We start from the raw sequence: 72,089 nt of genomic DNA on the forward strand, positions 1-72,089 counted from the left end.
TATAATTATAGATATATTACTTTACTATTATAAGTAGAAGAAGGTATTATTTTAGCTTTTACCTAACTTAAATAACTAGTTATTAATCCTCTCTTTAAGAGCTCTATAAAGCCGAGGAGATATATAATCCTCCTATATTACACTCTATTAATATAGGCTAGTTTATACTTAATAAGTATTATACTTTATTTAGGGAGTCCCCTATCTATGTAACTACCTTTCTCCTTAATCTATTAAAGTAAGCATAATACCTTAAAATAAACTAAAAGGGAGAATAGGCTGAGGCTGCTATTAGGGATATACCTTTAATATAGGAGGAAGAATATAAGATAGTGCCTGCCCTTAGACCTGCCTAGGCGCTAAGCAAAGTATCTAGGTTGCAGCAAGGGCACTTAAATGAGCTTGATTGGCTTCTAAATGAGATTATGGTTACCGAGGATATAACTAGGGATATAGATGACTTTGAAAACTTTATTTATAGCTAGCCGATAAAGATTAAAGGCTCTCCTTTAGTCTAGTAGTATTAGAGGGATTAGGTTTAGATATATCTGCATCTTAGTTATATAGCTATTAATATATTATCTATGCCCCCTAGTTTTACTAACCCTAGTTTATATTTAGTAGAGGAAGATATACTTTATTATAAGATTATAAAAGTATATTATATATTAATCTAGAGAAGGTTAAATATATTAGTAACTGGCTATATAAAGGACTTATTATATTATTATTATATAGTAGTAGAGGGCTTATTATAGATAGTAAAATAAATAGTAGTATTTATATTAATTCAGAAAGTAATTTAAATTAGAATTAAATAAAATATTTACCTTTAAGCTTAAATATATTTATTATTATATTATTCCTGCTAAAGCTACTAAAACTCCTAGACTAATATTATTCTTACTATCCTGCTAAGCTAATATTATATTAGGATAGTATGTTATCCTAATATCAGGATAATTTATTATATCGGATATAATATCAGGATAGGCAAGTCTAACCTTAATTGCCATTAAAGACTGGAGTATAGTTTCTCAAACCATCCATAACCATTAGAATCTCTCAACTCAAACTAAACAAGCCACTAGATGGTTTTAGGCTTATAGTTATAATATTTAAGCCAAAACTGCCACTACTAAACAGGGCCTATCTAGTTGGCTTTACTGCTATTATACTTAATAGAAAGTCTATAAACTAAAAGCCTATATTATATTAAATACCTAGAATATTAAAAATCACCTTAGTAAAGTATATAATATCTTTTATCTAGATCTATTAAAAGTAAAGCGCTATATATTAGAGAGACCTTTAAATTAATATAACCTCTATAAGTTTACCTCTAGGAAGTAGAAAAGAGATAATCTTTATAATAAGCTAGTTACTTAATTTAATAAAGTAATATTCTAGTGCTTACTTATTTAGTAAATTATAGATATAAACCTATCTTTTTGCCTCTTAGAGTATATAAGGCTTTATAAACTTTTTAACTATCTTAATCTATTAGTCTATAAGACTTTAGTAAACCTTACTTATAAAATAATTTAGGCTAAGGTTATTTATAAGTTAATAAGTATAAAGCCTATATTACTAATACTTTATTATAAAACCCTAGTAAGATTTATATTATATTTAATAGCTAGACCTCTTAGAATAAGTATTCTTTCTTTTTTATTAATACTTTCTTTCTTAATAATAAAACATTCTAGCCTTAAAAAATCCTACTAGGCCTTGTAAATATTACTATAGCCCACACCATGGAAAATATCTATAGAGTAATTATAATAATACTAAAAGAATTCAAGCTTATATAATATAATAAACTTAGATATTTTATTCTTAATAATACTTTAAATAATAATAAGGCTATAAAGGAATTAGAGCGCAAGTTTAAATAGCATAAGCCTATAGCCAGGAGGATTTGCTACTTTAGATATATCCTTTACTATATCACTATGGCTATGCTTTTTATCTATAATACCCAAGCTCTTAAAGACCTTAACCTAGATGACTTTAATAAGTAGATAAAAAGAGGGCCAGTTAGAAAATTATATAACCTTTTTATCTAAATTAATTAATTAAATAAGGCAATAGTTATCCTATACAGACTATAAGATAATAACCCTAATAAGAACTACCCTAGCATACTTAATATTATTCTTAATAACTATATATACTAGCTATTATAATATTATATAATTAAATATATAATTAAGCTCCATTACTGCCTTAAAGACCTTATAGATATTACCATCTAAACAAATAAGAAGTTAGCCTAATCTTAATTTAAAGTTAAAAAATTATAAAGCTTACTTCCTTTATATCTTAAGGAGGATAATATCCTTATTAATATAAATTAGGAAGCTCTAAATTAGTTTAGTAATATTCTTGCCATATTTAATTCTTACCTTTTAAGGCTTAAAGGTAATTATTAAGTTTAGCTTTAAAAAGGAGGTACAGAAGTATAGTACGGTATGGTTTAGCAGGTTACCATTATATATAAGTTCCTCTTATTAACATTAGAGAGGGCTAAGACAAAGTCAGCAGATTGACCAGAGTCTAGTTAATTATCTTTCTACCTATATTAACTCTATATAGGCCAAACTTAATAAATATTACACTAAGCTTAATAAAATACTAATTTATTATAAAGCTACTATCCTTTATCCTAGAATATAATAAGTATTCTTAATAAAGGTATATAATAAAAAGAAGGGTTAAATTAATAAGGCTTAATATCTTATCTAAATACTTTAGGAGAAAGAATATAGGGATCTTCTTACCTAATAGGAGATTACTAATAGTAATCTTCCTATAGCCATAAGGGCATAAGAGTATAATCCCTTTAACTTATTTTAAGATAAGCTTATATTATATTTAAACTCTAAAGAAGAATTAGTTACTAATAAGTTTAAAAGGTAATAATCTATAAAGTAGGATATATTTTTAAAGTATAATAATCTACTTAAATACTAGTCTGCTAAGCAGTTTAAGTATCCTTATATAATAAAAATCGCAATTAACATCTTATTAGTCCCTATAATAGCTGCCGAATATAAGAGAGTATTTTCCTCTGCTAGTAGTATAGTCTCTCCTTAGCAGACTTATTTAGATGCAAGTATAATTGCAGTTACCTAAACGGTTAGGTTATGGCTAAAGGCAGGACTTCTAGAAGGATATAACAGGCTGCTAAAAGAGATAAGTGGCAAAGTAGCCAGGGTAGTTACTTAGTGGCTAGTATATATTATATTTAGAGTGGTAGATAGAAGCATCTATTTATATCTACATGTAGCCTACCTCTACCTATCTATCTTCTGTTTTATGACTAAGTATCTATATCTATTTACCTTGGGTGTCGGTAGATAGATGTAGATAGATTCCCCACCCTGCTCGAGTATGGGCTCGTGTTATAGGCGAGCACAAACAAGCATTATCTGCTTCTAACACCTCCTTATGCCATGACAGACGAACAGTTTGAATATATGGCGGATGCGCTGAGAAATGTCTTGTTAAGCATGGCAACTTTGGCAGAGAGTGCTATTAGCAAGAGCCGCCAATATTAGATCTATTTAGTATTAGGTAGTAAGGAATTACTTTACTGCTAAGAGTATTCTTATATTTATTTCGGCTCTCTTGCATGTATTAATCTCAACTATATGGATTTATATATAAGAAGAATAATATATGATTGCGGTAATTTGCTCTATCATTTAACTAGGATATGTTATATTTATGGGGGTAATCTCGTATAAACTGACAGCTAGGGGAGGACATAATGCTTTGTCTATGGATAATCACGTTCATTTTCTATAAAGTGATCCCTGCCCTTGATTTTAACGCTCTTTAAGCCCATAAGTTAACTCGTTTCAACCTGCCGGTTCGCTAGGACGGAGCAAGGGTGACACGGCCGGCAACAGCACCAAACAGGGACAGCTAGACTTACGCAGGCAGCTCAGTGCTCCCACAGGGATATACATTATAATACCCTGGTGGTTTAGCACTGGCACGCCAGCAGCTATGCTTATAATAGAGATCGACTGGCAAGGAAGGAAAGAGAGTCGTTATTTCAAGAGGTAAGAATATCTCTATTATTCCAAAGCTTCATCTCTAGCCACTATTCCAAATAATATAGGCCATGTCCCTGGCTGTTTTAACGGTGTTAATAACGCGACAAAACATCCCTTTGTTTGAACATACAACCGCCTCCCCATAGGACATACCGGTAAACATGCCAGACGGAGTGCGACGCATGCCAGCTGGCTCGGCGGTCAAGCTGTCTGTAGAATTAATATGATGCAGATCATGTTCTTTGAAACTCCCAGATGTATACCAGCCTGAGTTTGTATCAGCATTAGTTAAATCCTCGGAGAATCTACCTGACGCTTTAGGTGGACGAGATGGCTCTTGTGGTAAGAATGGCAAAACACGATGACTATATAAGGCGCTAGAGGTGTAGCGCATAACCGTTTCTGGGACTTGTACATGTTCTCGATGTTTTAGTGTTATTGATGGAAGCATCGCGATCGTCTTTCTATCAGAGAGTACTGAATTGCCCTCCTTTGCCGGCTTTCGCGACCTGTCTAGCTTCATTATGATTCCATCTTCGGAATTGGTATTGGTATTGATATCGCAGTCGTCGCCATCGTCGTCATCGTCGTCGTCTTTAACTTCAACGGCGATACATTGCTCGACTTCATAATTGAAGTAGATGTTTTTACGCTCAACTCCTGGCGATGAGATCCCACTGTATGCTGATGATGGCAGCATACTAGAGGCATCACGGCTCATTGGCATCGAAGGGAAGGGGAATATTTTGTGATCCATCGTCACTGCGCGATCAAAGAAAAGCTCTCTTAATCGCCGGCTGTCTTTCTGCCTCACCTGGGCCACTGGGGTTGCCTGCTGGGGTAAGGACGATGTTGACAATGGCTTCGGCAGTATGATATTTGATATGCTCCTTTTCTTCAAGATAGACTTCCTGTTAGTGTTGACTAGTGAGTTGGGCTGGAGCAATGAGGCACCGAAAGGCCCAGTCTGCGTACAGTAGATCTTGCTAGCACCTTGCTGAACGGGCCTATATAGCCAACTCACATCATTATCTTTCAGCCTGCACAAAGTTAGCTTGATATTTGTGCCTAATTCCGTTATGTCCCTACTAGTTGAGCGTTTCGGGAGATACAGACTTTAGGTTGTTTTTATATTTTGTCTATGTTCTCTAGCATGCATTCTCTAAATGGGCGCTATTGGGGTCCTCTCCTCGGCGGGTGGTAATATATTACTATGATGACAGGATTTCTTCCTCCTTCCAGTTATGAGAAAGGTAGTTGATATTCCTCCACGGCTAGGCGTTAATAGCAGTGTTAACTTTAGCGCGCTTGTGGAACTTTCCTAATTCTGGCGAACCCTATGTTGACGTATCAGCCGGATTATCATTGTCAACAGACGAGGTGTAGTATGAGTCGCCCGCCTTGAGATCCGACCGGTGTTCCAGGCTATCGTCCGGTGCTACAAAGAAACCGTCTTTCTGAAATTGGGGTAACTAAGCGTGCTCTGCCGACGGCTTGACCTGATGAATTCCTTCATTATAATCGGATGGGATGGAAATATCCCCAAATGGTGTCGACGAATAGGACATATCTATTGATTCGCCGTAGATAGGAGGCGGCGAGGAAGCTGAAGAGGGTGCGGTATCTGGATGTTCAAGAGACTGAGAGCATGGGTCGCTCGTTGGGTCTGCTCCAGACTGAGCCGTTGTTATCCTGCCCGCCAGTTACCAGGGAGAATGGCATTCTTCCATTTCTGAGAAAATAAAGTAGCTGCTCCCTTCGGAGGAGGGTAGAGCGGCCATCTGGATAGATGGTTCATAGAGCTGCCTCCTACACACCGCACGCCATACAGGGGTATATCCAGGCTGCTCGTTTTGAGGTGTAATAAAAGCTCTGGTTTCTTGGGTTATTAGAATTCGCCCCTGATCTCGAGGGCAGCTCCGGTGTGAGCGACCGTTGGCGAGAAAAGGAAGGTTGAGATGCCAACAACTTGGGCGTGGCGCCGTGCCAATAATGGCCCATAGCAATCGAGATTGAAGAAGAGAGAGGAGTAGCTACGCCATAAAAGCAATAGAGGGACATCATGAATGGCACTCTCTGCAAGGTGTCAGTTTACAGTGAAAAGCCCCTCTTCATCTTGGCTATTAGTCATATTCACATGTTAACCACTCCCGGATATCAGGGATACTGCTGGGAAACATATCCTGCGGTACCGTTACAGACCGGTCGGAGAGTTTCGAGCCACCTTGCCATGGCCTATAAGCCGTACTTGGTATAGCAGGTCAGAGACGCATAGCTTGCCTAATTGACAGCTGTAGCTTGACTTACGGCTACGCGAAGCGCAGGTTGGGTCGTTTGTTGTGCGCTTGTTAAGGATCTTGGTGTAGATAGTGCCACTTTCTTAACACTTGTATGCCAAGAAAGTGTGATAACAAAGGAAGGTGTGTGCTGTTCAGAATTTATGTTATATTATATTATATATATTTTTCATCCAGGGGGCCATAGGCCCCGAGTCCCCTGCTGGGGCATAGGACGTGCTGAGCTAGAGAATTAGGGATTTATCTATAAGCTAATTACAGAAATACCATTGGCTATAAGGGCGATTAGTTATTTATAACGCGAAATTAGTCTTCCCTTAGATTCCAATTTTTATAACTATTAGTAGACTAAATACACTCTATCCAGCATCTTATCGGCATAAATAGCATATCCTATTAAGCTTATTACCTGTCAGCAGGATAATAAGGCGCAGCCAGGATATTATAGCTGCTTTTAGAGCCTGATATCAGGGAGGCTAAGATTAGCCTATGTATATAATAGCTTAAAACTGCCTTAAGGTAGTTGCAGCTAAATAAGAGGCATTGGCCTGCCCTTTATCTAGCTATAAGTATATAAAAGAGAAAGGAAAGGTAATAAGGAAATATATTAATAATAAAAAAAGAAAAAGAGTTATAAGTACTTTTTAAGTTATAAGTACCTAATAGTAAGGGTAAATTTTCTTAAAGAATATACTATCTTTAGATAGATTAATAAACTTAGTAAAGTTTCTTCTTATTACTAGATTAACTACTATATTTAGTAAGGGTGCTAGCCTTATCTAATAATATAGTAATACCTTTCTGCAGTAAAAGATATAATCTAATGCTTTATATTAGCTATATAAGCAGACTAGGTATATATTACTATAGTTAAACCTCTTATAATATATAGTAAAGTCCCTATAGACGGACCTTACTGCCAGTAAGTAGTATAAGGCTATATATAGGAGTATTAGCTTTAGTAGGCAGCCTATAATTGCCTTAAGGTTAAGTCTCTTATATTACTTAGAAGCAGAGGTAAATTACTATATCTTAAATACTTCTTTTAGTTTTTATCTTATAATCTATTATAAGTAAGCTAGTATTAATTAAGTACCTTTAGGTTTAAGGAGTAATAATGCTGCTTTTGCCAGTTTATTAGCCTGTTTATTACCAGGGATGGAGGAGTATCCTAGGACCTAGAGTACTTATATAGCTCTATATAATACTACTAAAGCCTAAAACTTAAGAAAGATATCTTAAGAGGAGTTAGAGGGCATACCTTATAGGTATATAGCAGCTATAAGGTTATCTAAATAGATAAAAATAGTTTATACTGCTAATTCTTATAGGTTTAGGGCAGCTTTAAGGCCCTTTAATGCCTTAGTAGCTTTAGTATTAAAGACCTTAGCAGGCCTAAGGCGATTTAATCTATTAAAGATAGGGATATTATTCTAATAAATAGTAAAGCTATAGCTTATAGCTTCTTCTAAGGATAAAGAGCTATTTAAGTATATAACTAAGGTAAGTAAGTTAAATCTCTTAACCTAGTAGAGGAAGGCACTGGTTAATTTCTCTTTTAATGCTATTTAGAGTAAAGGCATTTATTCTTAATAGAAGTATTACTAGATAAGTTTTGGCTGCTTATAGGGCGTAAGCAGCTTATCTATGCATCAGAGATGTATCCTAAAGATACTTTTTGTCTATATTTAATATCTCTATTTAATAAGGTTATGGTAGGTAGGTTAGTTAGGTAGTTAATGTAGGCGTGTTTAATATGCCAGGGGGGTAAGCCTTATTTAGTAATTTAAGTTATATAGCAAATCTTAGTTACTTTACTTTAAGTAATTAGTTAATTAGTAATATACTGCTTTCCCTATATAGGATAGCAGTAAGAGTTATCTTCTAGATAGGTAGTATTACTCTTATAGCCTGATTTATGGCTTTGTTTATTATTTATATAAGATACTAATTACTTAATAGTAGTTCCTTTATAGGCTAATTCCATTGCAGCCTAGTACTGCCTAGATATTATGCCTCTAAGCCATAAAGTAGTATTAGCTTAATATATACTCTAATAGCACTTTTAGCTGCCTACTTCTTAATATATAGTTAAAAAGATAGCCTGCTATCTAGCTAGATGCCTAGCCAGTATAGCACTAATTTAGGGTGCTTCTCTATATTACTATAATATATTACTAGGGTAGTCCTAAGTATTTTATAGGAGAAGTATATAACTTTAGTCTTCTTTATATTAAAGGAAATGCTATTTGCTGCACCTTATTACACTATCTCCTTAATAAAACTAAATGCCATAGTAGTAGTCTTATCTACTATGTTACTTATAGATAGGATAGCCATATTATTTATATAGCCAAAGCAACCCTAGGGATTGCCTAGTTAATAAATTGGCTTAATATAAAGCAGAAAGAGGATTAGTAATACCGGTAACCCCTGAGGGAGGCTGCACTATAGGGGAGAAGAGGGCATAATAGTATCTTAGTACTTAATACATACAAACTAGCCACTTATAAAGGAGCCAGCCTAGTAAGCCAAATAGTTAGGCTAGCCTTATTTATAAAGATATAAGATAAGCCTATTATATATAATGGTATTAAAAGCACTCTAGATATCTATTATAACTAGAGTTATTACTTTCTTACTTATAAATGCTTCTTTGATGTTATATATTAGGGCTATTACTAGGTCTATTACTAACCTCTTAGGTAATACCCCTATTTACTATAGGTAAAGGATACTAAAGTATATTATTACCTAGGCTAGATAGTATATAATTAGCTGCTTAAGTCCCTTACTAAGATAAGAAAGCAGTGAGATTAGTTGCTATGCTTATGGCTCTATAAGGTCTCTATGCCCTGGTTTTATAATTATAATTATCTCTGCCTCCTTGAATACTTTTAGATAATAGCCTGTTATAAGGTATCTTATAAAGAGACAGTAAATATATATCTTAATAATATACTATACTGCCTTGAGAAGTTTAATTATAATATTATCTAATCCTGGGGATATATTGCCTATACTTAGGGTTATATATTATGCCTCTTCTATAGAGATCTCTAAAGAGAATGGTATTAGTTTATAAGGAGTAATAGGCATTTAAGGGTTTATAATATTATCCTCTGTAGTTCTTTATTCTAATATAGCCTATTAAAGTATATTAGCTTTATTTATCTAGGTCTTATAGATAATATTATTAACTTATAGTAATAGAGGTTAAAAGGCTTTAGGGGATTTTAACTACTAAATAGCTTTAAAAATAGCACTACTACTAAAGAAGCTATTAATAAGGTTTTATTAATACTTCCTTTTAGTATAATAGATTATATAGTAAAAGTCTCTCTTAGCTATTTAGATATCTTAGTTAAAGCCCAGAGGGTAGCTATATTTAATAGCTTAAAAAGTAGCTATAGTATTAATATACTCCTCTGTCCACCCGGGAGCTAAATATCTACCTTTATATATAGGCCGGCTAAATACTTTTACTATTAATATTAATAGATTTATAAGTATTAATATAAGCTTATTTAATTCTGTAGGGTTTAAATATAACAGGGGGATTTCCGTGGCTCTAAGTTCTATAATCTTAATGAATTATTTAAGCTTATTTTTTATTATTACTTAGATCTTAGCTAGCTATATTAGAGTTAATTTAATATTAGGGAAGGTTAAGCTAAGTATAAAATAGTTAGAGTTAGTAGTAAGGTAATCCTTAATAATAGCTTTGGCTAGTAGCAGGTTAATAAATATAAGATTAATTATATTACTATATAGATTTATTAGTATATCTAGAGTATTAAGAAGGTTAAGGTCGTTTTCTGATGTCTAGTCTGTAATTTCTTAGCTGTGATTTATAGCTTAGCCTGTTTACTAACTATAATATCTGGCATTAAAATTGCCAGTAATAAGGCAGCGCTCTGGCATAGGCCATTAAAGTAGTATATTTAAGGCATCCTTCTTATTATTCTGGCAATAAAAGTTAACTATTATTATGCCATTAACTATAATCTAAAGAATATTATATATCTTAAAGGGGCGAATCTAATTAGCTAGAAGCCTTAGGTCTTATTAAATATATATTATTACTCTAGGCGAAGTATTATTACTATTTTATATATTAACTAGTATAAATATATTATATGCAGGATATATCTTAGTTAGGTAGCAGGCTTTAGTATAAGCTATTTATAGCTCTTATAGGAGTATAATATTATATTATTTTAAGTTAGTTAGCGCCAGGGCGTAGTTATGGGCTAGTGGGATCTTACTGATATTAGCCTAGAAGACCTTAAGTGGCTTCTTATTATTCTTTTATATCTATAAGTACCTATTCCTAGTTATAGTTATAAGTACGGCTTGTTAGGATTATATAATACTTCTTCTTCGGTGAGCTTAATCTATAATACTTAGGCTCCTCCTTTACTTCGTAGGTAGCCTAGGGAGCTATAGCCACTATAATACACAAGGGTGCTCCTAATATAGCTAGACTTAGAGCATAAGCATCTAGCTATTTATCTAGTCTGATATCGCCCCTTTACAGCTTAGCCGCTCCTTATTAGGTTTCTATATATATCTCTAGTTATATTTTTAAATATTATTATTAGTATATTTCTATACCCACTATTTGGACATGTTCTTGTTATTTTTTAGTAAGCCAGCGAAGGATGCCATATACTTTCTTTGGCCAAGCTAGGCACTTACTAAGGCTGGCCTTATAGGGCCCTAAGTAGTTAATGTATTATTCTAGTGCAGTATAGCTATCTGCAATATAATTAGTTATGTTATAGTATTAGTAGACTGGCTGTCTATAGTAGTTATAGGTAAAGTAGTAATCTTAGTATATTTTATACTATTTAGGTTAGATAGTTTTACTTATAAGTCTGGCTATATAGCTATTAAAAAGGGACTAGAATCTCTTAGTGGGCTTAAGAAAGGATATAAGTAGAGTCTTAGTTAAGGGATTATCTAAGAATTATCTCCTAGTATATATATTAACAGGCTTAAGCCCTATTTAGATTTCTATCTTATTGCTAATAATATTATTATTATCTACCTTATTACTACAAAAGTTAGTTAGTTTTCTAGGAAGGTCTAAGACTATATAAGTATACTATTCCTTATTTATTTTTACTATTATAGCTCTTAGCTTAGCTGCCTACTTAGCCTGCTTCTCTATAAGAAAGTTATATATTTTAAGGTTAGCAGCTAGGATAGCCTATCTTAATCTAACTTTAAATACCTATTAGATCTTATCTAAGATAGCACTAAGTTTTTCCCGGATTAGGGTCTAGATTATATAGCTACTAGAGGTCCTGGCTAGAGCTCTGGCTTCTAGATAGATAAAGATATAGAGGTCTTATTAGGGTAAAGTAATAGTTAATTATTACCCTTAGTGATAAAGTAGGTTAGATTATTAGTATTATTATTATTAATATTAGGGAGTTAGGTAAGCGCGGTTAATAGGGAGCGAGGCAGTAATGCTGCTATAGGTAGGCTTAGAAGCTAGTATATTATTAGAAAGCTCTTATTTCTAAATACCAAGGAAGCTATTAGCAAATTGCTAAGTAAAATATCACTATAGTCTAGCAGTAAATTACTAAGCAGCTTCTTTAAACTTAGCATAAAAGGCCTAGAAAACCATTAGCTTAGTATTATACTTTTCTATGTGCTTGCAGGTAAGGTTATTAGCCGATTTAATAATAGAGATTAGCTGATTATAGATTAATATAGGGTTAGTATACTTAGCTCCTTCTGCAGCTATAGTAGTAGTAGCAGCGTTAAGTGGTAAGGATGGTATCTATGCCATCTGCCTAAGTCTAGGTAAAATACTAACGGGACTATTAATAATTATAGGGCTGTTTTGCAGGAGAGCTGCATAGGCTTCTCGGTTTAAATTAGCAGGAGTGTAGATCCTAAGATTAAAGCAATCCAAGATAGCAGGCAGGCTTATTATAGATAAGGCCATCGCCGCGGCTTATAGCTATATGAAGTGCAGGTTAGGTTATTTATTGTGCGCTTATTAAGGATCTTGGTGCAGGCAAGGGCCACTTTCTTAATACTTGTATGCTAAGAAAGTGTGATGATAAAGGAAGGCGATTAGGCAAGTATATTAAAATCCGCGCTTTTAGTGTCAGGTAAGAGTGTATATAGTTTGCAAATCTACTTATACTATATATATAGGGCTTTGTTTTATAAATACGAGTTATTATAGGAGAGGAAGGTATAATATAAGTCTATTATGCCTAGTAGGCCAACGCCTAATAGGCTCTGAAGCTAAAGGTATATACACTTTGCTAGTTATTGCCTTACTCTTGCTAAGCCTATATAATTCTTACCTTGTTCCTTCTAGTCTAGTTATTGCTTTTCTTCTTAGTCCTCGTAATTGTTAGTAGTAGCAGGTTAACTTAAAGCCTAATTCCTCTAAGTGTTTAATTTCCTATCTTCGGCGGCTAAAGCGGTGCCTGCTGTTGACTATATGAGGGCGTCGTAGGCTATCGTTTAGTGTTAATAAAATGTTGCTAGGTTAGTGGTGTTCCTGTTATCTTTGTTCTAGGCGACCTGTAGCAATCGCAAATCTGATTGTGGCTTGTACTGCGTCCATGTTTGGCGTCCATTCCTGACTGTCTGATGCTGCTTTACCTCCTAGGAAGGTACAGTAAAGATCGAAATTGGTTGTCTATCCGCATACTCTCTTTAACTTCTAGCGCACAGACCAAGCTTACGGGGTGTATATAGTAATTACTGATTTTACTGTGCTTGGTGTATCCTGGCGGCTAAACCTATAATCGGGCAACCTACGGCAGTGTTACTCTATAGGCTGAAAGCTGCTTTATTTTACTCTTAGTGGACAATGTACTCCTGCGCTTCCCACTTTTTTGTTAGCATTTCATCGGTGGAAACCCAGCATATGGTCAGATTGATTACATTTCCTTACCGAGGACCGATGCCTTAGACTCCATTACTGCACCGGCCCCTTCTAACCTCTTATAGCAGTACTGCAGCAGGTCTTGTAACAAATGCCAACTGGGATCACCCTCTGCTAATATCTCTGCCTCAACCGCAACCACATGCTCCAGCATCTTAACGGCTTTCTTTGTCTTGCCATCTGTAAGGTATACTCGTGTAAGTTCGTGCTCTGATGCCAGTCGATGTAGGTGATCTTCTGCTAGTATCTTCTCTTGGGTCTCAACTACATGCTCTAGCATTTCGACTGCCTTCTTCGTCTGACCATCGTCAAGGTATGCTCATGCGAGCTCGTGCTCTGATGCTAGTCGATCCGGGTGATTCTCCGCTAACGCTGTCTCTCGGATCGCAGCTACATGCCCTAGCAGTTCTACTGCCTCTGTCATCCGTCCGTCTACAAGCAAGTATCAGCCAGCCTAATAACCTAGTTTATAAAGCTCTTTGCTCTAGTTATCCTTAGCATATCTAAGGAGTTTAATTACATAAGGCAGATATTGCTGCCAAAGGTCTCGGTTTTCCCACTTATCCATCGGGAATACCTCTTCTAGGCGTGCTATTACTGCCTGGCTTTACTTTTTCTCCGACTTATTCTCTGCAACCCAAGTCTTTATTACTAGATGCACTAAACTATGCATATCGAATACCTCGCTGGATCCTTGTCTATTTAGAAATCTATAGCCGCATAATATGCCAATTACTTAAGTTAATTGTTATTATAATTCGCCCTCGGGCAGTATTAACTAAGGCACTGCCTTCGGTTTAATATAAGCCAGAAATATTAAAATATGTAACGTAAGTTTATTAGCCTTATAGATCTAGTTAAATAAGATGAACTAGGTAGTTGCTATGGGATCTTAAGACTGCTTATATCTTATGTTATCTTAGAACTCGGCGTTTAATAGTTCTATCCTGTTATGATCTGTATTTACGAAGAGTTATAAATACTGCATAAGTAATATCTGGTTTTTATTTATATATACTACTGCTTGCATAATAGCTAGTAGAAGGTATATTAATAGCATCAGGAGATAGTCTATAACTTGCTTATTACTTAAAGGGATTTCCTAGATTAATGCCTCCTTAAGGTAGTTTCTTGCCTTATCTCGGCCTATTATAGGTACTTTAAGAATATTTCGCCTAGCAACTAATACTACTACTTTTCGGTATTATATTATAAATAGGATTTGCCCTTTATCGCTTTAGGGAAGTAATTAGTATATGCCCTTATCTACGCCTATGAAACCTATGACAGTTTGCATATCATCAGCGTTATTAACCACAAGAAGCCATTTACCGGCGCGTTCTAAGCTCAGGTACTAATAGACTAATTTAACCGCATTATTATTATCGGCAGTAGGAATTTCGCATATATTAATAATCTGCACATATGCCTATTCGAAGCTAGCACGGCTTAGCGCTGGCACCTAGAATACTGAGTAGTCCTGCTTCTTCTCTTTAATCTAGTAGGCAAGCTGCAGAGCAATTTGCATTTTGCTAATACCCCCAAGGCCAACCAAAGCGATTTTTCAGCGGCTCTCAGCGAACAGTAGGTCTTATAGCCTCGAAATGACCTCATCTCGGCCCACGAAGAGTTTATTTTTCGAAAAGGGAACAAGAAAAGCAGGTTGTATCTAACGCCCGTCTACAGTGCGTGTAAAAAGGCTCTGATTAGAAGAATCGCGGCTCTGTAAAAAGAGGCTATTCTGGAAGTTTGAGGGGAGGCATGGAATGTCTTCTACTGTAAGCAGTGACGTTGCTAGAAGCATGGTTTGGCATACCTTGGTAAAGTAAGGGAACCCAGAAGCCAAGAAAAGCCTTTATATAGGCTGCCGCTATAGCTGCAGTATATCGCTGCCAGACCTTACTTTTATGACTATCAGCATAGTTATATGCCCCTTTGATTATAATGCAAGGAAGAATATCCTAAACTCCTGCGCCTTCTATCTCGAAAGTAATTATATCTCTTGCCTCTACTTTGCGGTCCTGGTCTTTGCCGGACTTTATTACTGAATCGCTAGATGCTATCAGTCCGAAATGGATAGCAGGTGCAAGACTAGGCCCTATGGCCTGAAGACGGTATTGTGGTATAAGCTTGCTATTGCACCTGACTTGCTTGCATAACTTCTGGTCCTCGCTGTGGCAATAGGATACTTCAAATAGTATATTATATATAACGCTAGGATATTTAGTATAAAGCTCTGGATTTTGGCGGAGGATACTAAGGTATCTTACTATCTTACTTACTAATTGTTAATGGCTGCTGATCCCTTTGGCTTGTGCTATGTGACGAATATGGTTTTAAACAGGGAAACTAGTCCATACTAGGTTTATATTTGCAGATAGTATAGGGCGTTAATACTAAGTAAGTTAGTTATTATATCTCTTAATAATTAAGTAATGCATATTAGGCTTATTAATATAAAGAAGTCTTATTAATAGCTGGTAAGCTAAGTCTATAAAGGTACTAATAAGTATAGTCTATATACTAGAAGTGATCTAAGAGGATTACTAAGGCAGTTAGATTACGGTAATCCTAGATCACAGTAGTTCCTAGAGCGTTATAATCCTGTTTATAAGGTGATCTAGTTTTGATTAGTCTGTAGTTATTTAAGGGGCTAATACCTTATATAAGTTTTTATAGAGTATACGTAATATAACCGCTAGGGTCGTAATATAATCTCTCCCCTCCATTAGGTCTTATCCTTAAGACCTTAAAGTAGGCCCATTCTATTTCTTATCTGGTTAGTTCTAACTTGCATCCTTAAATATTTTTCCATCGGTATATGCCGCTGATAAGATATCTAGTCGTATTTCGAAGTCTATTAATCGAAAAACCAAAGAGCGCAAATTTTTAGCCGAGAGCATTAAACTATTGCGTAAGTTTGCTAATATGCCGTGTTCTTATTATTTTAAGTATCAAAGGGAGTGCTTAATAACGGCGGATTCTTCTCACTATAGCAAATATGTTTATCAGGGGCATTCCTGCAATAGTACTCAGGTTATATTATCTTATATATTATTTTTCCTTTTCGTTAAATCTTATTACTAATATATCTAGTTAAGAAACTAATTTCTCAAGAGAAGAAGTTAGATAAGGATAAGGAAGAGGCTGGTAAGGATCTCTTAAAACTTTATAAAGAGTTGGCTGCATTATAGGCGCATATAGCCATGGCTGCAGGTCATTTATCTCGGATTTATAAGACTAAAAACAAGGTGAAAGAGCATCATGCATCCGAATTTCATCGCAGTATTCAGGGTCTTAAAGGAGAGGATAAGTTAGCTAAGAAGTTAAGTTATTAAGAAAGTAAAGCTACCAAAGAGCTTTAATCCCTAAACCCTAAGAATATTAACTAAGATTCTCTAGGTCTAGGTATTTTTAACTTCGATTCTTTGCCTTCTAATACTATTAGTAAAAGTTCTTTAGGAGTTATTAAGCATTTATAAGGTATTTCAGTAGTTCCTATGTATTTTCGCTTTCTAAATAGTTTCTCTATTTAATTAGGTATATGGTTTATCTATTAATTTTATCTATATCTCTAATAGTTTCTGCCTTATAAACTTCTAGTCCTATGATTTATCGTAGTTTATTACCGGTTTTAACGTATATTATATCTGCTGCTAATTCTAATATCGAGATATAATATACTAGGTGATATTAAATTATCAGGGGTAAGTCTAGCTCGTAGATATCCTTCTTTTTCTTTTATTTAATTTTAACCGGTCTGAGATATTTATAGTCTAACTTATGACTTAGTCGGTTCGTTTTAATATTCTTAGTAAATAGGTAAACCATATCCCCCTCCGAAAAGGTTAGTCCCTTTAACCTCTTAGGGTTATAGTATTATTACATCCGTTTTCTAATATATTTAAGTTCTTTCTTTATTTCCTTATGTAGGTTTTTTAACTTATTACTCTTAATTATAGCAGCTAGGTTAATTAATTTAGGTTCTTATACTTTATAATAAGCATCTAGTATAAATCCGAAATTTATATCTAATAGTATAAGCTTTATACTTTTATTATAGGCAGTGTTATAGGCTAGTTAGGCGCATAATAGCTTTTTAATCTAATTATTCTATTATAGTTAATATAATACCATAGGTATTATTTTAGTACTTAGTTTATTCGTTCTATTTATCTATCTATTTAGGGTCTAAATGCCATTAAGAGTCGGTGATTTAGTCCTAGATATAATATAAGTACTTACTAAAATTTTAATGCAAAGGTAGGTCCTCTGTCTAATAGGATTTCCCTTGGTAGTCCTTTTTCTCTTACTACCTTATTATAGAAGATATAGGCTATAGTTTCTGCATCTATTACCTCTCTGTAGGGTAAGTAAATTAAAAATTTTATAAGTCTATTTATGATAACTATAATACTATTATAGAAGATTCTAGTTAAAGGTTCTTCTAATAACAGTAATTTAGTTATAAAGTCTATTATAATCAAGCTCTATAGTTATTTTACTACTTCTAATAGTTATAGTTCTCTATATAGTTTATATTATTATGCCTTTATCTTTATGTATAGGTTATATTACTTAATTATTTTTTCTACTTTTTTTCTCTAGACTTTATATCCTTATCGTAGTAGTTATTTAAGGGTCTTAGTGACTCCTTGGTATCTATATAGTAGATATAAATAAAATTCGCAAAGGAAGTTATATACTTTGTTTTCTAGGATCTCTTTTATTAATGCTATTTATATCTATCCTAATGTTTATATTAGTTATATAAATTAGTATTCTCCTTTTTAATTTTTCTCTAGGAGTTATTCCTTTATCTTAGGTATGCCAGTATTATAGTCTAGTTATCTGCTAATTATATCTGCTCTTCTATTATCTAAACCTTTTCTATAAATAATCATAAAGTCGAATTTATATAAGTATTCAGTATAGTATAGTTATTATTAGTTAAGTTCTTATATTATAGTAAAGTATAAAATATTCTAATAGTTAGTATAGACTTTAATTTAGTATATACTTCCTATAAGGTAGTATCTAAATTCCTTAAAGCAGTTAATAATTACTAGGAATTCTTTATTATATATAAGGTAATTAAGTTCTAGCCTATATAACTTATATAAGTAGAATGCAATAGGGTATAGCTTGCCTTAGTTATTGTATTAACCTATTTATCCTCTTAGCGCAAAGTCTAATAAATTGGTTTCTAGTTCTATTTCCTTATTAGGGTTAAATATAGCCAGTATAGGTTTACTAAGGATAGCTTATTATAATTACTTAAATGCTTCTTATACTTCTAGTAACTAAATAAATTTTTATTCTTTCTTAGTTAATTCTATAAGAAGGTTTATAATCTTACTAAAGTCTTTAATAAATTATTAATAGTAATTAGTAAAGCCTAAGAAGCTTTATACTTTTTTAACTATAGTAGGTTTTAGCTAATCTGCTATTACTAAGATTTTCTTTTATTTTATTCTAATTTCGCCTAGGGTAATAATATATCCTAGGAAGTTTACTTCTTTTATATAGAAATAACTTTTCTCTGGTTTAACTAGCAGGTTGGCATCTTATAGGGCTTTTAGGACCTTATAGATATATTCTTTATATTCTTTTTTATTATCTAAGAAGATTAAGATATTATCTAGGTAGTATACTATAAAGACATCTAAGTACTATTAAAATATATTATTAATTATCTGCTAAAACGTTATAGGTATATTAATAAGTTTAAATGGCATTATTAAATATTTAAAAAGTCTAAACTTAGTTTTAAATACTATTTTCTACTTATCTCCTTCTTTAATGCGGATTAGGTTATAAGCTCCCTTTAGGTCTAGAGCAGTAAAGATTTATTTACCTTATAGATAGTCCTTAAGTTCTGTAATAAGCAGAAGTAAGGTCCTGTCTTTAATTATAAGGGCGTTTAACTTCCTGTAATCTACAATAAGTTATAGTTTCCTATTCTTCTTAGGAATAAATATTACTAGAAATCCTGCTGCTAATATAAATATCTAGATATTTCCTTTTATTAGTTCTATTTCTAGGTATTCCTTTAAGGTAGTAAGTTCCTTTTTATTAAGGTTATAGATCTTCTAGAATAGTAAGTTATCCATTTTAAGCCATATTTCGTGGTCTTAGCGGCTATACTATAATACCTTCGTTTTAAGTTCTTCTTTAAACAGTTTCTCATAGATATAGTATTCTTCTGGGATATTCTTAAGTCTATCTTATTATTCTTTCTCCTCGATTTTCTTTTATAGCTTAAGTTATTTATCCAGGTTATATAGTTAGGTTCTAAGGAGACCTAAGATCTGACAGTTTTATTATTTCTTGCCTTTTATATACTTATATTATGCTCCTATTAGAGGTAGTAAATTCTTTGCTTTATGCTTTCCCTTGCTATCCTCTTCAGTTAAGGTTTAAGATCTCTTATTATTCGTTATAATTATTTTATTATTACTATCGGCATTACTAGAAAAGGTAACTTAGCCAGTCCTCCAGTTAATATAAGGGTTTTTCTTTTATAGCTAATCTATACCAAGGAGGATATCTACTTCCTTATCTAGAGGAAGGATATTAAAATCTATTCCTTGATTTTTTCCTTAGATAAAGACCTTAAGGTAATTAATCTCTTAATCTATAATTCTATTATTATAATTAAATAGTTATCCTTCTGCATTAATTAGCAGATAGGCATCTTTCTTCTTTCTCTATAGTAATTTTAGCCGTATAACTACCTTTAGGTTAATAAAATTTCATTTAGCTCCATAATCGATCTAAGCATCTAGCCACTTCCCCTTAATCTAAACCTTTAGTACTAGGCATTTTAGTATAGGTTCTTTATATAGTCCCAGAGCATTTATTAGTCCGAGTCGTTCTCATCCTTGCTCTTCGCTTTCCCATGGCTCTGTTTTCACAGGAAGCGCATTGCTTTTCCCGAGCTGTTAAGGTGCACCAATTTGCAATCCTCGTCATCGCATTTAGTTCCCATATAGCACTCTGCATCATCTTCTAAATCGCATTCATTGCTACTTACTTCCTCTTCTAAAGCTATTTCTTTCGTTTTATTTTCTTAGTATCTTTTCTCTGCTTTGCAAGTATCTTATCTCTATTATTCGCAAGCTTCTTATTCTTATTTAAGTTCTTCGTAGCTAATACGCTATTAGGCAGTGAACTCTTCGTTATGTAGTTATTATTATAAGTGTTCTTTTAGTTCTATATCTCATGCATAGTGCAAGGTTACTTAGGCAGAGTATTCCTCGTAGTTATTTAGGTATAAGCTATCTACTTCCTATCTTCCTTATAGTTCTTCAGTATCTTCTAAACTGGTGTTATCGATAGATAGTGTTTTTATTATATAGTTATATTACCTGTTAGTAATCTTCTCCTAGTATTCCTTCTCCTATCCTTAGAGTTATTCTATAATCTCTTCTTTCTTATAGGCATATCTTCCTTAAGTTATTTCTTTAAACTCTTTCTCGGCTTCTTCGATTAGTTACTAGGAGTATTTAATTCCTTCTAGTAATTCCTTGTTTTTATATATCTATTAATAATAGGCCATACTAAATCATAATTCTAATACTCTGAGATTATTATGCTAGATAAAGGGTATATATCCCTCTGTTTCTTCCTTAAGGTAGGGTTTATTATTAGATATTCTAGGAATTATAATTAGAAAATAATTATTATTAAGCTTTTCTTACTTATATGTATTACACTAATAGTACTTATAAGAGATCTATAATACCTACTTATATTATTCATAGGTAGGAAGTATTCGAATATTATCTTATTAGTTATACTTTTCTTCCTTATATAGCAGGTTTATGGCATCATTAGTGTAATAGGCTCTGACTAGTATTATTTCCAGTTTATCGGTGTTTCTATGTTCTTTGGCTCCCTATAGGCAGAAATCTTTATATATAATATATATCTAGGTTCCGGATTCATCATAAAGTGGCTCATACTTCTACTTCTATTTTTACTTAAGTTATTTATCTTATTTACAGAGGTCTTATGCTACTCATCTAGCTGCTCCTCCTCTGTATCCTATACTTTAGGCATTCTAATATCTTTGCAAGCAGATATGGTTTCCGGCTTCGCATTCTTTCTTCCAGGCTTCTTTAGTGCTTTATAGAGTAGTTCTAACCGGGATGCTATCTATAATTCTAGACGTCGAGGCTTGTTTATTCGTTTTAGGGATAATTGCCTTTCCTTCCCTGATTACTCCGAGCATCTAAGGTTCTCCGAGGGTGTTTTTCTCGGCATCTTCTTTCTTCTTTTATCTCCTTTCTCGCTGTTTTTATCGCTAATGCTCCTTCTTCTCCGGGTCTTGCATACATTTATAATAACATCGGCTATTTACTTTATTTCTCTTTATTCTTTATTGTTCTTTCTCTTCTTCGGTTAATACCCTGAGCTATCTTCCAGGTTAGCTCTCAGGTTCAGGTTCTATAAACATAATCGTGTAGTTTAGAACCGTTTTATAACTGCTTCTGGTCATTCCTAGCGTCTAAGTGCATATAGCCATTTGGGGGTCCTGTTATCTAATTAGTCCTAGGGTTTACTTACCTTAGTTTAGGTCCCTGGCTCTTCTAGGTTCCGGATAGTTACGTGCTATGTGTCTAAACCTGTTGCAGTTAAAGCATTTACACTTAGATATATCTCGTTGGCGATGGTTACTGCCTGGTTAGGTGGCTCTAAGTACCATAGGTCCTGGTTAGGTTCTATGCATAGTATTATTTAATTAGTTTCCTCGTTGCTGGCCTTAGTTTTATGAATTACCCTGGTTATTATTTCATCTTTAATTAGGGTAATATAGGTTAAAGTCGCTTCCTTTCCGTTAGTATGTGGCCTTCTCTCGTCTACGTTTATATTATTATTTATCAATTTTAATTGCCATAGTGATATACGTGGTCAGATCATCCAGTCTATCGGCTAGGTATAGTTCGTCCTTGACGTCTTCTTTCAGGCTTTAGTAGTAAATTTCCATAAGAGACTTATTATCCCACTAGGTTTTAGCGGCTAGCTATCAGAACTTGGCTAAATATGCGGCGCATAACTTATGCTGCTTAAGCGCAAGTAATTCAGCGGCGGCTTATTATTCCTCGTTAACTACTCCGAAGTTATCTTTAAATGCTTATTTAAAATTTTCCTAATCTCTGAAGATGTTTTAGGTATCTTAATCCTAAAGGTTCTCTTTATTTTCTAGGTAATCCCTTATGATAGGTTTAAACCAGTCTTTAGTATCTCCCTGTATCAGGGGTGCAGTAAATAGTAGCTTTTTCGTAGGCATGTCTAGTCTGTTTAGGAACAGGCGAAAGTATCCTTTTATTCAGGTAAGGAATAGGATTATATTAGTCGCCTAACCTTTAAAGGGTTCCGGCTTAGGTGGCTTAAGTGCTTCTCCGAGGTCACGGCCTCGCGGTTTATTACCACTGTTATTAGCTGGCGCAGCGTTCTGCTGTTTATTAACTCGTGTCTGCAGGTTGCAAATAGTGTTGCATAACTGCTGGACTTCAGCTATAAGTTCAGCCGTGCTAGGTAGTACTCCAGTATAAGGAGGTGCCAGTCTGGTATTAGCATTACTAGACATTTTAATAGTATGATATTACTTAGTCGTTTAACGTAGTATATTCTAAACAAGAGCTATTAATATATAATAAATATAGTTTTAAACAGGGAAACTAGTCTATACTAGGTTTATATTTACAGATAGCATAGGGCATTAATACTAAGCAAGTTAGTTATTATATCTCTTAATAATTAAGTAATATATATTAGGCTTATTAATATAAAGAAGTCTTATTAATAGCTAGTAAGCTAAGTCTATAAAGGTGCTAATAAGTGTGGTCTATATACTAGAAGTGATCTGAGAGGATCACTGAGGCAGTTAAATCACAGTGATCCTAGATTATGGTAGTTCCTGGAGCATCGTAATCCTGTTTGTGAGGTGATCTAGTTTTAATTAGTCCGTAGTCATTTAAGGGGCTGATGCCTTGCATAAGTTTTTATAGAATACATGTAACGTAACCGCTGGGGTCATAACATACTAAAACCCTGCGTATCTCCTGGTTTGGCCTTCCTAGAGAGTCTAGCAGCCCTTCTTTAGGGATAAACTAGTCTAATAGGCGCCGTCTAAAATTATATTAGATAATGCCTTTACTAATAATAATATCTCTAAGTATGATTTCTTTACTGCTGTGCTTAAAGGGAGTAATGCTATAGATACTAATAATAAGGGTAATCTTAATATGCGGAAAACTTACCCTGCAGCTAGAGGCTGCTGCTGCCGTATGCACTTTACTTATCCCTGGTATATATATAAGTATGATATTATAATAGCCTATTATACCTATTAAGTAGGAATTAGGATCCTATGCTGCCTTCCCAAAAGGTAGATTATTACTATCCTAATAGTAATTAAATAAGGCCTTAATAATATTAGCCTTAAGGGGTAAAATACAAATAATAGCTATCTCAAAGCCGCGATAGTTATTTAGGCGGGGTGGCCGAGGCGATAGAGTTAATATAATAAAAGTGCGGCTTAGTTAACCGATGAAACCAGATAAACCGCAATACTATTGTCTAGAGAGCGACTACCTTTAATAAAGTTATCTAAAAATATTATATATCGGAATAAGTATAAAAATAGTAGAGATATTTGCGATTGAGAATAGAATTATATAACCGAGGAAATAAAATATAATAATAAGAAATTAAAAACTGAGAATTAAATAAACCTCTGCGATATTGCTTGCCGGTGGTATTATAGATTAGCGATAGTTGATGAATTAGGAAGGGAGAAGAAATCCCGGGCAGTCGACCATGAGCGGGGAAAAGGTCAAAACCCAGCCCTGTAAGGCATATTTCCCTGGCTCGTTACTATGGATTATCCTTGTCGGGAGCGGGTCCGCCGCCAATCATGCCGTTTAAGACCCCTGCAAAAGCAGTCACAAACTTTCAAGGCATTCACCAGAATATCTAAAAATGATGTAGGCCGTCCTAGGGTAAGTAAAGGCTTAGACACTGCATCGCCTGTGTTCCTGCTGAGTCTTTGCGCGTTTTCGATAGACTTGATAGTGAGGATGAGCAATAAAATGCTGTGAATTACTTATCCCATATATAATACAATACATAATCAGATGGAAGCTTTTTATGATTCTCACTACGAAGCATATTCTTGCCAAATGCCATAATAGGCAAAAACCAGTACAAGATCAGGAGCCATTTTAGGTTTTATCAGCTAAATAGCCAAACTAGCATACGGCCCGCTCCTAGCGTGATTTGACGATAATCATAGATCACCAGATGGGGTTACAGCTAAAACGTAGCACGTGAAGACGATAAAGTTACATTCCTCAGGTCTTCTCCAGATGCTATAATGCAATCTAATCAAGGTGGAGATAGATATCGCGATTCATCAAAGGGCCCATAAACAATGCTACTGGACTGAAAGTAGTGGAGCACTTCCGCGTCATAAAGGGCTTTTTGTGGGACATGGGAAAAAGGCATGGCGCCATCCTCTTTGTGACGCAGGCAGAAGAGGCTGTGTCACAAAGAGATTCTGGACCCTAATTCTGGACATCTTCGGCCGCAGCTCATCTTTCAGAAAAAATGCATCGAAAAAAAAAGAAAACAGAACGAGCAGAGCCATGCTCAAGCTGTTTTAGTATTATTCTTGTATGGTTGAACAGGTGGACTGGGCATCTTAATCATTTTATTGAGGCCGTGGGGTACTGTAGTGTCCATTTCTGGGCGTTGTGAGGGAGGTCAACATTTGGAGGTAATAAAGTATGGGATGATGACAATCTGCTGTGAAGCCGCATTACGCTTTTTAAACATGCACGTAAGCTGTCAGCAAAGGAGTATATGAATACCGTGTCAATAGATATGAATTACTGTGTAAGCCATACGCCCCTATCAAAAACGTCCGTGCGATATAAATCAAAGAGAGTCAAAAATGGACAACCGATTTCGATCTTTACTGTACAGGTGCTCAATACTGTACTCTCTGATCCTTACATGAATGCCTCATTGACCCCACTAGCTTAAATCTGTGTTGGTGAGGTATCGTATAGTGTAACTGAACTTGAAAACTACCGGAGCAGGATCGATAAATGTCTATGCATTTATGTTTAGTGATGCCTTGACCTCTAAGTGCTGTCCTCGTTTTACAGTGACTTGAATTGGGCATTACATGACGACTTTGAAAGAGAGACCAACAGTCACAGCATTGTACATAACCTATGGATCTTGAATGAAATAGGCGAGATCACCATTTTGTTTGTTCAAATGCTCCCAAGCAACTTTCATGTCCTGAATGCTTTGAGCGTACGACATGTAGTCAATCTGATCTTCCCGAGCCTTGGGTAGGTTCTAGCTATGTATACAGACAATTTCGATCCAGCCGGAACCTGACTAACCTGATCATCCCTGTATACCCCCGGTTACGTAAATGGCCAAGTGGCTTCATCCGGATCACAGCCTGTTCCTTTAGTGCAGTAGCCCAAAGAATGTGCCCTTGCATGCCAAAGACCTTCCCCAACACTTTGGTTAAAAAAGGTGATAGGGGCAAAACCAGGTATTTCAATAATCATGCATTCGTCATGTCCAAAGGTGACTGGTGTAATAACATGAGTCTGTCCCTGGTATACAGCCACCTCAAGCTGTTTCGGTCGACCCCACGAAAGATCTCTCTACTTGGGTGCATCACGGACGCAAACAAGGTATGACTAATATCCAGTCTGAAATGATCAAATTGGATTTCTAATTCATGTTGCGCGGTTCTGTAAGAGCGTAGAGATAGCTTGATCTTGGCGATGAGGTCTTTCTGTGCAACTCCACTGTTGCTTAGACCGCCGCTCTTTGCTGTCTTGTCCTTTGGAGTTGCTATTAGAAGATGTCCATATGATTTGTTCTTTCCCATGAATACGAGGATAGGGATTTGTCCATGTGACAGAACTTCATCTGCCCATCCAAACTCATCCCAGAGACGAAGCCAATGTCTCATATTCTCTATTCCGGGCGTGCCTATAATGCTCTTAGCATTCTTCGAGGTCGAAAGGAAGAGGAGAAGGTCTCGGGGATTGAGTCCCTTTGTGATCCTATGCAAGATATCATCATTGAGGCGTGGCATATTAGAGGTACCTAGGAGTTGCTTGAAGGGAGAAAGGAATAATGCAAAGTTTAGTAATTATGTGTAGAGTATACTGTACATATACCGTATGGCTGTTAAAGTATGATGAGCAAGTCTATGTGTGAACTATAGCTGATAATAATTCTTTGATGTAAAGCATAGGATGATTTTCTGCCACAAAGTGGCATTAGACCTTTTAAATACAGAGATAAGCTGACAATAATGGTTATTTACACACCATACTAGTGTATATGAGAAGACTAATGACAGCCTAGTCACCCTGGCCCCGTCCGCTAAAAATAACACTTGGTCGCTAAGCAAATGGGTGTAAATGACTAGAATTGATTCCATTTAGTGCAGTATGTACTGTACAGCATCTCTTTCCACTGTTTGATACATATTGCATATGTGCCACACGATAAGCTTTTCCGGCACTGAGATATCTTCTGCTCACGGATGACTCGGTAATCGAAAAGGCCAATACAACTTCCCCGCCGATACTGTACATGCTGTCAACGGCTGCTGAACTTCCCATTGTACAATTGGAGGTGTGATGACTCGTAGGCTCTCTTTAATTCGCTTAACCTTAGCCAGTCAGCACGGAAAGATTTCTCAGTATTCCAAGGGGCTTTACAGCACAGTATTGGTATGATATGTACCTTCCTCTTACAGTGTTTCCCAGGTTCAGTTACCATATAGTATATAGTAGGGCATTTGCCACATAGTACATCATATCATCGGTAAGGCAAGTATGTATCCCTTGTTGATTACCGGGTTAGCTGTCAGCAAAGTGCACCTAAATGCCAGAAAGGGTTCTATACTATATGGTGCAGTATATATATACCTATTCGAAGAGTGCTTACGGTCATATAATTAGTTATTGGCATTTATATTTATATCCCTTGGTAGTTAAATCCTGTTTTTAGTGGATGGGCTTAGGATGAATGAACTATTATCTCCTTTATAATATATAATAGCTAGAAAAAGCTTTAACTTGCTAATACCCTAAATGGCACCTAAACTACCCTGATTCTCGGTTACGAGGCAGAAGAGACTAATACTATATAGCACTATAGCCTACTAACTAATTAATCTATCTTACTTACGAAGCTTTACTCTGTGTTCTGTTAGTATATAATTTTTAAAATAATTAAGGCTCTTTAGGAAGTCGCCTTTATATTTGCAGTTAGGATGGTAGCAGACCTACGTAGGGTGGCAAGTTTTGTGCTATAGATAAACCCTTTTAATATAATCTATTATATAAGCGACTCTTATAAACTTGCAGGTTTAAGCCTAATGAGATAGAGCCTCGTCCTTAATATAAATCGGGCACTGGTTCCTCTCCAAAATCCGGGGGATCTGTTTGTTTTTCTCTGTCAGTGGGAAAGCATCCTTGACCTCCCCTTAGAGATTAGCATTACCCTATGCGCTGACTTTTATGGATCGTATTAGATGAGCTATCTCCCGGCGATGTGCTAGAGCGGCCATGAGATTGATCGCGGTAGCTTTCTTGCTGATAATTTCCTCTGCTGTTAGTTGTTGGTTAGCGGCGAAGATCTCCTGTAACTGATTTTGCTCCTCTAATTGGTGCTAATTCCCTGGCTTAGTGATATTATTAATATGAGAGCTGGTTTTATGTAATTGCCTTTTTAATTCTCTATTGTAGAGCCTCCGGCGATATACATCTCGGTATATTTTTGATATCTTATCCCTGAATTGCTTCTTAGTGCTCTTAAGCTTTTGCTATAACCTTTTGAACTCTATTTAGTCCGGTGCTAAAGTGCATTTAATATACCTATATTTGAACTTAATGTCCTAATATTTTGCCTTAACTAATTGCTCTAATTTGCAAATCTCTAGACCGGGGTCTAATATATTAAGCTATTCTTATAGTATTCTCTTTGGGATTCTAGGGTCTCTTCTGATATTTATGTGCATGAATAGTTCTGTTAGTCTATCGTCTAAGGGCTCCTCTTTAAGGTAAGCCGTTTAAGTGTTCTAGCCTACTTGCATATTTAGATATGTATTCTAGTGGCAGCCTGTTATGGGATTATGCCTTATAACCTGATCTATGATGGCATTAGGAGCCATATAGGTAAGTATATCTACTAGCCCTTGTTAAAAGCAGTAGGAGGTTAAAGGGTCTTTATAGCCGAGGGCGATGCTAATGCGGTTAAGCTAATATGCATATATTAAGTAGCGTATAGCTTTAATGTCAGATAGAACCTAGGTCTTAGAACTACTTCTTATTGTTCTTTGGAAGATAGGGATCTTAAGTATATGCGGCTTCTAGTGGACCTTGATAGCCTGGTAGGATAGCTTTGTATTGAAAAACGGTTCGGCTGAATTGTACCTGTCTACTAGGATAGTATTGTCGTATATGGCCCTTGCCAGGACGTGGCTAATTAGGTATAATATAGGGAGTCTATGTTCTCGGACTAGAAATATCATTCTATTTAGGGGCAGGTTAGTATTTATTACTATAAAGAGCCTAATTTGTAGTTTATGTATAGCTTAGGCTTCCTATTTATATTCTTATAAAACTTAAGGGCGACCTCTATGGCTAGTATGTCCCTGCGGCCGCCTTTAGGGTCTTTTATGATCCACAGTATTAAGTCCTCGTAGCATAGCGCTTTGGTAAGCCGGATATGGTTATCCTCTGTCTTAACTTCCGGAGTAGCGGCAGGGCGTCGCCGTTGGTCGCCTTCATCTGGCGTTTCTTCTTCTTCTTCTTCTTCTCTGCCAATCTCAGTGGTGTCTGTTTTGTAGCCTGCAAGGTTACCCTCCGACATAGGCTCGCCGTTACTGCAATTAAACTCCTGCAAAGGATTCCTGCTACCTCGTTTCTTAGTAGCGTCAGTAAGCTTGGCTAGTTGGCAGCCAGTGTAACCTTGCAGTAGGATAATTATGGCGCAGTTTAGATGATCGTCTTCAGTTTGGAAATAGGATGTCTCCCCAAACCATATCTTGATGAGTACTTTTATTATTTCTTTGACTGATGCCATAGGCTTTGAGCCTGGCTGGTTATTAAGCTTGAACTCTGTTTTTAGATTAACTGTGCAGGATTATTGAACCTTGTGATTAGCCTCTTTCCTGGATAAAGGTGGACCCTTATATATATGAACCTTGATAATCTCTTTGCAGTTATTCTTATTTATTTCCTGTCCTTTGTTAGCTCTGCGGTATAGTATCTTAAAGTTGCGCTAGTATTAATTGATGGTTTTGTACTTGATATTTCTTTGCCTTCTGCTGAAAAAGCTAGAGTATATCTAGTAAAGGAAGGCTTAGATAAATCCCTTGTTATAGAGGTAGGGGCAGATGGCTGTTTGCTACTGCTGCTTCTTAACCTTAAGATAATATCTAACCAAGCCATGATAAGTAAGACGAGTAATAGGAAACCTTATGCCTGCCGCAGGAGCTGCTTAGTATAGATAAATTACTTACCTCTTGAATTTCTGTCTTATATAGTATAGGTTGGCTTTTATATTATAAGAGTCTAAGGGGGGGATAAATTTCGTCTGGTTGAGCATGTATGCTATCTGCTTGTACTCGCCTGGACTCGGCCTTCGTTGGTAGTTGTCCTCTAAGATCCGGGAGCGCCTATGATACTTCCTCGCAGCATCTTGCATGGCTCTTAAGATATCCTAATGAACCTGCTTGCCACCTGTGAAGGCGGTTATGGTCGCCATGGCTGCCGTGGCCGACGTGGCCGACGTGGGCTCAGGTCCAAGAGGCGGCGGGACTCTTGACCCGGACGCGAGTTTGGATGGATCGAGAGGCCTCTCGGGAGCTTCTGGGCACTGCGAGTCGCCAACAGAGGCGGTGGCAGGAGGGGAGGCGGTCTTGGGATCGAGAAGTGGGTGCAAGATGTCGGTGTCGTCAGCGATCCGGGGAAGAGCGCACTTATGGTCGGCACGTAGGCGGTCGGGCACGATAAGGGGGTAATTATCTTTGAAGCGGCGCTGACGATGATGGTTGCCTGGCAGGGCATCCCTGCAGGGGGGAGGGCTTACCTGCAGGCGACGTTGTGGCCCCTGCGGGCAGCTCCCCTGTCGCTGACGGAGTGCCCGCCGCCTGTTCACGCAGCGTGGGGCATGAGAAGGGGGGGAAGGGGGGGGGGGGCCGCGGACCTTACCACCAGAGGCGGCGGCATACTATGCCGGATCTGGCGGTTGATACTGCAACACCTAGACTTGTGGTATTATAATATTATAAGTACTTTATTATTATATACTAAGTTTAAATAGCAGCTAATTTACTTTATCCTTAAAAGATATATATTAAATAATATAAGTAAGTAGCTACTTAACTATAAGTATATATCTCCTTTATATCTTAGGCTTAAACTAGAAATAAAATAGCTTTATCCTCTTTTTTATTAGTTTCTTATAATTAACCTTAAATAAAGTATTCTAAGATATAATATTTAATATAATAATAACCTTAGTATAATTAACTAGCCTATTAAATATAATATATATAAACTATAGTTAAGTATAATCTAACTTACCTAGATTACCTAGATTTACTTTATATTTTATAGTAATTAAGCCCCTTAAGACGTCCTTTTTCCTACTAAAATCCTTTAAGTAAATAATAGAATTAAGCTAATAAAGCTATAGATTTAATGCAATAAAGTTATTGTCCTTATTAATATACTCTATATCTTAACTTTAAATATCTTTACTCTTACTCTAAAATACATTAATAGCCCTCTAGAGTATAGCTTATAACTTATTATCTTAAGCCCTTAATTATTTAAGATTTAGCCCTCTTATTACCTTAAATAGCTTACTTCCTAGCCTACTAGAGAATAATTATTAATAATAAACTCTTATTCTCTATAGATTATTACTTCTTTTTTTATCTATTATAGCAGCTAAGTAATATCTACCTTTAAGTTTTATATCCTAATTATACTTAACCCTAAGATATTCTTAAATCTGCCTTAGCTCTATGCCTATATATAAGCAATTAAACTAAGATAATATACTTTACTTTAGGATAAACTTATACTAAATACCTCTTATATCTAGTAGACCTAAAGCTATAATTAGTAGTATATTATTAGGCCTAGGTAGTAAATTAATATAAGTATTTAATTAACTTTTAAAGATATTATACTTAAATGCCTACTCTTATATAAGCTTAATCTCCTAGCTATTAAGATTATATAAAGCACTGCAAAGATATACCTTTACTTACTTTTATATAACTATAGTCTAGTATATATAGTAGCAGAAAAGCCAGAGTTCTAACTTATATATAAAGTACTTTATTATAAGTAAATTAAATAATATTAAAGTCTTAACTTTACCTTTATATATTATAAGCTATTATATAATATTAATACTTTCCTAGAACCTCTTTACTTTATATTAGTAGTTTAAGCTAAATATAACTTAAATATAATAAGGCATAACTATAGCTATTACTAAACTTTATAAGTTAATAATATACTCTGGTTAGCTATAGCAGACTAATCTATGTTTATAAACCCTATTACCTAATAACTATTAAAGAAAATAACTTTAAAGTGAATTTACTGTATACTTACTAATACTATAATTTTATATATTAATATTAGTATTAATTAATTTATAAGTATTTCTTTTATATCCTTACCTATTTTAAACTTATTATAGCTATTATAGCGCCTAAAATGCTAATTATTAGCACTTATTTATTTTAATTATTATATTACCTATATCCTGCTAGTACTATAAAATTTCCTATATAAACTTAATTATCGGCAGGCTATTAATGCAAATAATAAACATCAGGGGGCTATATTACTATCTAATAAGAGTCTTAGTAAAGTTACCTATTAATAGTAGTAATATATTAGTTATAAGCTTACTTTTATGCCCTACCCTATAGTATTTCTTTTTCCCCCTTTTTTATCTTAGTATTAATTATAATCTATTTTAATTCTAGGTATATTATATATAAAATAATAAAGTAATATTATTATATATACCTCTTAATCTATAATAAGCTATTGCCTCTTTACTGCTCTATTAATAACTAATATATTATTATTATTATAAGCCTAGTGTTTTTTTTTACTAAAATTACTATTAGTTTAGGCTAGAAATTAATACCATAGATAGCTAATCTCCTAGAAATTTAATAATATCTCTAGTTATAGCTAACTTAGGAATTAGAGATTAATAGCATAGTAATTCTATATAATTTAACTTCTATATATTACTTAAATATCCTATATATACTTAACTTTTAGTTATTAGTATACTTCTCCTATTAATAAATTAGCAGCCTTATTATTACTATCTATTATAATAATATTTAGTTTAACTTATTAAATAATTAATCCCTTAATTTAATAACCTATCTTAATAGCTATATACTAATAGCTTAAAATAATTAGCTAAACCCTAATTTATATACTTATAATAAGAGTAAGCTATTTACTTAGCTTTATTATATCCTAAAGCCCCTTCTTAGCTAACTTTTATAGCTATAGGTTAATTGCCTTAGATAGGCCTTAAATACTAAAGAGCTAATATAGTATTTTCTTAAATAAAAGTAGTTAACATATACGATAAGCAAGCAAGATAAATAAGCAAGCAAGATAAGAATCTCAACCTTCTTAAGATAAATTAAAATAAAAACATAACAGACTATCTAATTAATTAAAATTACTTACTATACCCTTCTCTAGATACCTCTAGAACTACCTGATAGGTCCTTATATTATGCCTGGTCTTGCTATATATACTATAATACTAAATACCTAGTCTAACTAACCTTCCTTGACTACTACTTCTTAATAATTCGGCTAATACCTATATACTTATATCTATTTAATTAATTAAATCCTGACCTTCCTATATAAGTAGACTCCCTTTATTCTATAGGCATGTCTTCTTTGCCTTATGCTGCCAGCTAAGTATATTATTTGCCTTATAAAGCTCTTAGTTCTTAGCCTCTAATAAGGCAGTCTTCTATATATTCCTTATAACTGCCTTTATAAGAGACTGAAGAGCTTTAAGGATTAACTCTAGAGAGTTACTATGATATCTTCTGATTTAATTACTAAGGTATTTAGACTATAATCTAGCCTCGAGGACTATATTTAGGGTCTTTAAAGTCTAAGCTTGAGCTTATTAGGCTACCTCTTTAATAGGCGTTAGAGTCTATAGCTGCATATTAAGCTTTAAGATTATAACTTCTAGGTTAAAAGGAGTAAGTCTGGCTTCTCTAAAACCCCCCTTAATATTTAACTTAGTTATAATTAATTAAAAGGCAGTATAAAAGGCTAGGAAGAACTTGGTCTTAGAAATATAGGTTATAGACCGTCTAATTAGTTGCTTTATTTCTCGCCTATATGCCTTTTTTAGTAGCCTAAAGCACCTAATATTAAGTAGCTATAATAGGTGCAAAGAATGAGGAGGTATATAGAGTATAATAATATTATTAACCTTATAATATAGCTAGAAATCAATGGATTAATGACTTTTATAGCTATTAAGGATTAGAAGATAATAGGCACTAACTAATTAGATAGTTATATATTAATTAAAGTACTTTAGCTAGTTAAGACCTATCTTATTATCTATCTAGCTATTTGGTGTTATAGTAATAGCCTAAGTGCCTAGGAGGTTGCTCTCTTAGTACTAATTAGTAAGGTAATATTAACCTATAACTACTAGATATAGATTAATTACTTGGCCTTCTGTATTAATTACTTGAATTATAGTAACTTATTCTTGGTTTCTAGGCTAGACTAACTTAGGGTTTTTATATCTTTCTAAGCTAGTAATAACTTTACCGCTTAATATTATACCTATTATAAAGCCAGTCTTATTAAAGTTCTAGATATTATCTAATTAGATGCTATATTTTGCAATTATATTCTCTATAAGCCTAAACCAATTGCAAATAATTATAAGATCTTTGCATTTAGCCCTCTAATAGTTATATTTATAAAAAGAATATATCTTAAGGTCTAGTTACTACTTAATAAAATTAATAGCCTAGCGCTTACCAACTAGTAATATATTATGCTTAGTAAGTAGTTGATTTGCTATTTCTTTAATATTATAATGCTAAGAGGGAAATCCTTGCAAATCTAGATTTAAAATATACTTAACTATAAGCTATTCCTCCTAATTACTTAGTTTCTAACCATTTGGAATATAATTAGCGCGAGCCTGCTGACCCTAAGATCAGTAGTAGAGGGTCTGGAAGTAGATATCATAGAGAAATGCAGCTCGTTATAGACTTAATTTTAGGTCTGCCTAATAGGCCTTAAGTATAAGAATAATACAAGCCTTAGCAGTAGATTATAATATGTTATTTAGTTAAGAATTAATTAATTAGATAGTGTTAATATAAGGTAAGGGATTTTTGTCTTGCTTACTTGTCTGTCTTGCTTGCTTATCGTATATGTTATATAATATATACTATTATTATTAAGCTTAGGCCCTTAGGTAAGAAATATATTACTCTTTAGCCTTATTTACTATTTAAGCCCTTACTTTTATCTTAGTCTATAATAAGTATTACTTATCTATTAAAGATAAATATATTCTTTAGTAGCTATTTAGTATTATAATACTTTAGTATTAATACTTCTAGACCTTACCTAGGCTATCTTCTTTATATATATATAACTAGGAATATACTTAACTAGAATTACTATAGCTAGCTAAAATACTTCTCTATTGCCTATTTCTAGCACTTAACCTAATTACTACTATTTCCTATATTAATAATCATCTATAATATTATACCTATTAGCCTTATTAACTTCTTAGCACCTAGTATTAGCTATATATTTCTCTAGTTTATTATAAATAACTACCCTAGGCCTTTAAATACTAAGCTATTAATAATATCTTATAATTATATTATTTTATAGATTTAACTTTATTATCTGCCTATAAGCTTATTTAGCTAGCCCTTAGCTTCCTATATAAATGCTTATATTATCTACTAAAAGCTATTTATAGTAATCTTATTACCTAGATAGTTAAGTATTATATTATTACTATCTTATAGCACCCTTGCTTACCTACCTTCTTAATTATAATAGCTTTATTTATATATTATCTACTAAATAATAGCACTAAATAGTATATATAAGCTAGTTATAAGCTAATTATAATAACCTTTCTAGAACTAATTAATAGCTATAAAACTTATATTATAAGTTAAGTCCTTAGAGTTATATAGGTTATCTTTAAAAAAGTACTTTAGCATTAGAATCTACCTATATTATAAGAAGCTAGTAAGAAACTAGGTATATATATAAGATAACACCTATATACTATCCTCCTTAATACCTAATATAGCTATAAAGTAAAGCAGTAGGTTATAATATTACTTCCTCCTAAGCTTTTACTTAATTAACTTAATATAGAAGTTAAAGATAGTTTTATTAAGTGCCTCTTTATTAGGGTCTTCTTTTTCTCCCTTATCTCTACCCTTAGTGCTTTCTCTATCTTTATTTCCTTCTCTGCTGCCCTTTATAACCTGCTATTGCCCCTGCCTCTTCTTCTTATTAGTAATTATATTAAGTTACTAAATAATATTAGCCAGAGAATTCTATTACTCTTCTATAAATTAAATACTATACTTTATCTTAGCTCCTTTATACCTAAGTAGCTAAATCTAGATATAATAGTATAAGTACTACTACTAGTATATACTATACCTATCTATTATATTTAACTACTGCTTTTAGCTAAATAAGGTTAATATTAGCTTAGTTAGGTTAATACTACTAAGCCACTTAAGTATTTTATCTAATATCTTATTTAGCCTCTCTATATAATAGCTAAGCTTATACTAGAAACTCTTAGTTAACTTATATAGCCTCTGGTTTACTTTATAATACTTATAAGGCTATATCTACTACTTAACTGCAGTAGAAGCTAGTAATAGTCCTGCCTAATATAGTATTAGTTTATCCCTCTGCTATAAGTATATTAACTATTTTATAAACTATACCTATCTTAACTTAGTATTAACTCTGCCTAGTGCCTCTACCTAATATTACTATTTTATCTCTGCCTTCTTTAAATCCTTCTTATATACCTAGATAGTCTATAGTAGTAAAGTATCCTTAGCTATAGTATTATTAATATATTTAATAGCTAGACTACTATTAGCATTAGTGCCTTATACTAGGTTAATAATCTAATACCTTATATATAGGGCTTTATATAGTAACTAAAGTATTATATACTCCTAGCTATACTTACTTTTTACTTATATTTTATATCTATTATAAGTCTTATATATAAAAAGATTTAACTTATTATAGGTTAGAAAGTAATAGCTCTTACTTCTGCAGCTAAACCCCTTATATATCCTTAGCCTAGGGATTAGTATACTTCTATCTAATAGCAGTTATATATTCTTATCTGCTAAGTCCTATAGTATCTAAAGGCAGTACCCTAATAGTAAAAATAATACTATAAATATAATTACTGCTTATAGCTACTCCCTAATAGTTTTATAATAATTATAATAGTAGTACTTTACCTTATCTGCTTTAGGCTTAATAACTGCCTTATAGATTAAATAAAGTAAGATATTAAGCTACTTATAAAGCTAGATTATCTAGTCTATTATATTATTTATTATAGTTATAATAATAACTAGGCTATTAATATAATATATAAATTTAGCTAAATCTAAATAATAATAGCTATTAGTTATTTATTATAACTCCTATTAATATAAATATATTTAGCTTAATATATATAAACTTACTTTTATTATTACTATAGTAATATATAAACTTTATTCTAAATTATTATTTACCTATATTTAATAAATTAATTAAACCCTTTCCTCCCTTATTATTTTCTAGGCCTGCTATTAGTATTTAATGTTAATTCCCTGTTAACTCGGGGTTAGGGTTTATCTATTTTAGACCTAATTATCGCCGTTATCCTAGGGGAATGTTATCCTAGAGGAATGGCCTATGCACTACCTGCAACTACTATATAATTTCGCTAACCCCAAGTGTTTGTTTAGCCAGAATAACACCCGGACTAGAGACCAGGCCACTGGATTTCCTCTAAGCAGACATAGACCCTAACTAAGGTATTAGAGAATATTTAATAAAAAAGTTAAGAGGAAATCTTCTCTTATTTAAATACTAATATCTTGTGCTTGTAAATATATAGCTTAGTTTCTTAACTTAAAATACTCTTTTGGAGCCTTAATATAAAAGGGAGGTAATACCTTAAATCCCTCGGCATTCTTATTACCAGCTTATTAACTTCTCTCGCCACCAAGCCTAGCCAATCCCAAATACAAAGTTCTTCAGGAGCAAAATTCAGAGGCTCCTCCCAAAGTGGATTATGTATATTTTCACAAGCACTCAAGTCCTTCCAGGAAGTCAAGACTAAGACGTATGCTTCTGGACAGCGCATTGTGTTCATAGCATAGTCTGTACAGCATGCGCAACAAGACCATAAACGCCCTTCAAGGCCACTCTCAAGTCTTGCCTATGCCTTGCAAGAGACCCAACAGTCTTCCTTATGTGTCCAAAGGCAATTCTGTAGGGTCTTACCTGGGATATCAAAGTCATCAATTGTTCGATTACGAGATATGTCGGCATAAGAACGAGTAGCTGTTAGAAGATTGGGTGAATAGATAGCGAATCTTGGGAATCGGTGAGATCGTGAGATGGCAGCCAAAAGGTCGAAGTGTATATGCGTTGGTAAAATGGTCGATATATATGACTTGACAATGCTTGGGAACTACCAATCTTCTATCGGTCTGCGCCCAGTACCAGAATTAGTGCTTTACGAGGGCAAGTATCAAGCATAAGGAGCGTCTGTAGCCCGATCTCAGGACATCGTAAGCAAGGCATATTTATGTTTGGTTGGGCATGGCCGCATATGCGAAGTTTTGCCGCATCAATTAACTCTGCCTTAGCGAAAGCTGAATGAAACCAACCGACATCAAGTCACGTATTCCGTTGTTCTTCAAGGCTGTAGAGATCAAGTTTGTTCAATCTGATAACTGAGTCCCCAGGTATTATTCGCTTGGTGGTCCTGGATAGTAGATCCAAATCCACTATCACACTAACCTGCTATACCTGCTATATAAATCAGATAGATACTAAGGGCTTAAAGAAGAAAAGGACGTTGTAAAAGCAATCTCCGACTGATAGCGACGCTCTCGACATGGCCGACTGGGGTCATTAGGCTGTGATGTACACTGCCACCCCTGGGGTCACACTCCGAGGAGGCGCTGCCCCTGTCAATAATCGTCACCTAGCGGGTAGGATAGGCTCTCAACAGGATGTCTTCCCGACGTAGATAGCCAGCGCGGTATTGGAGCTCAGGGTGGCGGCGAACCGGCCGCTCGAATCCACCGTCACGTAGGTGTTGCTCTGCACATTGCAGTACGTGCCCGCGGGCAGTGAAGTTTGGTATGTATGGGTCACTGAGCTCGACTCGTGGTTGATGGCGACATATCCCATGCTTCCCCGTCCGAAGCCGATAGCGTTATTGCCATTATCCCACCAGTTCGTCAGCCCTTGGCCGCGGACGGCGTTGCGGAAGGCGACCATGCGAATGATCTCCGGCCAAGCGTGCTGGCATTTCCAGCCGTCCTGCCAGCAGGCGTTAACAGCGCCGTTATTAGGCGGTCCGGCGTTCTTGTCGGAGAACTCGTAGCCCGAGTGAACATCCGTGGCGCCGTAGGGGTAAGCGAGCATGAAGACGTTAGCCAGCGTGTACTTGGCGTTATCCTTGTAACTGAGAGTGGCACCGTTGCGCTCGGTGTCGTGGTTGTCAACGAAGACGGCGGCGATAGAGCTGCTCATAAAGCCCCAGCCCTCCCCATAGTTCCTCAGATAGGCGAGCTTCTCGTTGTTAAAGACGCGCTTAAGGCCGTAGGCGTAGCGGAACTCCTGGACGTCGCCGTTGCCGATGTATTCGGTAGGATAGACGGCTTCCCCGGCGCCGTAGATGACCTCCTGCTTCCAGTACGCGGACGGGTTGGCCAGGCGGGACTTGATGTTGGCAAGGTCTCCAGCCGCCATGTGCTTGGCGGCGTCGATGCGGAAGCCGTCGACGCCGAGACTGAGCAGGTCGTTCATGTAGCCGGATATGGCCCTCCGGGGGTACTCCTCATGGGTGTCCAGATCGGCCAGGCCGAGAAGTTCGCAGTGCTGGACGTTCCGACGATCAGAGTAGTCCCTGACGCCAGAGGTGCAGTCGTCGAAGTCGAAGAAGGAGTAGAGGCCAGGGTAGTTATACTTGGAGTACGACGAGCCGCCGGTGCCGGTGCCACTGCGGGCCGACATGTGGTTAATGACGGTGTCCACGATGACCTTAACGCCGGCTCTGTGACAGGTATCAGTCATGTTCCGGAAGGACCTGCGGTTGCCGAGGCGGCCGGCAATCCGGTACGACACGGGCTGGTATGAGGTCCACCACTCCGGGCCTTGGATGTGTTCGGCGGGCGGAGAGACCTGGACATATCCGTAGCCGGCGGGACCGATGGTGTTGTTGCACTCCCTGGCGACGGAGTCGAAATTCCACTCGAAAAGGACAGCAGTGACGTCCTTGGTCCCAGGAGGGGAGGCATTGACTACAGGAGGGGCCAGGCCAGCGGTTATCAGCCCTACGACTACAGTGAGGCCGGTCTTGCGTGCCATGATAGAGATTCCGGAGGCTTCTCGGATTCTTTTATACCAATAACTTCAAGGACGTGTTTGCACAGAGAAGACACATAGGAGGACAGAACAAACTTGGAAGTCTTGATTGTTGTATGATTAAGATGAAAGAGGGGGTATCAGTTATTTATATTCGTTCGTACGAGACATCTATTCAATAAGAATTCCTGAACACGAACATGCTACCTCGTAGTCAGATCATCATTCGCGTGCCTCCCTCATCGCCTAGTTTCGGTCCTTGTTAAAACGCCTTATCAACGAACATTTCAATATCTTGCTGAAACCTACCTTGGCTTGGGTGGCTTGGTCTTGTAAGGTGGTGCAACCAGCTAGACTACCCCCTAGGGTTGCAGTGCGTCCTGGACTCAAGTGGATCCAACCCCTTCCCCGTAGGCATATCTACCAATCGCCAGTCAGTCTCTCCCCCGCAAATGGATTCATACGGTGCCAGGTAAAAGCTAGCAATATCTAAGAAGGAAAATACCCGAATCCCGGGCCGAGATATCAAACCATTTCTAGGATTGATCGTCCTCTAGGCTGAAAGCCTCAATAAGTATAGGAACTTTTGAAGCGAGACATTAAATACACTGCGTTTTGTGAATATAATTCTCATAACCCTCCCTGTCCGTACATGGACTGTGTAAGGGAAGACCCTAGGCTTTGTTAACGAGAGAGAATTAAGCAGATTAAAGTATGTTAAGCTAAAGGAGGTCATAGCTACGTCACTGACCTCCCACTACTGTAGACAGTCGCGTTTATAATTTGTCAAATTACAACGATTCTGGTCCATGCACGCAGCATGTCTATCACGGCGGCTCATAGGCGAATGGGTACCCGTCCTAATAACTGTTAGATTGGCGCCTGCGTGCGGATAGAAGGAAGTCCGCCCTTCGTCAAAACAATATGTGTGGCGTGTAGCTGTGAAAACATCAACAACGGACCAACGCCCCCGCACTCCGACAGGAGAGAAACACAAGGTATCATCAAGGCTTCAATCAATAAGATCACCAGTTTCTGATCCATAATCCGTTGAATTCACCTCATTGTGCGCTCAAGATACGTACCGCGCATCTAGCAATAACGACCCACTTACACAGTCTCGTTCAACCAACACATGAAATCTCAATACAGCCTACATCACCAGCTCAGTGACCAACTGGGTTTCTCTGTGTCGATACTTACATCGTTCCTGAACCTTACCCACAAGCCACTTGAAACGTTCTAACCCCCCATCTACCTCATAGCTTCAGCTTCACCCAAATGTCACCCGTTTCCAAGTCCACAGCTGAGCAAGCCATAGCTCCCAGATTTATAATGAACCTCCGTCGTAGACCGGATCACTGACACTGGAACTCAAACGCCTCTTTATGTTGATTTGTTTATTGGATGTCATAATGTCATCGCCTAATAATGTATGGGCGCTAAAGTAGAAGGGGCTTTTCCCAAAAAAAACTGAGTTAATTTGATGGGTTATGTTGAATTGTTAATTCTGGGTTAGGCCTGTTTGATGTTGCTTAGGCTGCCTTATTGAGGGTGCGTAAGACTAGATCTCTGGCCATGTTTAGATTGCGAGATAGAGCAAGCAGTGCCTCAAAATGCGAGTTTAGTTATTTCAAGATCTTTGCATAGAAGTTATTGTGTATAAGAAGGTGGGTTCTCTCGACCTAGGTGTTATTCGTAGGTAATCTATTAACTTAAATTGTCTACTCAGGTATTAAGAACAGAAACGAAACAGGTCCTCCAGAAACGCGCTTATAGGTATCTATAGGGTGGGGGATAAAAAGGGCAAGTGGGGTTAGTGATATACACCTTATATAAACGCAGCGTCATACGCAAAAGCTAGTTTTAGACTTTCTTCCTCCTCGTAAACAGCTATTTTTAGCTGCGCCCTGGCTCAGAATATTATATAAAGCTAAGTCGGGACCTGGTCTAGCCTGATACGCTCTGAGCCGTAGAATTTATCCCCACTCCTACTCAAGAGCTTTAACGTTATCTCAATAATATCTATTAATACGCAAGAATACAAAAAGGGGGAATAAGTAATGCCTAGTCCCACAGTCCAAAATCAATTGTTGTACAATTGATTTAATTTACCCCAATTTACAAGGGGTAGACGTGATTTTTAACAGGGGTTAGACTTGAATTTCAAATAGCTAGAGTACAGAGAGATCAACTAACACTCGAGGCGGCATGTTACGACCCAACACATTCTGACGCACGTGAATGAGTGCCCCACTTTTTCTCCCAATCAACAGCTACCTATCCTGTAACAAGTCGAATGCACGCCATTCGACTTACATGACGAAGGAAGATAGACAGAGTCGAACCGACTACGTTCGACTCGCATATCTCTCAGTATATATACACATTCATTTAGCAGTAGATAGAACTTAGCTCACCAGCTATCAATAAAGCATCTTTACATCAATAAGCCTAGCATGCATTACTTAATCATTAAGAGACGTGACACTTCACATCGCTCAGCACCACGCCCTACGTTATCTGCAAACATAAACCTAGCACGGACTAGTTTACCTGTTTGGAAACCCAACCGTCACACGTGTAACGGTTGCACAAGCCGTTAAACCACAGGGCAAAAGATCGGGCCATAATCGCTATGCAAGCAATTATGGGTGTGCTACAGCTGCCTTATAGAAGCCTTATAGCGCTGTTACAGGCACGAATCGTAACACGGCACGTCAGCCTCATAGGACGAATGGAAGCATATTAGTTTGCGAGAAAATAACATATTAGGAGAGATAACAAACAATACGCAAGAAGCGGCACGCGGCATATCAGTAGGAAGAAACTCATGTGATGCATACCAAATATGACGAATGTTAGTCCGTATAGTGGCAATTCCTTGCGTAGGGTAGATGTGTTTTCTATGTTGTCTCCTTTCCCTTTTCTTAAGGAAAGAGCAGTCCCACTATGATCCATCGAAATACAACTGTTGGCTGCATGGTCCTGCCAGCATGGATGAAAAAGGAAATGGCTACATACTTCACCCCTCACAGATAACAAACAACAGGCCGCGACTACCCGGACCACTGCAGTCATCACTGAGTTATGCTGTGTAAGGCTCGGAAGCTATCGATTCCGTCGATGATTAAGCGCCGAGAAGGGCGGGGTAATAGAATATATAAGACTAAGAGAGGCAACAAGGTCGATTACGAGGCATCAATGACGACCTGACCGGACGCCAAGAGTCAAGAGTGGGGGAGCTGTCAAGATAACCAGCCCTACCGAAAATCGGTATTCCTCCTACCCTGATCTGATGTACTGAAATGCACGAACCGTGCGGACTGGCCAATCATATGACACAATCTCAATCTCTACAACCACATCAAAAAAATTCACCAAACTTCAAACTCGTCGCAACACTGCAATCTAGCTTAAAATCAATTTATACTATAGGAAAATACTTTATTATTATCTTGCTATATATACTACTTTTATGTATTTTACTTACTATAATGTCTTCGACCTTGCCCCCCATAGTTTAATAGCGTGGTTTTTTTTTCTATGGCATTTTCTACGACCTAGCATGCAAAGTCGTAGCTGAATGGTTGATAGGAAGGTGTGATTGAATGGGTTGAATTTGTTGCTCTCGCCTGGTCAGTGGCTTGTCATTGTGCAGTCTAGGGTAGCAGTTTCTCGTATAGGACAATCCAGCCAGAATTAATTCTGTAATTCTGAATTGCGCAAGAATAGGTTGTCCGAACTTATCAAAGTGTCACCGTTGGAAAGAGGGGAAACTGACTCTCCTACCTTCAGTAGCTTATGATTAATCGTCTGGGGTCGCTGAGATATGAACATTTTAATTTGAATGGGGAGATCCTACGGTGAGCTTGATGGGAATCATGTATCACGGGATCTCTTAAATTATATGAAATTTTTAAATAGAAGACATCCAGTCCGTGGTGGGTACAGTTTCAAGTGGCTGAGATACAACAGGACACAGGGACGCAGTGAAGGCGGCGCGCTTCCTGGGCAGCCGAAGCACGTCCCCTTATTCGCCATATTTACGCCCTTCTGAACCTTACCTATACGCGACACATGTAATTATGACCATTCCTTTAGTTGCCTTTGCAATTTCACCAGCCTTTGTCTCCTCAACCGGCCGTTGAAGCCTGAGTTGCACCTGGATTGGAACGCCATCCCGTGTTACTGTAGAGCAGAGCCCCGTGCTGAAGTAGTAGTATCAAAAGGGTTGACGCTGGAAGAGACCAAAATAGACATTTAGCTACGGAACCAGGTGATTCAAGAGGGGTAAGGCCAGTAGGGCCGCCGATAGCTGGTGGGGGACGGGCAAACAACTCATAGAAAGGTTTGCAGAGCCATGCGAGGAGCATAAGTAGGAGCAGCCACGATCGTGTGAATTGTCAGTTCTGTTCGCTACACTCGTTCTGTAATACTGTGCACCACCCTCCCGGTACTATTGAAGAGGATGTGGGCGTTAGAGTCAGCACTGTGCGCGGTGTTCACGCCGGAAGGTAGGGCGGCGTCGATATTGTGGTCATCTAACACCCTATAACGAATTTACTGCTAGAAAAGTAAACGTTACCGTAGTGCAGCCCTTCCCACCCGTTTATAGTAGCCTTATGCATCACCTAACCGAGGAAACCGCAGCAGAAAGCTAGCTTTTCAAACCGAAATATACGCTGAGGAATCATGTAGCCAGCAACAGTCTACCCGAAGTTGACATGCCACAAGAGTATCACGGCCTTCCACACCAGCCCGTGTAGCGTCCTGGGCTCCGGATTTTCTAGGATATAGTCCTCAAGTCTTTCCTCCGTATAGAACGTGGTTAGTTGTTGCGGTGAGGGGTGACCACTCGCCTCGGCATTGATGAACCCCACAGTGATAAGCAAATTGACAAACCACAGGCGGAGACCTAAGGGCGACCCGCCGGTCTCCTTGTGCTCCTTCTTCCGCCGAATATACGTCTTCGCAAGAGTCTTCAGAGTGACAGGACCTCCTTCAGCGCCGTCATCAGCGCTGCCTCAAGCCGCGGCAGGGTGATGTTCATGCCATCTCGCGGCCTATAAGTTGTCAGATAGGTGAGTTCGCTTCTCCAACTTCCTTAGCTTTTTAAACTTACAAGTACCCTTGATTTGCGAGCGCATTCAGGCCGGGGCACGGTGCTCGGTCTGCAATGTTACGTCTGATGTAGGAATGGTCTTCCCCGCGAATTTTTCTCGCTTCCTCGTCTCGCCCCTTGGTCTCGAAGTTCAAGAGAGCTTTTACCGCATTCAACAAGGTGAAAAACATTGTGCTTATCGATATTCAGTGTGCTGCGTGGAAATGTGCTCAGGCTGCTGCCACTGATTTATATACTTTCAGGCTATTCTGACTCAGCCAGCCCCTGTTGAGTGGCTGCGCCCGAGTAGCTCGCTTGGTTCCTCTCTCACCCTAAGCTCACCTAGAACAAGTCCAACCAACCAAATGTAAACCACCCATCCTAGCCGCACGGCAAGTTCCGCAATAAGCCAATGGCATCACAAGCACCACCCCTTCGTGCATCTGTCGGAATTCGATGAAGTACTAGACATTGAATGCACTTGGCATGTGATAGTGTGAGGAAAGAATGAGATCAGCTTTACAACGATGCGCGTCACAGATGATGAGTCGGTGACTGGATTGGAGGGCTAGTCCTTTGTTATGCGAGAAGCGGCTTAAAGCTCACGGAAGACCTTTCATCTCTTGCAGTCTTCTCTTCCCTGCGCCCAACTCGAAGCCTAAGTACTCGTTCATAGCAGATTGGGTCCCAGAATTCTCACCAGAGGCCTATCTAATCGAAATGGACCACCCAAAGATGTCCTTCCGGCCCTCATTCATTGAGCGGACCATTATCTCGATATTCCACCTCATCAACAATTTCGTGTCGTGGTTCAAGTTGCCCGCCATCTTGGGGGCGCTGAATCTCGCCGCCATGCGCATTGAGCTGCGAGGTTATAATCTCCACGATGGCTACGCGTCCGCTTCTGCTCAGGGAAATTCTCAAGAAGAGCCCATGGATGACGAACGCTATCTGAATGCACGTCACTCGGATGGGAAGTTTAACTCGCTCGAACTTCCCCTCATGGGCTGTGCTGGAATGCGCTTCGGTCGAAACTTCCCAAGAAAGTATTGCCAGAAACCGACAGAAGATCGACTCTGGACACCAAATCCAAGAGTCGTCAGCGAGCGCTTCATGGCACGCAAACCGGATGGCTTCATCCCGGCCACAACGCTCAATCTGCTTGCTGCTGCTTGGATCCAGTTCCAGACACACGATTGGTTCAATCATGAGCTGGTAAGATCTGACGCATTCCAGCAATAGAAGACGTGAAAACGGACAGCCAGCTGACCCTGATTGACAGAGTGACGAGTCCTTTAATATCCCGCTGCCTGTTGGCGACCGATGGTCGGACGGCCGTATGGAGCTTCCTCAGACGAAGCCTGACGCCACTCTTGACCCTTTCGACCTCAAATGCCCAGGGTACAAGAACTTGAACACCTCCTGGTGGGATGGCTCACAGATCTATGGGTCAAGTGAGGAGGCGACTTCAAAGTTGAGAACCCGAAACCCTGATGGAAAGCTGATGTTTACTGAGAGCGGTATAGAAGCCTTCCTACCCCAAGACAAAGATGGTAATCCCCTCACTGGCTTTAACAATAATTGGTGGATAGGCATGGAGATACTGCATACCCTGTTTGCTCTTGAGCATAACTCCCTTTGCGATATGTTTCGAAAAGCATACCCCAACTGGACTGGGTAAAGCCGCTTCTATGGATTTGCCCTTGAAGTTGTAGCTAAAGATTCCTATAGCGACCAGATCTTTGACAAAGCTAGGCTGGTCAACTGCGCGCTAATGGCAAAGATCCACACAGTGGAATGGACTCCTGCTATTCTCGCACACCCTGCTCTTCAGATTGGTATGAATGCCAACTGGTGGGGCCTTGCTGGTGAGACCCTTACAAAGCTGGCTGGGAGAATATCGAAGAGGAGCGAGATCATTTCTGGCATTCCCGGTTCAGGGGTTGACCATGACGGCATTCCCTACAGCCTCACAGAGGAATTTGTATCCGTTTATAGGATGCACTCCCTCATTCCCGGTAAGGCATCCTGTTGATTATTCCCCTTATATCGTTCTAAGTAAGGGTTTCAGAAAATATCGCCTTCTTTAACGCGAAAGATGGGAAGCACCAAACCACAATCCCTATAGTAGATATGACATTTAAGAATGCGCAGAAGCCTTTTTCTAAAGGCCTCTCGTTCGCCGACATGTTCTACTCCTTTGGCATCAACTATCCTGGAGCCATTACCAACAATAACTACCCAAATTTCTTACGCGACTTGACTTCCCCGGATGGCCTCCACCGGGACATGGGTACTGTTGACATCTTACGCGACCGTGAGCGCGGCGTCCCGCGGTACTGTGACTTTCGACGTATGCTGCGTATGCATGTCCCGACTACATTTGAGGAGCTGACTGGCGGCAACAAGGCGCTCGCCACAGAGCTCTCCGAGGTGTACAACGGAGACATTGAGGCCATCGACACACTGGTCGGCTCGCACAGTGAGCCTGTGATCCCCGGCTTCGGCTTCAGTGAGACCGCGTTCCGCATCTTCATTGTCATGGCATCGCGGCGGCTCAAGAGCGACCGCTTTATTGCTGGGCAGTGGAATGCCAAGACATATACGAAAGAGGGTTTCCATTGGGTGCAGCATACGACGATGAAGGATGTGCTGATCAGGCATTTTCCTGAGCTAAAGGAGGCGCTAAAAAAGAGTAAGAATGTGTTTGCGCCTTGGGTTCAGTTGGGCGAGTCGAAGAAGTATCAAGGGTTTGAGACGACTGTTTCGGAAGTCGCCTGAAAGGGGGGATTCGATTTCTGACGAGTTCAAGTTTCCTATCTGATCTATTTTAGTCTAGATTGTACGTTTCAGTTGACGAAACGAGTTACAACTAAATAAGTTTGAAATACCATGAGAAGCTTGATCAGACACGAGCAACGAAATGGCAGTAATAGAAAGAAATAGGACGTGAGAAGAACATGCAGGGCTTTATTTAGCTGGAATGGTATGGCATTCGGATTGGATCAGAATGAGAATCTACGGGTCTAGCTAGACGAAGCAGCGGCACATTAAAGATCACTTCACGATATGGTTGAAACGCAGAAGAAAGTCATCGTCACCCCGGAGCAAGAGTTTTCACACGCCTCACAGCCTCCGGCGGCATCAGATGCAGCCCCTATATCCGTATGTATGGCACGTTTTTGTGGGGGAACGGAAATTGGCGCCCTCTCATTGGTGTGTACCCCTGTAGATCCTTTTTTACTCCAAAAAGGAGTTGCACATAATAGCCCCTATTCTATCTTTTTCATTAAAATTGGACAGTTGGCCCTTCTTATTCGCCACACTATCTTCCTCCACTGCTAGAATCATCACCAGTTTTGCTTTTTCTCATTTCCAACCTCTAACATCTTCGGCGCTGCTAAACTAGACCATACTACTGCCGAAAAGAAGGCATATGCTTGGGTGTCACGTGCGAGTCAAGGGTCTTATGATGAACAGCAGATCTTTCAGGGGCAGACACTTAAATTAATAACAACACACAACATAAATAAACTGGTTTGGATCAATAGACCCAATACACCTACTGTCTGACAATTAAGATCTCAACTGCATCTCAGCAATCCGCGCACCTAGGCGATTATATTGATATTAAGCCTAAGACTTATTATATATTATAGAGGTAAGTTAATAGGTTGATAATTTATAACTACTAAGCACTAACGTGTGTGATAAGCAAGTGCTCCAGACATGCAAGTGCTCCAAACATTCCAGCCCATGATTTTCAAATCAATACAATAATACCATCAAGTATCTAATCAATTAAAACTACTTACTATACTCTTCATCAGAGGTCTCAATACCTACCGGACATGTCCTTGCATTATGCACAGCCTTGCCGCATATACCGGTAGTGCTTAACGGCTTGGTGTTGCAGCCGTATTAGTCATATGTAATATTTGATAACACTTTACGTGACAGGACACGTCGGGTTCCACAATAAATCCCTGTTCTGATCAGCACTACCATTTCTTTTTGTGGAACAATGTAAAATCAACTCTACACCCTGGCAATTATTAACCCTACTAGGCTTAAAGTGGGTCAATCAAATCAACTCTACTAGAGTTAATTTAGTCATTAGTTACTAGGGTCAGCCGACGGAAACGCAACGCGTTTCGTGTTTTAGGTTTTCTAATTTCAAGTGCGGTAGAAGAAACGCAGTGCGTTTCCATAGGAGAAATGTGGGTCAAAAACCCTACACGATGATTGGTCTAAAACAGGAAACGCAATGCGTTTCTGCTAGTAATACTTGAGTAGGATGCGGCTCTATATCGAGGTTTGGCCTATTAGCCAACGCGCGAGCACTGAAATCAACTACCTCATCGAGGCATCTTTCAAGACTGAGAGCCGCATGACAGCCTCGGCGAAGCACGACAGCTTTATCTCCTACCTGCAGGATAAGGGCTGGCCAGTATTTTAAGGTTTAGGCCTAGATCCAGGTTACTCAATCATAGGTATACTGCCCTATAAGTTAGATGTTGCTGGCAGGTGATAGCCTAGAGTAAGAAGTTTTACTTAACCTATATATACCGGTAACCTAAGGCATATTTAGCTATAATACTATTATTATATTACCTAATTAAAATAAATATAGGACTATTTATTTATATTAGCTAATATATATTTAAGGATAAGTATAAGCTATAAAACCTTAAATAAGTTACAAATTCTCTGCTTTAAAACAGGTTTATTAAAGAGCTTAATAAGATATAAAAAAGTATAAATTACTATAGGTCTATAATAAGTAGTATATTTAGTTTTATATTAATATACTTAAGTAGATCTATATTATAAGATATTACTTATCTCTCTTTTTGGCATTATTACAGGTTAGTAGATATTATTAGGACAAAGTTAAGGCTCTTAGGTAGGAGCAGGGATAAATTTAATGGCTTAGAGTATATCGCGCTATATAAAGTCCCGGCTTGGTTTTAATAATATTCTAAGCCAGGGAGTAGATAGCTATTTATAATAAATAAGAAAAGCCTAAAACTAGCTTTTGCATATAATGCTATATTTATATAAGCTTTATATTATTAACCCTACTTGCTATTTTTATCTCCTATTCTCTAAATAGCAGTAAGTGCGTTTTCTAGAGGGGTAGACACGGGGTAGAGATGTATAGGCTGTGGTTAGTGTTAAACAGGTGCTGGGGCCTCACGTGCAAGCAGGGATACTTTAAGATTATAACCGAAATGGTAAAACCTCTAAGGGGAAGATTTTAACAGAACATAACATAAATATACTAATTCACATTAATAAACCGAATACACGTAATATCTAATAATTAAGAGTCTTAATTGCATCTTAGCGACCTATGCACCTAAATGCATATAACCTTCGGTTCATTCTATTACTATGTCGGCTAAATACGCCGAGAGGACTATTAGCTATGCGTCTCCGGAGGATTAGGACTCCTGGTCCAACGAATTCAAGAAACTGGCGCATGCCTATAACCTATAGCAGTATATTAATCCGACTGATCATATCCGATGGCCTCAGCGACCAGAACTTCTAGAAATCTGAGACTACCCCAGATAAGCAGATCCGGATGATCCTGATAGTGGCATAATGACGCCCGGCTTAGATTACGTACCGCCCCGGCGAATTAGAGAGTTAATATCTAAAGGAAGAGCAGAATATAAGCATGATATTAGGATTTACTCTCTGAAAGAAACAGCATATAGAGAGACGAAGAAATAAGAGCAGAAGCTGGTTAAGTTTATCCTTAAGATGGTCTTGGCTATGTATTAGAAAACATCCTGCGTCACAGGAGACCGATTGGATAAGTAGTATCAGGAGCTATAAAGATCTAGAGTGGTATATAATAAATGCCTTTGACCTAAAGTGCATAATAAGTACCACAAAGCCATATATACAGCCCCGAAGATTAATAAACTTAACAAGTAGGTAACAAAGTAGGAGATAACTATAGCTAAAGTAATTAGTAAGAAAGTCCCTAATACTCTTAATATATAATACTAGGCAGAAGACCTAAACTAAGTAATATATTATATCCTCCCTAGCTAGGTATCTACTTTCTGATAACACTAATGCCCTTAAATCCTTAATAATTCCCTTAATTATTAAGAAGTCGCTGCTAATATTTAATATAAAGCCAAAATGGCTAATATTAGCAGAAGGCCATTAGGAATTAAGAGAGGCATATTTGCAGCTATATACGGCGCTATATCTAGGAATAATAAACCTATAGTTATAAACTGCAATAATAATACTATTAAAGTCTAAGGAGATGCCTTAGATTAGGCGATAAATGAAATATCCTATGTATATTAAGATATGCAAGGCCAAAGCCATAGGCATAGAGCATAAGGCAGCAGAAGAGAAGTATTAATAAAATGAAAATAAGCAGAGATAACTATTAATCTGAACCTAGATAGCCCTACCTGTCGAGGATGTTTAGGTTTCTATAACTAGAAAGGCTGCTAGTACTTATTCCTAGCCTAGAAAGCCGAAGGATAGGAGCCCAACTAATTAATATAATAATTAATAAATAACCATCTTAAGAATAATATTAGTTTAGTGGAGGAAGTTAAATAATTATCTAAAAGTAGAGACAGAACCACTTAGGATAAGTGACTTAGGCAGGGTATGGCATACATTAAGGCAACCTACCTAGTAATGCATAACTTTATCGCAGCCTTTAATTATGCCCCCTACCCTCTTAGATATTCTGCCATCCTTGACTCTAGATTAATAATCCATATCTTTAATAAAGTGTGCAGGTTCCTTAACTACTGACCGGCACCGTCTAGAGACTTTATCTATGCAGGGGAGTCACCAGTGGCCATTTATAAGTACAGGAATATAGATATTTGCATTTAAGGACCTTAAGGACCTTCTCTTCTTAGATTGCGAGATATAGCTTATTATATAAACTTTGCATGTAATATTATATTATACTGCTAGTTATAGAAAAGGGGCTACTACTAGGATACTAAAGGGAATAATAACTAAATCTGCAGGAAAGATGGTTTAATCCTCTGTATATTAACGGATTATTTTAACCAGTATATACTAGAGTATATCAATAAGTTAATAATAGCAGCAGCATTCCTAGCTAAATAGAAACAGTATAATTCATAGACTAAATGCCCTCCTTGCAGTAGAGATAAAACCTTTTGGCACCTTTGACTTAGACACCTAGGGCCTGAAGTACTTAAGCACCTTATAGGCTAATCTCAGGGGGTAAAGATTAGAGGGATCTCTACGGTTAAGTATAATACTTGCGGAATAGCAAAGGTAAAGCGCTAAGTCTATTAATAAAGATAAGTTCTACCTAAGAAGGCTAGAATCTGACTTACTATTGATTTCTATAATATAAGTAGGGATCTAGGCTATACTTTAGTTATACTAGTTACTAACTATTACTCTGGCTATATCTAGGACTATTATCTTCCTAATTAAACTGCACCAATGCTTATTAGTGCACTTAAGTATTTACTTAGAATACTAGAGTAATAACTCTAGTATAGGCCTAAAGTTATTAAATATAATAATAAGATCCCGGATAGTTACTAGGTAAGTAACTTCCTTAGTATTAAAAACAAGATGCACCTAAAGCCCTCTGCGCTATATGCCTAAAGTTAAAATGGCGGCATAGAGCGCTTAGGGGGTATAATTAAGGAGAAAGCTTACGCAATAAGAATTAAAGCAAAGCTGCCTTCGTTCCTTTGGGTTAAGATCTGGCGCGCTGCTATATACCTATATAATAAGACACCTAAGTATATCTATAATTAGAAGATGCTATATAAGCGTTTCTATACTTACTTTGCCTTTAGGGATAGTATGGTTATTACGGAGCATAAGCCTAATTAAACATACCTATATGTATATAGCTATAAAGCCTTTGCGATAATGACTAATACTTTGAAAAAGAAGAATTAGCAATAATAACTTAATCCCCGAGGGTAAATAGGATACCTAGTCAGATATAACTTAATAAATATCTATAGGGTCTAGAATCCGTTAACTAATAAGGTTATCTCTACTAGAGATATAATCTTTAACGAGAAGGAGATGTTCTCTAGGGATATATAACACCTTAAGGATAATTTAAAAGAACTAAACGAAGAAGAACTTATTTAGTATCTTACTGATACTAAGGTCCTATAGGGATTTAATATTAATCTGGATACTTCTACCTAAGAAGAAGATAAGAAATTAAGCGCCTTGCCTAAAGGACTAGCGTTTAAGCAGGAGGCTGTAAGTTATTTATATAGAGGGTTTGAATGTAATCCTATAATTACATAGGGTAAGACTAGCAGGATACTAATCGTAGGAGATTATAATTAAGAAGAGCCTAATGGGACTAATTACCCCTATATAACTGCTTGATTTACTCCCTACCTGACCCTGGAGACTTGCCCTTTACGGCCTGCTGCCCTTCTAGTTACTACTATTAGAGAACCTCCTGCAAGGAAGGAGGGGGAAAAGCCCCCTCAGTTACAAGCTGCCAAGATGGTATATATCCTACCTAGCGCTAGCACTTCCCCGGGACGAGATAGTATAAATGGAGCCTTTCGTGTTATTTTAACTCCGAGCAGTTACTAGGAGGCTATATTTAATGCCGGTTAACTTATATTTATAAAAGGGACTTAGAATGGCAAGGTGGTAAGTAAGCGGAAGCTCGAGAAGTAAGCAAGCTCGGCTAGCTGCCACCCTAATAGCGGAGAACCTTAGTCTACGGGAAGCCATGGGGAATCTACTAAGCTGATAGATTCTCCTAACTGCAAAATATAATTTGCAAAGCTAATAGATTTAGGTAACAGCCAACGCCGGATATACCGGCGAGATATGCTAATCTTACTAAAGAGGCATAAAGACCTTAAGAATTATCTATTAGGTAACCTATTTTATAAGGCAGAAAAGATATATCTTAAAAGCCATAAAGAAATGCACTCCTGGCGTAAGGTTTAGAGAGAAGAAGGCATAGGTAAGAAACTCCTAGACTGCATGTAGGTTTATATATACAAATTCAATAAGCACGGGTAGTTTACTAAGTGCAAGGCCTGGCTTATTATACGAGGCAATTAACAGGCCAAGTCGATACACGAGGATACCTATGCATCCATACTTACTGGCCGATCTTTCCGAATACTTATAGCTATAGCTGCTTGCTTTGATTTAGAACTTCTCTAGTATGATATCATTAACGCCTTTATTAATACTAAACTAAAATAGGATATCTATATGTAGATGCCTGGAGGCTACTAAAAGCCTGGCCTGATTCTTAAACTTTAGAAAGCACTATACGGCTTACGCCAGTTACCATTACTTTGGCAAAAGGAACTAACCACTACCCTTATAAACATTGGGTTTAAATCTATACCTTACGAGCTATACTGTCTCTTAAAAGGAGGAATATTAATATTCTTTTATGTAGATAACCTTATTATTGCCTATAAGAAGACTAATTAAAAATCGGTTAAATAGATAATAGGCAAGCTTAGAGAAAAATACTAACTCTCTGGAGGAGATATACTACAGTGGTTTCTTAGAATTAAGATTATTTGCAACTAAAACTAACATCTAATTTAGCTATCGCAATTATCATTTATGGATAAGATTACTAGTTATTTTAGGATTTAAAGGGGAAAGCCTTCCCTTACTCTAATAACTATGAAAGAACTTCTTCTAAATGAAGAGTATATATTAATAGCATTAATATAGTAGTATTAACGCAAGACCAGATTAGTGCTCTACCTGGCAGTAATTACTCGACCTGATATTGCCTTTACTATTTCTCGACTTTATTAATTCAATATAAACCTAAGTAATAATTACTATAAGGCCTTAGACCACCTATTCCGGTATCTGCAAAACACCAGGGCACTTATACTATAACTTAGCGGAATAAATACTTTTAATATATATAGTAATACTTTCTTTGCCGATAATATAATTAATCAGAAGAGCTTGCAAGCCTATGTAATAAAGCTATTTAGAGGGACTATTAGATGGCGCGCTAATAAGCAGGATACTATGACTACCTCTATAACAGAGGCAGAGTTGCTAGCACTTGCGTAGGCTGCAAAGGAGTCTATATTCATCTCTAGATTAATCACCGAGCTCGGTGTGACCCTTGATAATAGAAGTATTATTATTTAGTGTAATAACGCGCAGACTATTTGGCTTATTAATTCTAATATAGGGCTCCTGCAGACCAAACTTCGACATATTGATATCTATAACCACTGGCTACGCCAGGAAGCACTTACTAACCGGATCTTAATCCGGCATACTCCTATTACCGAGATGATTATAGATGGCCTCACGAAGGCATTACCTGCTTAGCAGTTCTAGAAGTTTATCACACAGGTTGGCCTAGTGGATATCAAGGATAGGATTCAAGAGAGAAGGACTAAGGAACTCACTGCAGAGGACTTTATTAGAACAGAGGAACATCTCAATAGAGAAAGAGCCAAATAAGGGATCAGAAGGATAGCTAACCTAATAAGAGAAATACAGACTGCATAGACTGAGCCACGATGGCCAGTCTGGGGGGGTGTGTTAAACAGGTGCTGGGGCCTTACGTGTAAGCAGGGATACTTTAAGATTATAACCGAAATAGTAAAACCTCTAAGGGGAAGATTTTAACAGAATACAACATGAATATACTAATTCACATTAATGAACCGAATACACGTAATGTCTGACAGTTAGACGGAAAGGGAGAACACAGTGTGTTTCCGGTCTACATATATCAGTAGGGTCTGGGTCAGGTAGAACTCGAAACTCAGCAATAAAAGGACTAGAACTCCACTTAACTTGAACTTTCTCGGGGTCCTTTATTGAAGCTCTCTTTTAAGTGAAAGTGGAATGCGAGGAAGATACAAGGATTATCAGCCAAAAGGATCGCGAAGCGTCCACTTTCAGCGAAAGTGGGCGGCTCAATAGAGATGTAGGTCCCTGTCTTTATTAGCGTGGTTTTATGTTGTATGTGTTTTCCATTGGATTCAGACCTGTATCCGCCTCGCAGCTAAGATAGGTTAACAATATGACGCAAGTTCACAGCTCTTGAGACGGCATCTGCCCACTATTTTCACTAAAAGTGCCTTTCCTCGGAGGCTAATACGAACCACCTGCAGGTCTCCCATATTGAGTCCAGACAATTGATGACAAAAATCGGACACCATTATGTACAGTAGCTAGCCGACGTATCCTAAAAGTGGCTTGTATCATATCATTCGTGACGTAATACTTGAAACATTCTTAACTGACCGATTTATAATTTAATTTCAATTGGACCACTCAGAAAATATAAAGCACGGCTTGCTCCTTGAAACTTTCCGAAGTATAATGTAACTGCAGGAACGATGGAGAATCCCGAGTACGACGAACCTGCAAGGCCAACATCCAACCATATTTGCCTTGACTGATAATTTTGTCAGTTTTAATACTAAGCATATAAACTTTAATCGTATGCTAAAAGCTGGAAAGTAAGTTGATAGCCGGGCGGGGAATTCCGACGGGTCAGTCCTACGAGGCCGAGGTTCCCCAGTATTTACCATAATTTGAATTTGCCTCAGCTGCAACACTAACTACCGAAACCTTAAGCTGATGTGAGAGGTTGGAATATGCCGACCTCCGGCTGAGGAATCCGATTTGGAAGTCCTACGTAGTGGATGCTCCTGCCCACAAGCTGCAGGCGCCATCAATCATTATACCCTACCTTCCTAATTTCATTATCCGCTTCTACATCACACGCTAAGTCTATCTGCGAATGACCGGAAAGTTTAACATGACGCAAATTACAAAAACAGCGAGCAACCAGGCAACAGATTGGTGTGGGATGTAGGTCTAGCAATTCCACATGTTAACTATTTTCTCCATTGTTAATATACTTTCAATGAAAAATAAAAAAAGATGACTCATTATTAGGTCACGTTGGAATCGCTCTTTTAAAAACCTTATTATATTACTGCTATGAGGTAAGTACGATATAATCATGATTTAATATCAAAAGAAGCATAACGTGGTTAATAAGTAAATAGGTCAGACAAGTAAGCGAGTCAAAAATCTCAACCTTTATACTTTTAATCCATTTAAAAACAACATAAACTATCTAATTAATTAAAATCACTTACTATACTCTTCCCCAGGGGTCTTAATACCTACCTAATAGGTCCTTATATTATGGCCAGCTTTGCTGCATACCCTATAACGCCAAATACCTAGTTATATTAACCCTACTTAATTACTACTTCTTAATAATTCCCTTACTAGTTATATACTAATATCTATCTAATTAATTACTTATAATACTTCCTATATAGTTATTGCCCCTCCTTATTATAATTTAGTCCTTTTTATTATTTAGCGCCAGCTTAGTATCTTATTTATATCTTAAAGATTTTAGAGCTTACTCCTTAATAAGATAACTTTATATATAACTGCCTTTATTACTTTAGTATTTAATTTTAAAGCTTTAATTATTAACTCTAAGGAGCTACTCTTATACCTTTTAATTTACCTTTTAAGGTATTTAAACTAAGATTAGGGCTTAATTACTATATTTAGGGTCTTTAAAGTCTAAGTAGTTAATAGTTTAGTAGCCTCCTTAGGAGGCATTAGAGTTTATAGCTATATATTAAGTTTTAAGATTATATTTTCTAGGTTAAAAGGAGTAAGCCTAGCTCCTTTAAAACCTCTTTAAATATTACTTTTAGTAAAAGTAGCTTTAAATATAACATAAAAGGCAGAAAAGAATTTAATCTTAGAAATATAGGGTATAAAATATCTAATTAGATACTTTATTTCTTAATTATATGCCTTTTTTAGTAGCCTAAAGTATCTAATATTAAGAGGCTAAAGTTATAATAATTAGGTTTCTAACTATAATAAACTAAGCCATACTAGGTTTATTATTAGCAGATTATATAAGGCATATAATTAAGCTTATCGAAGTATTATATCTCTTAATAGTAGATTTAATACATATTAGGCTTAATTAATATAAAGAAGTTTTATTAATAGCTAATAAGCTAGAATCTATAAAAGTACTAATAAATATAGTTTATATACTAGATATAATCTTTAGGTAATTATAGTTATAGTTATAATCCTGGTAAAGAGATTATGGTTAGAGTTATAATCCTCTGTAGGTAATTATAGTCTAAAGTGTAATTATTCTAGGAGTCTTTAATAATAGGTTTAAGAAAAAGTAAGGTATATGTGATATAACTGCAGGGTTTATAATATAATATCTCCTCTCTATTAGGTCTTGTCCTTAAGACCTATATATTACCTGTTAGGCCAACCTCGTCTTAGTAGGTTATAACTTAAACTTATATTAATTTTTCTAGGATGCTAATATAATGTTAGGTTGCATAATAAAATGTTTATCTAAGAAATCTAAAAAACTAATTATCCTATAAGAGGCGATTAAAAACTTATTTAGGTCTGGTAATAAGGTTCCTAAGAGAAGGGATATAACTAAGGATTATACTTTGCTCTATTAATTTGCAGTTAAAAATAGTCTTTCTGCTGCAATACTATGCATATATTATTTTAAAAATAAGAAGAAGTATTATTTCAATGATATTAAGAAGTCTAGCTGCTGCCTTAAGTGTGTTTATTAAAGTCGTTCTTATAATGGCATTTATATCGTATTTACTTATATAAGTACTTTATTCCTTCTTTCTTATATATATTAACTTTAATAGTAAATTATTTAGTAGATTAGTAAGAGAAGTTAAAGGCTTAGGAAGAAGAGGCTAGTAATAAGGTATTAATTCTTTATAAAGAGCTTATAGAATTGCAGTCTTCTTTGGCTAAGGCAGTAAGTTACTTATAATAGATTTATAAGATTAAGAAGAAGGTAAAGGAATAAAATGCTAAGTTATTTAAGCAGGGAATATAAGAGCTTAATAAGGAGGATAATATTCTTCCTGCCTTATAGTCTTATAAGAAATAGGTAGTTAATAATCTTTAATTATTAGGCATTCCTAATAATATTAACTAGGTATCCTTAGGCCTTAGTAAGGAGTTTAATAATATTAGGCCTTTAATAAGTTCTAGGGTTAGTAAAAATTCTTTAGGAGTTACTAGGTATTAGCAAGGTATTTTAGGGGTTCCTATATATTTTTATTTTCTAGGTAGTTTTTCTATTTTATAAGATATTCCCTTTAACTATTTATTATATAGGTCTTCCTAATTACTTTTACTTTATAGACTTCTAGTCCTAAGATTTCTTATAGTTTATTACCTATTTTAACTTATATTATATCTGCTACTAATTCAAGTAATAAAACATAAAAGACTAAATAGAGCCTAACTTTTAGTAGTAAGTCTAGTTTATAGTTATTTTCTAAGATTTTCTATAGTACTTTATAGGGTCTAATAAATTTATAGTTTAGTTTATAAGTTAGTTAATCTATTTTAATATTTTTTATAGCTAAGTAGATTATATCTCCCTCCGAAAAGGTTAATCTTTTTAACTGTTTTAAGTTATAGTAGTTTTTTATATATTCTCTAATAAATTTAAGTTTTATTTTTATTTCTTTATCTAGATTTTTAAGGTTATTACTTTTAAGTATAGCAGCTAGATTAATTAATTTTTCTTATTATATATTATAGTATATATTTAGTATAAATTTAAAATTAATATAAATTAGTATAAGCTTTATACTTTTATTATATATAGTATTATAGGCAAGTTAGGCTATTAGTAGTTTCTTAACCTAATTATTTTATTTATAGTTAATATAATATTATAAGTACTATTTAAATACTTAATTTATTTATTTAGTTTATCTATTAACTTGCAGTTAAAATGCTATTATAAGTTAGTGGTTTAGTTTAAGTTATACTATAAGTAATTATTAAAATATTACTATAAATATAGGTCTTTTATCTAAAAGGATTTCTATAGGTAGGCTATATATACTAATAATATATTAATAAAAAATATAGGAAAGTTCTTCTATATCTATAGATTCTTTATATAGCAAATAATATAAGAATTTTATAAGTTAATTAATTATAACTATAATACTATTATAGAAGATTCTAGTTAAGGGTTTTTTTAATAAAGGTAACTTTATAATAAAGTCTATTATAATTAAGTCCTAAGGTTATTATGCTACTAGCAAGGGTTATAATTATCTATATGGTTTATATCTTTATGCCTTTGTTTTTATATATAAGTTATATTATTTTATAACTTATTTAACTTATTTCTTTTTAAAATAGTAGTAGCCTAGTTCCTGAAGTTATTTTATTATTTTTATAACTCCTTGGTATCTATATAATAGGTATATATAGATTTTATAGATAAATTCTTATTTTACTTTTTCTTATTTATCTTAATCTATAAGGGATTATATTAGGTATTTTTATCTCTGTGGTTTTTATTTATAGATTAAGTATTTATCTATAATTTATTTAATTTATTTATCTTATCCTAATCTGAAATACCAAGAGAGGTAGCTTATACTGGCTTCTTTAGGTTTTTTATATATATCTTAATAGTATTCTTTTAGTTATTATATAGAGATATACTTCTTAAATCCGATGTAATGTTGTTTTTCTTCTTCTATTAACCCCTTATAAGTTATGGCAATAGTTTTAATAGGTTATGCAAACTAATATTCTCCTTTAGAGTTGGTTTCTAAGAGTTATTCTTTGGTCTTAATAGTTCTTATATTAAAATCAGGTTATTAACTAATAGCATCTATATATCTATTATTAGTCTCTTTATAATGCGCTATAGTGAAATTAAATTTATATAGGTATTCGGCATAATATAATTATTATTAGTTTAGCTCTTATATTATTATAAAGTAAGTTATGTTTTTATAATTAGTAAATACTTTTACTAGGTATTTACTTCCTCTAAGGTAGTATTTAAATTCCTTAAAGCAGTTAATAATAGCTAGGAATTCCTTATTATAGATAAGGTAGTTAAGCTCTACTTTATATATCTTATAAGAGTAGAAAGCAATAAGGTATAATATACTATTATTATCTTATTATCCTATTTATCCTCCTAAGGCAAAGTTAGAAGTATTATATTACGACCCAACACATTCTGACGCACGTAAGATAGGTACCCCCACTTTTTCCTCCAGTAAACATCCACCTACCCTACAGTAAGTTAAATACACGCCATTCGACTTATATAACGAAGGAAGATAGATAGAGTCAAACTAACCATATTCGACTCGCATATCCTTTAGTATATATACATATTTATTTAGCAGTAGATAGAACTTAGCTTATTAGCTATTAATAAAACATCTTTATATTAATAAGCCTAATATATATTACTTAATTATTAAGAGATATAATACTTCGCATCGCTTAGCATCACGCCTTACGTTATCTATAAACATAAACCTAGTATGGACTAGTTTACCTGTTTAGAAAACCTAACTGTTACATATTAATAGCTCTTATTTAGACCGTACTATATAACGCTAAGCAATATCTACGCAATGGCACCTGCTACTCTAAGCCGACCCTTGACCGCAGGATGTACCTAACACGGTACTCCTCCTGAGGAAGTATGACCCCTCGCAGAAGAACTGCAGGAGGTTCTAATAGAAATAAACGAAGAAGACGAGATTCAGAGTCCTCCTATTCACCCGAACTCCCATAAGGACGAAGTCAAGAAACTCAAGAAAAGACTTTATGACCTGGGAAAATAGTATAATACCCTCTTAGATAACGCTAAGAATAACGCCAAGATCGCGCAGAACAGGATTAAGGCCTTAGAGAAAAAGGTGGCCGACCTCGCCGAGATCGCAGAGTTACTTAGAAAAACAGCTAAGAATAGTCAGAAGCTATATAGGGAACATATCAAGCATACTGCAGCTCTCACTGCTACCGGAAAAGATCCTAGAGAGATCCTTAGACCTTATCAGCCTGATTTATTCAATGGTGATGCCGATAAACTACAAGGATTCCTTACCAGCCTCCGGAGCTACCAGATGTATTACCTAATCCAGTTTACCACTAAAGAACTATAAGTTCGACATAGAATAGGATTCCTCAAGGACAAGGCACTACAGATAATAGAACCTATTATCCGCGACTATATTAATAATCCACCCCACGAACAGAAGCAAATAACTAAATATATCTATAAGAAATATAAATACTTTAAATCTAAACTCAGGAATGCTTTCAGAATCATAGATAAAAAACAAATAGCAGAAATAAAGATCTAGTAACTCAAGCAGAAAGGATCTGCTGCAGATTACCTCGCGGAATACCACTACCAAGCAGTAAAGCTAAACTAGGGCAAAGAAGCACATATAGCATAAGTATATTTAGGACTCAAATCCGAGGTAAAAGATGCCATAGTAAACATTAGGCCTAAGCCAAAGAACTTAAATAAACTTGCCAGTATTACTATAGAAATCAATAATTAATAGTATAAATAACGCAGAGAGAAACAAGCTAAGAAACACAGAGGATTATATAATCCCCGATAAAACACCAAACAGCAAAACGCCAATCAAGGATGCAAAAGATATATTAACACCTAACACGGAACTAAGCCCAGACCCATGGTCCTCGGAGCTACGCAGAGGGATAACAGTAAAAAGCCCTGTAACATATCTAAAGTCAAGTATTATAATTATAACTAATTCAGATATATCGCCAACAGATATCCAGAACCTAAGAAACCTAGAGACCCTAACCGAGGTAAGCACACCCTAGGAGCAACTAATAAACAGGAACCCCAGATAGCCATATAAACCCAGACCCTAGGAATAACACAAAGCCTATATAACACGACGGCTCTACGTAAAACCTATGCATTAATATATAACTGGTATCTATACCCAGATAGTTCTATCAGGGAACTATAAGACAAATTCCCAACAGAAGAAGACGCAAAAACCGGAAATACACCCCGAATTCTATTACCACATCAGACAAAGATAAACAAATACCGAAAAGAGAAATAAGAAGATCTAGAATACCAAAAAGAGGAGAAGGTAAAGTTTCATGCCTAATACCTCAGGAGAAAAAAAGAAAATAGGTAAAAAAAGCAAGAAGCAGAAAAAGCATTCCGATAATAATATATAAAAGGAAAATTCAGAACAACTAAAACCTTAGGCATAATAAGGGAATAAAGACTCTTAAAATAAGAAATCAAGGAATACCTAGAAAGTCTATAAGGGAAGGAGACTACCCCTAATAAGGGCAAGCAACCCAAAGCACTCCAATAAGTGGATAAAATCCCAGTTAGAATCACCCTACGAGACACCAAACAGGTCTTCCAGAAAGGACAAGAAGCAGAAGCAAAGATTCGCACCTACCACTATTAATAATCCCGTTACATAGGACACAGAGGAGGAATAGCATAAGAAACTACATGATACCTCCGCAAATAAGATAAATGCCTAGAACAGAAATAGTAATAATCCTACGAATAACTATTTAATAAGATAGGCAGTAGGATATAGACCTTACCCGAAGATAGGTATATCCAGAGAGCCAGAGAATATAGCAAGACTAATAAACTTATACCCCTAAACATATATGCATACCATATAGATAATACCACAAATCCACTCTATAAGGAACCTAAGTTTAATGCAAAAGATAACATAAGAACATTTCCTATATACCTAGAACATAAGGAACTATTATAGCTCTTATATAAATATCACTAGTATAAGGAATACAGGTAATATAAGGAGGATAATAACTATTTTCCTATGATAATTCCCGGCATGCCAAATAATAAACCCTACCTGGCAACCAAAACAGAAGGATACCTAGCATACCTATAGTATAAGAATCTCAGAGTAGCAGAACTATAATTCTATATAGCATATTACTATAAGACCCAGAAAAACAAAAACCTCTGCAAAGGAATTAAGTAAATAACACAGGAAATTACAAAAGTCAAAAAGGAACTTAAAACCCTCGAGCTAAATAAGCACCAAGAATAAGAAGAAGATTATTAAGATAAAATTACTAGTAGGTAATATAACCACTTAATAAAAGAACCCTTAATTAATAACACCAGTTTAGAAGATATAATATTAGATAATAAACTTAAAGCCATAGAAGAATTCTTTAAAAAACCCTATAACACCAAAGGAAAGCCTATAGACAAATAAAAGAAAGCATAGCAATAATAGTATAGATATAAGTTAGGACTTATAAAAGAATAATAAGAACTAAGCGAGGTAGACTACATCGAAGGATATACAGATCTAGAAAGATGCCACAAGCTATACCTCAAAAACATCAGAGTATTACATAACAGATAAATAATAGAATCCAAAAGATATAAAGCATATCTAAAGATACTAGAAGAATAATATAAAGAATTAGAAATATACTTCTAATAATAATTATTTAACGACAAATTCATAAACGACTACACTGATAAAGAATGCATAGATAGTGATTATAAATAAACTTATAAGGACGCCTTAGGAAAAGAATTATACTTCTTATAATAACAGAGCCACAGGAAAGCACCAAATAAGGATAGATAAGACCCATACCTATAAGTGCTCTAGGAGCCATATAAGACAGCAGACCTAATTGCCTAGTGCTATAAGCTCAGATCAAGGGAAGATAGCTAAACGCATAGATTAATAGCAGAGCAAAGAAGAACTTTATTAATCTAAGGATAGTCACAAAGCTAGGACTACTATAGAAGAAGAAGCAACTATTATACCGACTTATAAACGCGGAAGGATAGTACTTTAATTATAACAACGGTATCATAGATCAAGAGATTAATCACCTTAAGGTCTATATCAGAGGAAAGAATCAAGGGATAAACTTCGATATTATACCTTTAGGAGAGAATATAGATATTCTACTTAGTATGAACTGGCTTAGACGACAAAACCTACACATCAACTAGAGGACCGGCCAGGTTACCTTTCCTAGTGACCCCAATAGCGACAGTAAAATAATTACAATAAGCAAGAAGAGATCTTAATCTATAACTAAAGGAGAAAGCATAGACCGGCATAGAATAAAGATTCTATCACCTCTAAAAGGAGTATAATATAAGCATAAGAAAGGCCAGAGAAACAAAACAGAGATCCTAGGCATTCTCTAACAATAAGATCCACAAAAGGATAGACCACTAACTACAAGCCAGGACCAACTAAAAAACATTCTAAAAGAATATTAGATATATAATAAACTATTTAGAGAAGAATTAAAAACAGGAGTCCCTAAATATAGCTAATAGGACTATAAAATTAATCTTATAGATAATAACTTACTATTTTAGAAGTTATATTTACTTAACGAAAGAGAGCTATAAGTATAGAAGGAATACATTAATAAGATACTAGCAAAAGGCTATATTAGGGAATCTAGCTTACCCTTAGCATTATTTATATTCTTTATACCAAAGAAAAACAGAAAGGATAGACCTATTATTAACTACCGACTAGTTAATGCAAAAACCATTAAAGACTAAACCCTGCTTCTGCTTATCACAGAGCTTAAGGATTAGTTATAAGGTAAAAAGATCTTTACTGCTCTAGACCTAAAGGGAGTATATAATCTAATCCGTATTAAGAAAGGAGACAAATAGAAAACAGCATTTAGAACCAGATTCGGGCTTTTTAAATACATAGTAATACTATTTAGTCTTACTAATGCACCTATAACATTCCAGCAGATAATTAATAGTATACTTCAATAATACCTTAATATCTTTATAGTCTATTACCTAAATAACATCCTAATCTTCTCGGATAATAAAAAAAAACATAAGGAACATGTCTACAAGGTCTTAAAAACATTATAAGATGCAAAACTATTAGTTAAACCAGAAAAGAGTCACTTTCACGTTACAAAGGTAGACTTTTTAGGACACACTATCACACCCAGAGAAATCCAAATAAAGAAAAAAAAAGTATCCGCAGTAGCAGAATAAAAGGTACCCAGCAACATTAAAGAAATACAAGCCTTCCTAGGCTTTACTAACTACTATAGATAATTCATTAAGGACTTCAGTAAGATTATAAATCCCTTAATAGAACTTACAAAGAAGGATAAACCCTTTATCTAGAACGATAAGGCATAAGAGGCCTTCGATAGACTTAAATAATTAATCCTTAGCAAACCCATACTAGCAATATTCAATCCCAATAAGGAAATCAAGCTAGAAACAAATTCATCGGATTTCGCACTAGAAGGATAAATTAGTTAACAAGACGATACAGGAAAATTACACCCTATCGCCTTCTATTTATATAAACTACACAGAGCCGAACTTAACTACCTAATCTATAATAAAGAGTTTTTAGCAATTATCAACTATTTCAAGGAGTTTAGGCACTACTTAATAGGAAGTAGACATCAGGTCAAAGTTTATACCAACCACTAGAACATTTTATACTTCGCCATAACACACAAACTTAATCAACGATAATTACGCTATGCAGAATATCTATATAAGTTTAATTTTATAATTATTTACTGCAAGGGATCTAAAAATAGAAGGGCAGATATAATTAATTAATAACCAGATTATAACACTGGCACTACTAAAGCAAAAGAATAAGTACTAGAAAGAAACAATAAGGAAGAATACTAATTTACCTAATAAATATAAATATTAGGATAGATATAAGCAGCAGATACTAAGGTAATTCCAAGAGATCCACAGGAGTTTATCTAGGAATTCCATACATACCTACTACATAGATACCAAGGAGTCACCAAAACCTTAAAGCAACTAATATAACAAGGATATCAGACCATATAAAAGGTAATAAAAGAGGTAGTTAAATAATATAATATTTATATAAGAATAAAGGCATAATAATATAAACCTTATAGAGAATTATAACTAATTAAAGTTATAAAACAACCATAGAGCTCAATCACCATAGACTTCATAACCAAATTACCATTATCTAAAGACCCCTTAACTAGAATCTTCTATAATAGTATTATAGTTATTATAGATAGACTTATAAAATTCTTAATCTACTTACCCTACAGAGAGGTAATAAACGCAGAAATCATAGCCTATATCTTCTATGACAGGGTAGTAAGAAAACAAGGATTACCTAAGGAAATCCTATCAGATAGAGGACTAATATTCGCCTCTAAATTTTAGCAATCGCTTATAGCACTTATAGGAGTTAAACACCGACTTATAATGGCTTTTAAACCGCAGGCAGATAGCCAGACAGAATAAATAAACCAAATATTAGAATAATACCTTTGGTATTATATTAATTACAAATAGGATAACTAGGTTAAGAAATTACCAAATGCCTAGTTAGCCTATAACACCGCCTATAATAAAAGTATAAAACTTACGCCATTTAATGTAAACGCCGGATTTATACCTAACGCATACTATAACGCTTAAGAACCAAAGAATATAAACCCTGCAGCTATTATCGCAAGTAATAAACTAAAAGAAATACACAACGAACTCAAGATAGAACTAGAATTCATTAGAAAAAGGATACAGAGATACTATAACCCTAAAAGGTTAAAGGGACTAACCTTTAAGGAGGGGGATATGGTTTACTTATCTACCAAAAACATTAAAACAGACCAACCAAGTCACAAACTAGACTATAAGTACCTAGGACCAATTAAGATCAAACAAAAGACAGGGGAAGATAAATACAAATTAGATCTACCCCTAAACATCAGATATCACCCAATCTATCACATCTCAATGCTAGAATCAGCCGCTAATATAATACATATTAAGACCGGTAATAAACCATAATAGATCACAGGACCAGAAGTCTATAAAGCAGAGGCAATCAGGAAAATAAAGAAAATTAACAGATAAAAGATATACCTAATTAAATAGAAAAACTACCTAGAAAGCAAAAACACATAAGAACCAATAAAATACCTTGCTAATGCCTAGCAACTTCTAAAGAACTTCTATCAGCCCCAAGGAAAAAAGAATCCAGCATAGCACTCCAGTCAATAATACCATAATCTTCTAACAACTAAATATCATTAAGAGCAGAAGACTCTATGGCCTAATAATCAGCCAATTCTTAATTTTCTAACGCCTCCAATTCATCAAGATCCTCACAACCACAATAAATCATTTTAGCAGCCTTTTCACGCAAATGCTTTTCCTGGCAACGCAAGCATTAGAGACAGGCAAGGGCCTCCTAGAGGTCAGCCTCAGCCTGTTCCTTCTGCTCATTAATACAATCCTTTTCACATAACACCCTCGCAACTATAAGAAATTAGCAAAAGACAGATAAGGAGGAAGAATCCTCAAAATAGACACACAAGCTTAAGAAGTCACACCGCCAAAGTCGCAGTTAGTATACTTCTTAGATATGCAAAAATCGCACCGCTATTTGCCCTCCGAAACCACGCACTAGGGACAGTTAGCATAAAAGCAGGCAGAACAATAAGGCATCTCGAAACCGAATTTATAAATCAAATTAGAAATATCTTCGCAACACTCAGAAGCCACTTTAAGATAATTAACACACTTAGAAACACGGCTAGACATATTATCAGCACGGAAAAATATTTATAGGAGTAAGTTCAGGTCGCACCTACGAATTTCACGCTTAGTCGCTTATAAGCCTTAAGGATAAGACCCTAAAGAGGGGAGAGATCATATTATAACCTAACACATTCTGACGCATATAAGATAGGTACCCCTACTTTTTCCTCTAGTAAACATCTACCTACCCTACAGCAAGTCGAATACATGCCATTCGACTTACATAACAAAGGAAGACAGACAGAGTCAAACCAACCACATTTAACTTGCATATCCTTCAGTATATATATATATTCATTTAGCAGTAGATAGAACTTAGCTTACCAGCTATCAATAAAACATCTTTACATCAATAAGCCTAACACGCATTACTTAATCATTAAGAGACGTAACACTTCGCATCGCTTAGCATCACGCCCTACGTTATCTGCAAACATAAACCTAGTACGGACTAGTTTACCTATTTAGAAAACCCAACCGTCACATATTAGTCTTAAGTTTAACTTACTAGTCGGGGTTAAATATAACCAGGATAGGTTTACTTATAATAGCTAATTTAAGCTACTTAAAAGCTTACTATGCCTTATTATTTTATTAGAATTACTTATCCTTCTTAGTAATCTCAGTAAGAGGGATAATAATTTTACTAAAGTCTTTAATAAATTATTAATAGTAGTTAGTAAATCCTAAAAAGGATTAGGTTTCTTTTACTAATATAGGTAGCTTCTACTTAATAACTACTATAATCTTTTATTTATTTATTTTAATTTTATTATATAAGATTTTATATCCTTAATATATTACTTAAGACTAATAGAAGTAACTTTTAGTAGGTTTAATAAGTATATTAGCATCTTATAGTACTTTTAAAACCTTATAGATATATTCTATATGCTCTTCTTCTATATTAGAGAAAATAAGGATATTATCTAAGTAGTAAACTATAAAGATATTAAGGTACTCTTAAAGTATATTTATAATTATATATTAGAATACTACAGGTATATTAGTTAATCTAAAAGGCATAATTAAATATTTAAATAGTCTATATTTTATTTAAAAGGCTATTTTCTATTTATTACCTTCTTTAATTTAAATAAGGTTATAAGCAGATTTAAGGTTTAGGGCTATAAACTATTTCTTACTAAATAGGCAGTCCTTAAGTTTATTAATAAGCAGTAATAGTATTTTATCCTTTTCTATAATTTTATTAAGTTCTTAGTAATCTACTATAAGTCTAAGTTTATTTAAATTAGGTTTTAATATAAATATAACTAGGAATCCTGCTAAGGATTTTAATAATCTAATATATCCTTTTTATATTATATTATTTATTTATTTTCTAAGTATTCCTAGCTTATCTTAAGATAGGTTATAAATAAGGAAGAATTTTAGGTTCTTTCTATCCTTTAGTATAATCTTAATATTATAGTCTATATATTAAGGTAACTTTATATTTAATTCCTCTTAAAATAATTTCTTATAGATATAATACTCCAGTAATATATTCTTAAGTTATTTATTAAATTCCTTTGCAGTAATCTATTTTATTTATTTAATATCTTAGTTTAATTATTTAAACTATCTTTTAAGAGTTATAATTATTTATCTAATATATTTTTTTCTGCCTTTATTATATTTATATTATATTCCTTTTAGAATAGGTAATACTTTATTATACCTATCTTTACTGCTCTTATTAGTTAAAGTTTAAGATCTTATATTATAGCCTAAATTATTTAATTTATTATCTAAAGGGTTAATTTTATAATTAACCTAGCTAGTTCTCTAGTTAAAGGCAGGGTTATAGTAGTATAACTATAGGTAATCTAAGACTAAGTTATAGTCTTATATATAAATAATATTAAAGTTAATTCCTTAGTTTCTTCTATTTATAAATATCTTAAGGTAATTAATCTCTTAGGTGACTTTTCCTTGTTTATATTTAAAGGATTCTCCTTCTCTGCTTTCTATTATATAAGGTTCTTTCTTATCTCTCTATAATAGTCTTAAATTATTAACTATACTAGGGGAAATAATATTTATAACTACTCTGCTATTTACTAATATATTTAACTATTTTCCCTTAATTCTAACTTTTAGTTTTAGGCAGATTTATTAGCTTCCTTTTATTGCTATTCTTAGAGCTTTCTTAGGTAATTTAGCCTCTGATTTTTTGCCTATTTATTGCTTTGTTATAGATAGCGTATGCCTTTTCCCTATAGGTAATTTATGCTATATTTACTCTTAGTGCAGTTAATATTACTAGGATATTTATTCTAGGTGGCTAGTTTTTATTAGTAAGTAGTTTCTATCTTTCCTACCTTATAGTCTAGGATAATATCTGTTTTTTCTTCTTTAGTAAGGGGTCTTTTTTTTTCCTTCTTAGTTTATATTAATTATTTTTATAATTATTATTTATTTAGTTATTAAAAGATATCTTATTCTTCTTAGGATACTTCTTCTTCTTATTAGGTAATATCTTAGTTAATTTAATTAAGTTCTTTATTAAATAACTTATCTTCCTCTATTTTAATTTCTTATTATACCTATTATCTCTACTAAGTAATATATCAGGAGTTCTAAATATATGCTAAGGCTTATTCTTATATCTCTATATAAGCTTCTAGTCTTACTACTTAAGATCCCCTATATCTCTTTATTACTTAGTATCTAACTATGTTAATAATTAAGTAAGGTCTCTGCTTTTAATGTTCTAGGACTTATACTAGGAAATAGTTATTTACTATTTTATCTTATTAGTATTATAAATAGTAGTATTATATATATAATATCTATAATATCTGCTTATAATTTAGATAATTAGGGTACCTCCTTAGGTCCTTTTTAGCTTATATGCGTTCTTCTAGAGTTATAGGCTCTTTTAATACTTTCTTTATATATACTTAGATATAAATACTATTATCTTATTCTATAACTACTTATTCTCTAGCGAGTTCTATATACTTCTGGTATTTACTAGTCTAAAAGTATTAGTTAAATTTATTATATTATAGTATAATAGGGGTATTCTAGATTATCTTCTCTTCTATATTCTAGAGTTTCCTAATATTGGATTCTCTTTAGACTCTATAAGATTCTAGATAATTTAGGTTATTAATATATTAATTTAGTTATTATAAGGTAGTTTTAATAGGAATATTATTAATTCCTTAGTTAACCTTCTTAATACTAAGTTTATTATCTAGGTTAGGGGTAACTTCTTTTCCCTTCCTGACTATAAAAACAGATTTTCCTTTGGTAAGGTGTTATATTTTTCCTTTAGGTATTAGTACCTATTTGAGTTTGACTTCTATATTTTATTTTGCTTTTAATTTTTATTATTTCTATTGTTTACTTTCTTTTCTTTTAAACTTAGGGTCTTCTTGTCTTTT

General features: G+C 35.4%; 7 protein-coding genes across 7 annotated transcripts; 1 reads left to right on the forward strand and 6 right to left on the reverse strand.

Moving 5' to 3' along the window:
- Window positions 1-4,107: 4,107 nt before the first annotated feature.
- Window positions 4,108-5,106, reverse strand: FOBCDRAFT_141000 (uncharacterized protein; the record flags this gene model as incomplete). Its single annotated transcript, XM_059608115.1, has 1 exon — window positions 4,108-5,106. A coding segment is annotated over one exon (999 nt), but the record flags the coding sequence as incomplete, so codon positions are not given.
- Window positions 5,107-13,204: 8,098 nt separating this feature from the next.
- On the reverse strand, window positions 13,205-13,569 carry FOBCDRAFT_277540 (uncharacterized protein; the record flags this gene model as incomplete). Its single annotated transcript, XM_054706368.1, has 2 exons — window positions 13,205-13,227; window positions 13,299-13,569. 2 exons carry the CDS (start codon window positions 13,567-13,569, stop codon window positions 13,205-13,207), a joined length of 294 nt encoding a protein of 97 aa, XP_054562343.1.
- A 9,868-nt stretch (window positions 13,570-23,437) lies between these two features.
- FOBCDRAFT_141122 (uncharacterized protein) lies at window positions 23,438-23,665 on the reverse strand (the record flags this gene model as incomplete). Its single annotated transcript, XM_059608119.1, has 1 exon — window positions 23,438-23,665. A coding segment is annotated over one exon (228 nt), but the record flags the coding sequence as incomplete, so codon positions are not given.
- Window positions 23,666-28,907: 5,242 nt separating this feature from the next.
- Window positions 28,908-29,432, reverse strand: FOBCDRAFT_204726 (uncharacterized protein; the record flags this gene model as incomplete). Its single annotated transcript, XM_059609138.1, has 1 exon — window positions 28,908-29,432. The coding sequence occupies one exon, from the start codon at window positions 29,430-29,432 to the stop codon at window positions 28,908-28,910; it is 525 nt and encodes a 174-aa protein (XP_059467700.1).
- A 9,278-nt stretch (window positions 29,433-38,710) lies between these two features.
- Window positions 38,711-40,081, reverse strand: FOBCDRAFT_141121 (glycoside hydrolase superfamily; the record flags this gene model as incomplete). Its single annotated transcript, XM_054706369.1, has 1 exon — window positions 38,711-40,081. The coding sequence occupies one exon, from the start codon at window positions 40,079-40,081 to the stop codon at window positions 38,711-38,713; it is 1,371 nt and encodes a 456-aa protein (XP_054562344.1).
- A 4,981-nt stretch (window positions 40,082-45,062) lies between these two features.
- Window positions 45,063-45,373, reverse strand: FOBCDRAFT_277544 (uncharacterized protein; the record flags this gene model as incomplete). The annotated part of the gene is made up of 2 exons (XM_059611544.1): window positions 45,063-45,144; window positions 45,204-45,373. 2 exons carry the CDS (start codon window positions 45,371-45,373, stop codon window positions 45,063-45,065), a joined length of 252 nt encoding a protein of 83 aa, XP_059467701.1.
- A 529-nt stretch (window positions 45,374-45,902) lies between these two features.
- Window positions 45,903-47,963, forward strand: FOBCDRAFT_141944 (feebly protein; the record flags this gene model as incomplete). The annotated part of the gene is made up of 4 exons (XM_054706370.1): window positions 45,903-46,397; window positions 46,465-46,859; window positions 46,914-47,200; window positions 47,254-47,963. The coding sequence occupies 4 exons, from the start codon at window positions 45,903-45,905 to the stop codon at window positions 47,961-47,963; spliced, it is 1,887 nt and encodes a 628-aa protein (XP_054562345.1).
- Between the last annotated feature and the right edge of the window lie 24,126 nt (window positions 47,964-72,089).

Source organism: Fusarium oxysporum, chromosome VIII, assembly GCF_013085055.1.
Source record: "Fusarium oxysporum Fo47 chromosome VIII, complete sequence".
NCBI classification, from domain to species: domain Eukaryota; kingdom Fungi; phylum Ascomycota; class Sordariomycetes; order Hypocreales; family Nectriaceae; genus Fusarium; species Fusarium oxysporum.